The sequence below is a fragment of the Centruroides sculpturatus genome, unplaced genomic scaffold, assembly GCF_000671375.1.
Source record: "Centruroides sculpturatus isolate CEXI.00-Female unplaced genomic scaffold, Cexi_2.0 scaffold96, whole genome shotgun sequence".
Lineage (NCBI taxonomy): Eukaryota > Metazoa > Arthropoda > Arachnida > Scorpiones > Buthidae > Centruroides > Centruroides sculpturatus.
Genome location: NW_019384376.1, coordinates 865,190 through 937,278, shown reverse-complemented (window position 1 = coordinate 937,278; position 72,089 = coordinate 865,190). Strand labels below are relative to the sequence as shown.

The window sequence follows — 72,089 nt, the reverse complement described above, 5'->3', positions numbered from 1 at the left end:
CAACAGGATCTTAATGTATTTTTTAACTCGATATTTCTCCGGGCGCCACTTAGTGATGAGAAAATGAATTAGGCTTCCAACGAGAGGATCCGGTTTTATTTCCGTTCGCGTTTAATTACTAAGCAGAATTGTTTTGTGAAAAATTAACATTCGATTATCTTAGAAAATAAAAATGCCAAATGGCAATATAATTACCTGTTCGTTATACTGTGTAAACACAATTCACATTAAAGAAATACAATACATATTCCATTATTGTACTCAAAGCATTTTTAATTATTGAATTTTGTAAATTTATCTCATTAAAATTTTTCTGTACGATGAAATAATTTTATTGAGAGTTTTAATTTATTTAAACCCATAAAGTGCGTGGCCGATCCACAGATAAGCTGCAAGTTGCTTGCTTCACGCCCTCTGGCGGGGAAGTTGGGCGTTAGCTATTTCGCCCCATGTAGTTGTTTTTCCGGGTCTGTGAGTGGAGTTGGTTGGAGAAACAGATGGCGATCTCAAATTGAAGTACTTGAAAGATCTAGAAGAAACGTTTGACAAAAACAGTACAAATGTCGAGGGATTGTAGGAGAATGCACAAGGGGGTGTGGAGTCTCGTCGTGGTATAGGACTCTGTGAATGAGCAACGTCGAAAATTAGTGGATGAATTTACTGTTTGTCGACCGTTTGTAGACAATATGAGAGAGAATATTCTTTGGACAGTATATGCACTGGTCAGTGGTGCAGATATTGCGAGTATAAAGAAAGTGGTTCGTAAGCAAAGGAGTTGGTTCTTGCGTGGTTGATGAGGACGTTGATGCGGCGGTCAGTGATGTCAGGAATAGGAAATATCTGATGTGTTAGAAAACCAAAGGGTAGACATTGTTTTTGGGGTAGTTATTCCAGCTGTTCATATGTTTCTCGTTGTCAGACTTGATGAGAGTGTTGGTCTTCGGGGTTGTGTAGTGAGTGATGTTTGAGTTGAGGGGATTGGCTTTGGCGAGTTTGTCAGCTTCTTCGTTGATGGGTATGCCTTTGTGAGCCGGGGTCCAGATATGCTTGGTCTGAAGGTTGAGGATAGTGTTAATGATTTGGATTAAGGTAGGAGTCTTATCGTGTTGAGCATGGAGAGCCTTGAGAACTGATTTCGAGTCTGTGCAAATGATGGCATCTGACTTTTGTGGTGACATGACGGATTGCTTGAAAGATTGCATATCCTTCCGCAGTGAAAATCGTGGCCTCAGGGTGGAGAAAGAAGTGGGCGTGATGATGATTTTTGAGTCTACAAAAGTCACGGTGTTAGTGGTTTTCGACCCGTCAGTGGCAACAATAGTGTTGATATTTTGATGGGCTTCCCATTCCTTAAAGGTCTGTTGGATGTATGTGTCAGGACGATTGGAATTTTGGAAGGCAAGGTCGTCGAGATGGATGTTGTGGTTGGGGGCGTTGGTGATGCTGAATGACTTTGACGGAAGATTGGATGGTTGAACGTTGTGCAGGAGAAGAAGCTAGGAGCGGGTGAAGTGAATGAGGCGCCTGTATTGTTGTGTATGTTATGAATAATGGAATGGAACAGGTAGTGGTAGCTTTCTTGATGTAAGTGCAGTATTGTTTAATGATACATTTGTGGAAGCGGTATTCGAGGGAGGTTTTAATTGCGGCGCGGAGTGTAACGATGTTGGTAGAGATGGGGAGGACAAAGCTGAGTTTCATGTATTGGGTTTGAATAGCCTGTAAGATAGCTGTCTTGGTAAGGGTTGCTATACTAGGGATGGTGTATGTAACGATACTACCTCGGTTTATTAAATGTTGTTATTAGCAATGCAAAAGAGGTCAGTAGGGTGGTCACCTGTGTTTTTGTTGCAGAAAATTTTGAAAATGTTTTTCTGCACTTGTGGATGTATTCGTGTGGATGAACGTGGGTACTCCAATAGAGGTTAGCCGTGATAAAAATGCTGAGTGTTTTCAGTTTGTTAACTTTGGGGATGTTCTGCCCCTGGAGAGTAATGTCCTGATTATTATGGATATTGATTGGGATGCGGAGAATAGCACATTTTTGTGGTTGGCAGTTGACATCGTTGATGCTGGTCCAATTCTCAAGGGAGTGGATGAAATGGGCGATACTGTGGCGTAAATTGAAAGGGTTAAAAATATCACTCATGAAGAAGGCAAAAAGAAACTCTGAGACCACACTGCCTTGAGAAATACCTTTACATTGGGTGAGTTCTTTAGCGGTATCACCTCTCCATATAACTATAACCTGTCTGTTATATAAGAAATTTTTTAACCATATTAGATAATTGCTTTTGAGGCCTTTGGTGATGGCTTTGCGAAGGATATGATAGTGTTTGACAGAGTCGAATGCTTTGTGTATGTCGGAGGTGAGGATGTTGAGGAATTGACCTATGCTACGCAGAATGTATCTGGATCATCATGTGGGAAAGGAGGTCTCTTATCCCCTTGCTTGGAAGGCCCCCAAAGTTGAACCATTGTTGTTGATGGGCAAGGTTGCGCCAACGCTTTATGGTAATGCGTTCGAAGGTTTTACAAATTGTTGATGTCAAGGCAATTGGACGGTAATTGGCGACGTTCGTCGTTTCTTTACCTGGTTTGCGTATGGGAATAATGATTGTTTTGTTCATTTCATTGGGGATGGTGCCTGTTATCCAGATGTTATTGTATATGTTTAGTAAATGGCGTTTGACCTCGTTGAAAGCTTTGAGAATCTTCATGGTGATGTCATCTAAACCAGGGGAAGCGTTCCTCCCTTTTTTAATGCTCAGTTGAGTTCATGTTTAGTGAATGGGTTGTTGAAAGCATCTGTAGGGAGGTCTGGGTTGATGGGGAGCGAATGTGTATGGGTTGTATCTGTATTTGTGGATTAAAATATTGGTTGAAGATGTCGGTTGATGATTAGGGTCAATGATAGTCTACCCATCTTGTTTGATGATGAGATGATCGTTATGGGGATTAGTTTTTGTGCTTAGGAGGTGTATGATTTTCCATAAATTGTTATTGTAGCTAGGGGAAGTAGAAAGATTCTTCCAAAAAGTGCGTTTTGAGCAAGTACTGTGTGTTGAAGATCTGCTGTCGCTTCATTGATGAATCCAGTTTTCTCGGTTAGTATGTCTGTGGAAGTGGTGGTATGCTTGCCTTTTTTTTTTTTTTTTTAATTTTCGTTGGCATTCTTTATTCCACCATGGAGGGTTGGGACTTTGTTGACGTGGATTGCGATTATAAGGGCATATGTGAGTTCTTTATATTTGTTGATTAAATCGTTGTAGGTCCAGTCTGTGTGGGTTGTCCAGGAGATGAAAATTTGTGTTATGTTAGTGTAGGTACTAGTATATGTGATTATTCGCTTTCTGTTTGCCTATCCTAATGTTGATAATGTCTGTTTCAATCATGCGATGATGTCTGCCACAGAAAATGGACAGAGGGTATGCGTTGCAATGTCCTTCGTTACACGAATGAGGTCTGTGGCCGTGTTACTATCTTTTGGATTGTAGTATGTGAATTGGCCATCGTTGAGGAGAATAATGTCAATTGTCGTAAGTTGGTATGCGATAATGCAACCTCTGACATCTGTCGAGGAGTTTCTCCACGTGGTGCTGTGGGCGTTAAAGTCACCGCCAATAATGGTGGTGGAATGGTCATTCCTGCTAATACGTTCCATGAGGTGGTTGCTAGCTTGTGGAGGGAAGTATACATTTACGATTATGATGCGTTTTGTCACGTGGATGTCGTGATAATCCATTCAGGCTAGCCCACCTCGTTGGCCGTCTTGGTTTCAATGAGGGATGTTGGGATGTATGTAATAAAGCCTCCTCCAGGGCAGCCTGTTCTGTAGTTGTTGTAAGCTATAAACTGTGGCATGTTACACGTTTTAGGGTGGGTAAGCCAGCTTTCTTGTACCAGTATGATGTCATATTGTTGTCATATCTTTTCTGCCTTAATTTGTCAGATTTGACCGGTTAAAATAAAACATGTCTAATTTTCTAGTAAAAAACATTTAACCAAGCTCGTAATTCATTATAAATTTTTAAAACCAGTTTACAATTTGTCAGGTTCTAAATTAGATTTCATACATTACTGCTCCTCAGAAAACAAACATGGCGGCTTGCTCGTCGGTAGCGTGTTACGTAAGTCTGAAACTAATTGCACCTTACTTCGAGAGTGCAGACATGTTTTTAGAATAAGCGCGCAGTCTATTAAAATGTGGTAGTAAACAGCAAATAAATTTCTATTTTTAATATTAGAAATAATGAATTATCGATGCGAGAAGCATCAATCGCCGCTGCACGTAATAAAATTCGTGGTAATCGTACAGGAAAAGTAGAAGGCCGAACAATTGTGATAGAACTCGAAGACCAGAGACGCGTTGGTCATATTAGTGTTAACAGAATGGGCTTTCAGGCATATAATGTGGGTGGAAAGTATCTATGCATTGAGAAATTTCTTTAATTTCTGTATTGTATTTTATTTTGCTCCCGAACAGATGAGCGATCAGCCTTTTTTTTCTTTTAATTTTTTGCCATTGTGAGTGCAGCCATTCTCGGTCACTGCCCGTACATACCATTTATGCAGAAATTACAAAATTCGTTAATTTTCTTACGCGCATAAACACATTTTATTACTACAGTATTGCATTATTATTACAAAAATTACAGAGATTTCTCAATGCCTAGTTACTTTCCACCCTCCCGTAGACGAAAGATGTTCGGATGGTTGTGAAAGTGCATGGAAGAGTGTCAAGATGTAGAAGGATAAATTACCTAATAAAGATTGGAAGCGAGGTTTTAAAGAGCGACATCCTGGTACTTGGAACAAGGGTGTCAAAGCGTAAGGGTAAGCACATGTGAGAAACTGGAAAGTATCAACAGGTAATTTACCACGATTACCAGTTTGTGCACAATATCCCAATTAGCTCGAATTTAACACGTGACTTTAACCTCAAAAGAAATCTGTATATACAGCGTGGTTTCGATTTACGCATACGCGATATAACGAGCTTTTTATATTCTATTTTCGGTTCATTCGGATTCGTTTCCGGGTCCCATAGAGCGTAGGTCGACACCTTATCCGCTCGACCATACATCGGTCCGGGTTATTTCGGAACTTCTGTAATAAGTAATTTAAAAGCTCGATTTATTTACGTGAAGATTTTGGGCATGATGATCGCTCGTAGTCGGAATTACACCGTTTATACTGCAGGTATGACCAAGAAATGACAGCAGCATCGCTGTTGGTGGATGCCAGTCTGTTAAAACGTGAAAAACATTTGTAATTGTCACGAGAATATTAATTTTATATTTTCCATGAAGAAATCTTTTCAGCTGTTGTAGGGATGGTAGCGTTGTTCTCCGTGAAATACAGGTGTTGTTCCTTGTTGTTGATTGCGTCAAAGGGAAAATCTCGCGTGCAGGTACCGAAGAAAAAGCACAAAGAAGTCAAACTCGCGTCTAGAATCGATGTATTTTGTCTATAGAGAATTTCACTCTTGTTTTTTGGCCAATTTTTTTTAGAAAATTCACACAATCGTCGAAATACATTTGGCTTCAAAATGGCAGTTTTATATTTTCGTTCTTAATATAAAAACAAATAAAAATCTATAAATAAATACTCGATTTTATATTTATTTTAGTTACAATTTAATAAAAATAATTTTTAAAAATGTATATTTTTAGTGCATAAAATGATTTAAAACATCATTTTTTAAAAATTATTAACAATTAACATCGAATACAAATAACGACGAGAGAGAGCGCTATCCCAGATCACAGTTGTCAAATTTGGCTATTTTGTTTTAGTTTGGCGTAAAGGCAATTTTTAGACCTACTTCAGACCTATAAATGGCCGAAAACGTTTGTTCTGTTAATAAATTTATTGCTGGAAAAGTACGAAAGACGGTTTTGTTTCATTTTTTATCGTGAAATTTCAGTTATTTCTTTTAAAAAATTGTTTTTCGAATTGGCTACTTTTGGGCTACCTTTTAAAAAATTTTGTCTACAAAAGCGAAAAGCATCTGGCAACACTGTCCTAGCCTCCATTTTCTTTTAGGTTTTTCGACACGTGGAGGTCGGAACTGGAAAAGGTAGGCTAATTTTATTATTTAAAATACTTTTATTGAAAAGTTATACTCCCGACACCTTTTACGGTTAGTTTTAAGTAATTTCTTTTTAAATTTGATAATTTAAATGGCGTAAGTCGCGAATCGTTGGTGTAGGAAGAAATTCCTTTGTGCGTGTGTGTAATTTCCAGATAGGCTTATGCTGCCGGCGGTTAGATTTTACTTTGGACACACTTGTTATTGGAAATTAATTTAAATGTGGATAAAAAGCATCGTGTATATGCATTATAATACTGTATAGAGGTCACTTTTATGTACTTTGCTCTTATACGCGTAAACATGGCATAAAGGTAACTTCTACCTAATACTGTACTTTGTAAGGTAATATATGTTTAGCTTTATTAAGAAGTAGATTTGTGGATTCTTATTGATAATTTACTTTTAAATTTAAAAAATGGTAACACAGTTTTTATCCACTAACATTGATTACTCGTCGGTTCGCTTTTCTGTATACAGTATGTTTTACTTAAAATTCTGAATTTAGACTTTATTTCCTAGCTAGTGAATGAATTTGTGTAGGTACAAGTGACGTTGTTGGGACCCTATGAGAGCTATGAGACCCATGCCTGCAGGAGTAAAAAATCAGAATGGCCACAAAATTCTGCATGGGAACATGTTGGGAGTCTCTCAAATAGAATATAATCTCAAAGATGAATTTGCTTTGAATGTAACAATGTTTGTCAACTTCCTTTGGGCGTTGTAAAAGGGATGTGACTTTTTATGTTGCTTGACTCAAAATTGGTCATCAACTATTGCCGTGACGACTTTGTTGGTTGATATAGAAAGTAATGTTTGGAAGAAGTATATACAAATTAAAGTGCGTATATAGAACTGAGGGAAACTTGGATAATTCCTAACTTGTATGTACAGAGCCGGTTTCTCTTTGGCATACAAACTGTCGGTTTTTGCCATTTTAGCTACTGTTAAACTGGTTTATTTGCTTTGTAAGGAGCCAAAAGTATTTTGAATTTTACTAAACCTAGTTTTGTTTGACCAATTAACTTTTCCTTAAAATCAGTGATTGTAAATGAAACCTTTTTGACTGATCATGTTCAAATTTGATAGCAGTGCATAGAAAAACCATGGTATGTGTCTATTAATGTTTGTTGTGGTTTGTATGACTGTATGAAGCTGGTTTAAAGATTTTCTGACCATTTTACATAGAAATGTTGTGTTGTATGGTACTTATTGTATTACATTTTGGAAGCAAGTACATTAAATTTTCATTCAGAAAACTGAATTAATTTTTTTCAAATTGAATAATGGTAACATTTTTGATTGAGGTCATATAAAATATATTTACGACTGTTTCGTTTCTTATCCATCCTGATATGTGCACATCTTGTTTAATATATGTGGATTTTCTTTTTCTTAACTTCCAGATGTCCTATGTCAAATTTGACCCAGAGGGTCAAATTTGACATAGCTACAATACTTACCTGTATTATATATGTAACAGCCAGGAAAGAAAGGCAAGATGGTACTTTTTTATTGTGTTCTTGTGATAAAACATAGCATTCACCATTTTATTAGTGAAAAGATAAAATATTTATTCTAATTTATTAGTGTGAGTTAAATATACTTTTTTTATACAATGTTTGTTCATTTTCAAATTTTCCACGTGGAGAATGAGTGACTATTTTGTTTTAATTTGCACCAATGGGAAATTTCACACATTAAATAATGTGAACAGTTTTGAAATAATGCTTTAATTTCTTCCAAATCCTGTTTTGCAATCTGACATTCTGTGCCTTTGGCAGTTGTCACACACCAGTACATTTGTGTAAATTCATACTGTGTTTCTCTCACTTCTGAAATGGGTTAAATACAAAATTTCAAGTTGAAAGCCTTTCCTTGTCCAAATCCTGGCCAAACAAAATAGCAGAACTATTTTTGTCCTCATCCAAATTTGGCTGACATGATTGTCTAGATGGCAAGTTGTGGTCTACCATATCTGGGATAGACTGACTGCAAAACTTTCTAGTGGCCAAATGCCTTGTCCACTAGAAAGTTTTGCAGTTGGCCATTTCGGTTGTCAGGGTGAGGCAGTATGCTGAGAGATGCCTCCTGGCATGAAGTTCTGTGGGAACTGTCCCCATTTGGGTGTAAGATATGCGAGAAAATGCTGGTAGTTGGTCACAGGTGCAAACCTGTGACCAACTACCAGCATTTTGTTGTTTTGTCCACTTAGCTACTTGGCCATATTGTTTTAATATGCAGAATATCATCTTTTGAATGAAGATATGAGCAAAATTACCATATTAGGAAAATTTTTGTTTTTCTGTATACAAAGAACTTTCCTTTTGAGAGTGCCTATTTACTTTTAGGAGCAATTTGGAATTGTTTTTTCTGATTTTTTTCCTCCTGATTCTATTATGAAAAGTCTAAAAGGTAATGAACTATTTTTATAATTATCGTATTTTCTGATTTTGTCCCAGTGATTTACTCTTATTTTATTGAGTTGTGATCGATCTAGGCTGTTTCTGCTGTTTGCTTGTAATGCAAAATATGGTCTTTTGCAATAGCAGAGAATTACTGTCTTAGACATTTGGGCATCAGTCTGCTGAGTGATGTCGAGTTTTTCAAACTGGAATGTTTTTTGCACATCATTTTGTACTGTTGCTCGTAGGTTGATTTTCAAGTTCTTGAGTCAAAGCAGATATTAAATTTGGGAAGTTGTCTAGGAAGACTTTCAAAATGCTTTGGAGAGTTACTGTATGGGAGCCCAGTAGATGGCATTGTTCTGCAAACAAAGCAATATCTCATAAACCAAATAATGTACATCATTGAAATTTGGCATGTGAAGAGAAGGTGCACTGTATGGCTTTTCAGAATTGTTAAATTTGAAAAATGACAATTTACCTATAGAGTAATTAAGTGTGAAAAATTGACATCAAATCACCTTACGTGCTGATTCCATTAAAAAAAATCTGTGGGTTAGTGTTGGACCAGTTTGTGTGTATCTTTTTTTTCACTTCTTTGTCAATCTTTCATTTCACCCTATCCACAAACTTCTTAAACTTGTCACTTGTTTATATTTTTGTTTTCCAATTTTATGTTCCATAAAAGATATGAATAATGAGAAATATTTTCCTATAAATTAATTTAATTTAATGAAACAAACAATAATTCGGTTAGATATTGAAAATTTCAATCCGCAGTGATTATGGCAAGAGCCCCAATATTGAGGATTGCCTAATGGCCAAATTGTGATTGAAGTTTTTTTTTTCTGGTATGCACGGAATTCTACAAAAAGGTTTTGATACTGGCCACATTTTCGTGTATCCCGCTTGGCCATAATGGTTCATTTTGTGTCATTTGAAACTAGTTGGTACTGTTGTTTGCTAGCAAAAACATCTTGAAGCATTCTTAGAGAAAAGGTTCTAGTCTAAAGCAACAACGTAAAGTGTAGCGAAATTATCAGTATTTGGTTAGCTGAGGTATTCATGAAAGTGCACATGACGTATTTTTGGATAAAATATGGTAGATGCATTGACCGTGTAACATCAAGGTTACTTGCAGTTGTTTGTATTACAACACCTACTGCTGTTGATCAAAATTAATTGAATTGTATTATTTAAATCTTAGACACCTTACACAAGTGACAGAAACTAAAAAATCCACTTAATGCAGAAATTTATATAATGAAATATAAACATCTCTAAGCCTGATAGTTATCCAAAAATAAAATCCATATTTGATTTTATTTTTAAGTTGTACTGAATGGGGAATTTCTAACATAAAATCTTTAGCTGCTGCACTGCCTGGGTTCAAAATCCAAAAGCCTAGTCGGTTATTTTTAGTTCAGAAATTCATCATGTAAAAATTACACACATCAAATTGTCTCAAATTCTGTATCCTCAAACGATGTGGATTTTAAAAGGCTGTTTTGTAAACAAGGAGATGTGAAGATATCAGATTTAAAAACATTAATTTGTCACATTATTTTGCTTTGGTTGGAAAATGACTTTTGGTGAAATTTCAATATTACTGTAAGTCATTATTGGAAATATGTTTAATGGAAATCCGACAAATAAAATTGAACTCCTTTTGTTTCAGTTTGTAACATTGTTGTCAATTCTATAAGTATTGTGCATGGTTCAGAAATTTTACATTTGGTACTTACTCTGGAAGGTTCTCTCTTTCTTTCTGTTAGTTTCCCATAAAGAGTCTTCCTATATGGAAGACCCACATAAACTAATACATTAGAAACCACAAATCCAAGAGAGTACTTTGCAAGATAATTCCTCCCAGTTTTTCTTGGTCGAGAGATGCAAAGGGGATGAGAATTTATTTTGAATGTTTTCTTGGAGAGTTGGTGATGGTCATTTGCCTTAACCTATCCTACGTTGACAATTTTTCTCCATTGTGTGTTGCGCCATGTTGTAATTTTCGTTAGACTTAACATCAACAAAAATTCAAGTTTTTGAAAAAACATATTGTCCGAAATTATTTTTTTATTTTGCACAAACAAAATAGTTTTAATTTTTATATTAAATCTAACTTCCAAAATATATTAATAAATGTAAAAACAAAAAAATTATAACAACCAGCAACGTCTAGTTTCAAAAATATTTTGATGCTAAAATGAGATATCTCTGGTCCATGTGACCTGAGATATGTCGGGAATACCAGGGAGTAGATTAAGTATGCATTGTGAATAAATTTGTGGTGGTGATACATCACATGTGGCTGTTTTAGCTACACAAGGTGAATTGAAAATTTACTTTGTGTAACTAAAAATAAATCCTTATGTAAATTGGAAATATTTTGCTTGGAAAATACTGTTAGTGCTTTCCCCTTAAATTTTCAATTCTTTTGCAAATTGTTTACTATGGCAGGAGAGAAGTTTTTGAACCTTCTCATTAAAAAATGCAGTCTTGGGGCAAATCTTTAAGGAGTGCTATGAGTAGGTTTTTTGGACATACTTTGATAGAGGATGGTCTTGCCAAAATAAAAGATAAATTGCACACTTCTCTATTTTCATTTTCCAATGTCTCTTTTGTAATGGCGGTGGCTGATTTCCACCTGGCTGTTACCCTTCCCCGTAAAAGGGTATGGTTTACCATTAACTGCTAATTTTAGAATTAAAAATTTTGTTTAATCTGTATGAAAAAATTACACAAAATGAACGACCATTTAGTTAATATCTAAATTTTTCGAGGTAGGGCAGGACAGAGTGGTAGCATTATCACTTTGAACATCCTTTAATCTAGTCATACAAAAGTGGCAATTCTGGCTAAAACTTTCTTTCTGGTAGAAATTAAAAACAAAAAACAAGCTTTGTTAAGATTTATAGATTTCAAATAAGCATTGTTCTTTCTTTATTACATTGTCTATAAATAAACTTTATTAATAGAAGTAATACATTGTAGACCATAGATTTATTAAAAGACCAAATTTCCTCAAACTGAGAAAAATTACAGAATTACTATATTAAAAATTTGATATTTAATGCATCTAAAAGACACATTCTTTATAAAAACCAGAAAATAAAGCAGTGACAATTTTAGATTTTAAAACACATTAAACCAACTTTCGTGTGTGGAATTGTGCTTTAGCCAGCAGTTATTTCATTGAATTTTTGGAAGACTTTTGACCAGTTCTTTGGTGTTTGAGATTGCACGGTTTTCATCACCAAAAACAGTTGCCAAATTTTGGAAGTACTGTGTTTCCCCGAAAATAAGACAGTGTCTTATATTAATTTTTGCTCTAAAAGATGCACTAGGTCTTATTTTCAGGGGATGTCTTATTTTTCCATGAAGAAGAATTCACATTTATTGTTGAACAAAAAACATTCCCAACTCAAACTTAGGCGAGAGTGACGTATATCCGGTCATGTCGAAATGAACTTACGAAGTTCCCGTGCTGGAGTGGACTTTCCATTCTCGCTTCAACTTAATTTTTTCATAGCGTCGACATCGGGCTCAATGACCAATTAGTGCTTACTGAACCGTAGCACTATGCAAATGTGATGTGGCGTGATTCCCGGCCGACCAATTAGTGATCACCAGCCATAGTCTTATGCAAATCATGCCGTGTGGCGTGATTGTCTGTTGACCAATCAGTGGCTGTATTTTCAAAAAGCCAACGGCCACTTTCAACCATCTGTCGATACCGTTACAAGAAAAAAACTTTGCTAGATCTTACTTTCAGGGGGAGGCCTTACATTTAGAAATTCAGAAAACCTCTGCTAGGTCTTATTTTCAGGGAAACACAGTAGTCCAAAATTATCCAAATACATTATTATTGTTTGGAGGCTATTCTCTGCATTAAACGAAATGCATACTTTTATAATAAGATGTAAAATAAACCATATTATTATTGTTTCTAATCTCTTGCTAAATAGCATTACCTACCCCCATATTATATGTAACTAATAATGTGAAGTTGCATACCTGACATTTAATCAGTTTTACTAAAGATTGAATGCTTTAAAGTATGTGTATAACCTGCATTCTGAAAAGCATAGTTTAAAATTTTATTTTTTACAGAAGAATTGCTGTGGTCACTAACGTGTAAAAGATGCCACGGATTCCAACCGTTCACAGTAAAACATATGTGACGCCCAGGCGTCCCTTCGAAAAGGAGCGTCTTGACCAAGAACTGAAGCTGATTGGCGAGTATGGACTCCGCAACAAGAGAGAGGTGTGGAGGGTGAAGTACACCCTGGCCAAGATCCGTAAGGCCGCCAGAGAGCTGTTGACGTTGGACGAGAAAGACTCTAGACGGCTCTTTGAAGGTATGTCTCACACGTGCCAGAACAACTGAAATGGCCGTCCACATTCTAACTTTTCCTCCCCTTAGGTAACGCCCTGTTGAGAAGACTGGTGCGTATTGGAGTGCTGGATGAGAATAGGATGAAGCTCGATTACGTGCTGGGTCTGCGGATCGAAGATTTCTTGGAACGCCGCCTGCAGACTCAGGTGTTCAAGCATGGATTGGCTAAGAGTATTCACCATGCCAGAGTATTGATTCGTCAGAGACACATCAGGTATGTTAAATATTTAAATTACAACACATGCTGTTAATTTGACATTCCTATTATTTTCATGTTAATTAGCAACCTTCCAATAACTCCTTTATGACAAAATTGAGAGAACTTGTAAGTTAAATTACTGAAACATCTTTGGGCTAGATGCACAAGTGAATCTCCTGCCAGTGGGCAATCAGTTAGCTACTAGTTTGCATAATTATCAATTTTGAATAATTCCTTAAAAGGCAAGAAACAATTGTAGGGAGAGAAGAATAGAGGGATTAGCTTTAACAAGGGCTTTACATTGCAATAGCTCATAAACAAAATCTATTGCAATGTAATTTTTCGGGCTTACCACAGAATAGTTTTTTTGTTTGTTTATGTGAGGCACAGATCATTGATTAACACCACATCATAAGTTAGTTGAATCACTTGTCACTGCCCAAAAATACTTCAGAAAAAACTATAAATAATAATTCCTGAACTTTCAAACACTCCCAACAAAAGACAGTCATTGGACATTGTCTTATCTGAAAATTTTGCCACTTGATATTTCAGAGTTCGCAAGCAGGTGGTGAACATCCCCTCATTCATCGTACGCCTGGACTCGGAGAAGCACATAGACTTCTCTCTGAAGTCTCCATTCGGCGGTGGACGTCCTGGTCGTGTGAAGAGGAAGAACATGCGCAAGGCCCAGGGTGGCGGAGCCCAAGAGGAAGACGACGAGGATTAAGCTTAATTTGTATTTACTTCCATAAGGAAAATAAATAAGATTTCTCTGTAGTAATAACTGTTCAGTCCTACGTGAATTTGCCGTTAATTTTTTAGACAATAAAATATGGGCAACAAATAAAAAGTTACTTAACATACTCCCCTCACAGGCCCACACCAGTATGGCTCAAGTATGTGGGTTTCGAAAAAAAAAAAATTATGAAACAATAAATAGAATGGGCAGTCCACATGTATGGTTTTGGATTATTAAAAATCAAGAAGTCAAACATGGTTTTGAAGAATCAAAGTCACTTGTACAGTAAAACAACAGATTATTAATATTAATAGTGAAAGCATGCTGTTAGAAACCCCAAAAACATAGACAATGCTTATAAAATTAGAAGGCTATTGTGAGGCAAACATAGATAAAAATCTGTATAATAATTTTGAATGAGATAACATTATTATGGCCTGAATAGTCTGGCAATCGTTTGCATTATATTTTTATTGCTTGATTTGGTACTCATTTAGTGTTAAGTAATTTGGCCTAGAGGCAGGCACTATGTGCCAAATGATCCTTTGTCTTTACTTTTTCCTGTATTTATACAGGATCAGCCTTCCCATCTTTAATCTTCCACTTCTCTCTCCATATCAGCTTCAGTCTTTCCCATGTCCACACCATCTTAGTCTATTTTCCTGTCTCTTACTTACAGAACCCACCTTGACTGTTCCTCTAATGTAATCATTCTTAAATCTCCTTTGTCACATTACACATCATCTCAGCAGTTTCCATCTTTTCTTGGGATCTTGTAATTGCCTGCATCTCAGCACTAGGTTACACCTTGATATTTTTATGTTTGTTTATTATTAAGTTACAGCAACTTGGGCAATCTTCCTGGGGGTACTTCCGAGAGGTCTTATTAAGGGTAACTGGCTCCTATTCGGGTGTTACAGATGTGGAGAAAACTCCATATGGTCAGCCTATTCAGGTAAGGTGCAAATCCATGACTCAACTCCCAGGGCCGATTGCAGAGACAGAGTTTACATTAAACGACGTTTATCAACGAATGGCCTATAGCCGTTGGCTGGCTGAACCGCAGTTAAAAATGCGTTGCAAAGACGACGATCGTCTATTTCTGACCGTTCTCTAAACAAACTTCGGCAAAACATTGGCTCTTACTTACTTCGCTATTACTCCCCTGTTTTAGGAGTCGTTCGGCCAATCGGATTATTTCTTCGTGACGTCAGAAATGGTCGTCAGCTATATTCCGAAAGCTTAAGGCCGTCAAAATCATTGTTCGGCAATTAATGACAATCCTTTTCCATTTCGATATTTAATTTCGTCGCCAATACGATTTAAAATATGAACAAATCCATATTTAGAAAATTTATACCGAATTCGAAATTCGTCTTCGGAATAGATTTTTAAGGAATTATTTCGACATCTTATTACTGTCGAAATGAATAATTTTAAATATTTTATTATTAATATTACATTTTTTTATATCTATAAACAGATTTCTGTAATTATTAAAATTGTCTCGTTTGTTTAACAGTACAATGACTCGGAAATGCATTAACGTTTTATAACCGACACGATACTCGAATTGTAAATAAATGCATCTGATTTAAATTAAATTGAAGTTTTAAGTCTTCACCCATTTGAATGTCGAAATTGGAACATTTAAAACAAATTTAAAGTATTTAATTTTGTTGTTTTTGCGCCGAGCAATTAATTAATGAATAATTTTGTCGATTCGTACCGTTTACAACATTTATCAAAGGAATGATATCTGTTTTTATCTAAACTTTTCTACGAACAAAGCTACCACTCGAATTGAAAAGCCCTCTAAACCTGCTGTCCAGTGAGTCTAGAAAGTAGGTCAAATAACTTGTTTCTAATCGCTGTCTACATTGTTGCAGGCGAGAAACGCCATCTCTGCAATGAAATTTTTCTGAACAGCGGTCTACCCGATCTGTAAACCGCTGTCGGCCTCTAAACTTTGTCTCTGCAATCGGCTGCTAGTGTTCAGGGAATGGAATTGGTGGGCCCTAGATATTTTTAATAATTTAGAAGCTTATGGAAGGAAAGAATGAACTCAAATCCACAACTCCCACTGGCAATGCAACTTACACTGCTTGGACTTCTGTTTGATAAGTGTAAGTGTAAGCATAACTGCATAGTAAGTGAGAGTTATGGATTTGAATCTTGCTTCAGGCCAAATCTTTTCTTCCAGAACCTTAATTATTAAAAATATCGATTTAAATTATTAAATTTGAGACAGTGCCTAAAGCCTACCTGTAGGCCAAATTACTTAACATCTATTAATATAGCCTGATATAATTAGCAATTTTTGGCTTCATAGATGTTTTATATCATGTACAAATATATTCACCTCTAGAAATTATCAAAATGATTGAAATGTCCAGATGTTTCTCTTTTTTTTTTATTAACAATTGTGCTTTTTTTCTTTATGCACATTCATGTTTGTTTTCATTTTGTCTTCAACCGAGAATGATGTCATGCATGATTTTGGTCAATACCAGATGATCATTAGCTGGTTTATTTCAGTTGTATGCAATCCTTGCAATAAAAACTGAACAATATTGCATCAAACAACTGATAAAAGCTGCTGCTAAACATCATTCAGTTTTTGCTGTGTATAAAGTTGCACCATGTTCTGGTTAGCATTTGCTACATTATTCATCTGATTGATATCTGTACAAGCAGAGTATTCCAAATGCTATTTGATACTTTGGCAAGATCTGAATACACTATGCCCTATTACCATGGCAATCAGTGATAGTTTTATTGTTAATGTGTTAAGTACTGCAAAAATGTACTGCTGAATTTGATTACAGGAATCTCTAAATATCATAGTTTAGAAGAGAACCCATACTTTCAACAGTAAAGTTTGTTTACATAGGATAGAATCACTAATAAGCAAATGCCCATGATTACATTGTCAGAATGTTATCCCCACATTTCTTTATGCAGCAAGAGTGTAGCAAAATGACGTCACAGTGTTGGCCAATTAGAAACCAGTTTCAGTGTGTTTGCTGTAAAGCACTTCTTGAATGCTGCATAAAGAAACACAGGGTATCTTATATGACCTGTGAGACATCGGGTACACTGGTCATTAACAGGAAACAGCTAGTGATATATGGAGTACATACTATACAGATCCAAATATGTTGTGCCTACTTGGTTTTGGATTGATTGCTGGAATTATGTATGTACATAATTGGGATTATCACCCAATGGTGTAGCTGTGTCATACATGACTAAAGTTTCTTCATACTTTGCCAAAACGTCCAGAAATAACACTTTTATATATGAAGGTGCCATGAAATGATTTCCATAATCTGGATGCCAACAGACAATCTTTTTAAAGAAGGTTCCTTCTAGAACAAATGAAGACTATGGAACCTAAAAGCCTGCAAGATGCAATAAACTATCATCGGGACCTGTAATTTTGTGACATCAATACTGCTATGTAAACAAATGCAGAAAAGAAACTAATTTTATTGCTGTCAAAATTTCTAAAGGCATTTCAAACAACACTATATTAGCAAATTCCACATACAAGAAACTATTCTGTTCAAGAATGATATAAGCAGTTACTCGGATATAAATTACATAACGTTAGTAACATTTACTATCAATGTTGTTATCCATCTTTCATGTTATTCTAATTTGTATAATGCAAACTACATTCCATTCAAATTATTTACATGTTCTTTGCATTTGTAATGTGCTTTGCATATCTTGCATTGCCTAGAAAGTTCCATGATTTTGAAATAATGAATCCTGGTATGTAATGTTTTTAAGGATTTTCTAGAAACCTTGTATAACACTGACACTAAGATTTTTTCTCGTGCAAATATAAAGAGAAACTGAAAATTTAACTTAGTATAGAATGTAATCTCTGGTAACAATATTGAAGTGATATTAACAATATTTTACATTTCGTATTGACTAAGCATAGTATTTACAACAAAACAGTGGTAACCAGTGTGTCTTATGACATCATTAGTGACCATTTCTGCTTTAACATAGTCAATTCGAAGCATTTCTTAGTGACGTACTTCAGAATTTTCTCACTTTTCACATGTTTGTGTCTGAGAAAAGATAACTAGATTTTTTGTTAGAGTTAAGATGCTTCAATGACAGTACAGCAGACCCCTGTACAATGCAAGGAAACATTCCACATTATATCAGACAATTTTGTGAAAGTTTAAACTTGCATAAAATTGTCTGATGAGAGTTCCATTGATTGCATATTGCTAATGAGATGTGCCTTATTTCTTCTAATTCTATGTCATGACTTGGTGCATTTATCGACACTTGGCAAATAATTCCATCATCTACTTTTAATTCATACAGAAACGCGTTTCGGGCTTTCGTCCCTCTTCAGTCTGTTACATCGGTAGTTGTGACTTGTGTATGCGGTATCAGTCTGGCACTTTCCGTACTTCCCACTCCCTTCCCCTCCCATCTTCTCCCGACTTGACGGCCTCCCACAAATGCACCAAGTCGTGACATAGAATTAGAAAAAACAAGAAAAAGAAGACACGAATTTCGACAAATAATTAAAAATAAAAGATGTGCCTTAGTTTCAAATATCATTTTATTGTGTCTGGTGTGTTAATTAACTTGATTAAAAGATAATTTCTTTAAAAACGAGAAAACAAATCAATTTAGTTAGCTGAACTGTATTCTTTAAAAAATATATATTAAATTTTGTGTGAGTACTAATAAACTTTTTGGTCACATACGGAAGTTTGCTGTATAAGAAGTTCTAACAAGAATGGAACACACAATGTGTGTTCCATTCTTGTTAGAACATATGTGTTTGATTTTTATTTGCCTGATGACGACAAAAATAGATTTGTTGAAAGCACTAGCAATAAAAACTTAATAATGCGATCCTTCACACAATAATACAGTTTAGTGAAATTGTTTTCTTTTTATTTTCCCTACTGTTATATATAACAGAGGGAAAGTATGGCAATTGGTCAAAAAAATGACCCCAAGATTTTTACATTTTTGGACTTGGGACACTGAAATATTGAGAAATGCAAAAAATTCAGAGAGTTTTCTCCGTATGTATGGATGTTTTCTCCGTATGTATGGATGTGTGTGCGATACAATTTTGTTCACCTTTGAAGCTTAATAACTCCTGTACTTTTTGCATGGAGGTTTGTTTATTAGGGGATCAATGCTATTAAAGGTTGAGGAGGTGGAGCAATTAAGGGAATTGTATGTCTCTAGTAGGGTTAAATTTAATGATAATTTTACTTGTTATTAGCATTTACAATTTTTTATAAAACCCACCCATCCCTCAAAATTAAGATTTTTGTTGTTTTATAATAGTTAAAAATAAAGTTTTTAAGTAAAATATTATAACAGATGTTGCCGGGAAAGTTAAGCAACTTGTTACTGGAATTTTTAAACTCATTCAACATCTCGTGTATGAATGCCAATATATTGACCTCTTTGTGAAAAGAGGTCTATGACCCATAACACCACTCTTAAAAAAAAATGTACTACTTTCTGTAATTTGGATCATTGGTAACAGTCAAGAAATATTTATACTCACCTTACATTTTCTCTATTGGATCCAAAACATTTTAAATTCTTTTCATGCTGGATCATTGATATTTGTAAATTCTCATGCTTGATAATTATACCACGAAAATTTGTCTTGGAAGTTTGTCTTCAATGAGATTGTTGTCTCTTGCTTCTTTCCTTTTTTAAACTGGATTGACTATTTCCTGCTTCTTCCAATTGTTATTACCTTTGGTCTCAGTTTTCTAAATGGGCATCTTGAACAATTCACTCCTTTTAGATAATTCTGAGATTATAAAATTTTGCAAATTGATATCCAGTTTCTGGTCAACAGGTCTGATGTCTTTCAAATGCAGGAAGATAGCAGAAGAGAACCCATCATGAACAGTTCTGTTGGTCACTTCATTTTTTTCTCTTGCTTTCATTCAAATAATTATTATATCACTATTAATATTCATATGTAATTATTTGTAATTAATATGGTGTGATCAACAATGCAATATTTTCTTACTATCAAATGTGTAAAAAGTGTAAATAATCTGCCATGTGTTTAAGCTATTTAACACACAACTAACATTCTGGTCTTTAAACTGATGATCACTGGTGAGTAAAGTTAGTGGATTTAATATTAACCCAAAAACACAGTTTTAAAAAATTGTATAAACCAATAAACAAGTCCATGCAAAGAACAGGCCCAAAACATCAAGATAATTAAACTTTATTTTCTTACTAAAAAGATGAACAAAAATAAACAAAAAACTCCATCACAAATATTTATTCCCTAATTTAAAATTATCAATTTTATGTTACATCCAATATTGTTTCAAAAATCTAAATTTACATGCTATTTATAACAGAAATGCAAATAAATAGAAGACATGTTTGCTGTGACATCGGATATGCATTTCCGATAAAAAAAATTCAGTTCCGAGCAATTGTAGACGTGAATGTTTAGAGTATAGCGTCTCCGTCACAACCGCCACAAGATACTTTGTACAATATATATAACACCGAGTGCCGGCAGATACTCCTAGTCATGTTGTTGCAAATGACACGACAAAACTTTACATTTCAATCTAGATGTATCTGAATGAAATATAAGAGTTGCCTGCGAGGCCAAATTTTGATTTTGCAAATTAACGGTATAATTTTTTAATTCTATACCAACTGATGTAATATGAGTTGGGAGAAAATTAAAATTTACACTTAAGTATTTTTATTAAAAAAAAGTAGTATATTATGTAAGTAGCATTTAATATTTTCTATTTTAAATGTAATAAAAACATACAGCTTCAAAAGACATTGCTGAAGAAACTGGAGAAAAAGATAAATATTAAAATGTAACACTTTTTATTGAAAGTCCTGTAATGGAAACTCAATCCTCACCTGGCAAAATCTAGTTGTGAGAATATCAATGGAGATCGTCAAAATATAGATGAAGTCTTTCTTTTTAAGTTCCTCCATATGGCTTAAGATAAAACAGTAATCTAAGAAACAATGAATCAAATTTACCAAAAGCTATATCAACTATACAACATACTGCTTTCAAGTACAGTAGAATATACATTAAAAATTCACAAGTTTTGTGAATATAATTAAATTTTGTACAAAGACGACAATTATGACAAAGACAACAACAAATCAAAACAATATTAAAAACCAAATATTGCCTAGCAAATTTTCTTCACAGAATCTAATATTTAAAGAGCCAGATAACAGAATATTAAAATAATAAGGGAGGAAAAGAAGTTAAAGTTATGATCAATATAGACTTAGTGGCTTTTCAATTTAATCTGTCAAATTAAAATTTTAATTGTTTGTTTATATAACATTTGATGATAAGTCTTATATTCTTCTAATATAGATTTTCACACTGATTTTTAATGTGTAAAATACAAGATATCAAATGCTTGCCACAAATAAAGATAACTATTGTTGACATTCAGTTATCTATTTACGAAATACTGTACTAAACAAAACTTATGCTCTATAACCTGGCAAGTTGACCAAGATGATTTAAGGCATTGACATACATCACTTGGGACTGGGGGTCCAAATCAGGACAGCTAAAAAAAAAATGCCAGGAATTTTTCATGGATAGTCCATCTGAAATATAGTAGAATCTCGTTTTAATAGATTGCAGAACAATGGATTTTTTTCCCAGGTTCCACCAAATCAATGTAATTTTACCTTCTTTTAGCAGATCTATAACTCAGAATAATGGACTTTATAGCCCTGTCTATTGTAAACTTCATGTTTTTTCAACGTTTAGTTAATAGTTGGGTTTACAGGAATTTATAGAATTTGAAGATGAACTTGTTATATTTGGGATATGTACAGTGCAATTGAAGACTTGTACAAAGTCAGCAGGCTGATATGATTGAAGAGGAGCCACCTAGTGAATATTATGACACAGGTCCAAAATGTAGTGCCAAAATATAGCAAGGACATTTAGTCTTTCCAAGTCTTAAAGACCTTCCTGAGGAATTTCATCATAAATGAATAGGCTATATGTACATGACATTGCTAATATCAAGCAGAAGTGCTTGATATTAGCAATGTCATTGTACTGTATTTTATTCAATAGGCAGAAAAGCAGCATCAAAACAAAATGAATTAGATAAGTTTTTTTAAGAAATTGTGAAGTCAAGTAAAATACTAATGAGCATATGTAATTGTCTCTTTTTGCGCTTATAGTATATATAGTTTCTGTCAGCTTTATTGTACACACGTTACAAGATTATATATTATGCCTTGTGTGTTTCTATAGAGTAAAGAATAGAGATGTCAAGCGACTAAATAATTTCAAGTACTATTATTTCTTATACGTAGGAAGTTAAATGATGGATATTTTCTTGAATGTGCAGGAAATCCGTTGTTATCAATATAATGGATTATCAGAATAATGGATGGTTTTCAGTGGCCATGAGTGATCCTTTAAAATGAGATTCTACTGTATGTTGTGTTCTGTCCCACTTTTGTTGCAGGCTCAGGAAAAAAAGGTCCTCTTAGTGCCCAACAGGGCAGAAGAGTTAAAATAAATAAATAAATAAAAACTTGGCAAGTTTCATTTGATATTGTCATAGTAAGTAGTTTACAGTTTGTCTTTTCACACTTATATTTTGATTTTATGTAGATATAACAGATCTTTTTGTTGGATTATATCAAATATAATACTTTTATGAGATTAAAACTATAAAATTTGAAGAAAATCAGCTAGGCATACATCAACATTGGTACATCTAGACATTCTAATGCATAATAGTTTAAATATGCTATGTACAGAATAATTTTCAATATAGTCTCAACAAGAACCGGTCAGCAAAACCAAACACTTCTACAAAAATCTTTTGGTTTGATTTGTGCCATCAGCAACTTATTCGAAAAACAACCGGTTGTAAAGAGATTGCAATTTTAAAACAAAGCTGCCTTTCCAATCATCGTCCATTCCCCATGTATTTGATTTGTTCTAATGTCACAGTTTTTACAATATGCAAATTTTGATATAAAAATTTGCACAGTTGTACATTCACTTTCTATTTTGTACATTGCAACATCCTAATTTGAGCTCAGTTCTAATCTATCATCCTATCAATTAAGGTGTTAAGTAGAAAAGAGAGAAAGTGACTTGTCAAAAGTCAAACAATCCAAACACTACCTTAAATAAAAAGTAATGAAAAAAAAAAAAAATGAAGAAATGTTCATTTTTCTGAAGTTTTAAAATGCATTTTTTCCCCTCAAAAGTTGTTTGTTCATTAAAAGTTACCTATGAAGTATAGAAACTACAGCCATTGTGAATTGGAATATACTCTATAAAATGTTATATTTGCTTTCGTTTAAAAACTATATATTATATATNGAAATTAATAAGGGTCAATACTTCCCAGGTGTTTTTGCATTGTAGTATTAATAATTGTCAAATTGATGTTAAATATACTAGCTGCAAGATCCCGCTCCGCTGGGTTTTTATTTGTATGTAATAGTATAGTCTTATATATAATATATATATATATATAAAATATATATACTTATTTACACATACATTTATATAAAAGATGGGGTTTCATATAAATTGATTTTGGAAAATGTCAAAGTGTTTGTATAAACCTGCCTCATATTTATCAAAATGATATCTTTTTGATAAGAGTGGTACTAAAAAATTATTGCTCCCATTTATCTAAAAAAAATTTTGTTTCATTTAAGTATAAGCCATGTATTGTACCAAATAACCTTTCCCACCGATATCGGAAGTAGCCAAAACCCAAAAGAGATGTCTAATTAAATATTCCTACTGTATTAAAATTCTAACACATGTCTTCGGTAACTTGATTATAAATGTTATACAATGGGTGCTTTTGTATGATATATTATGATTATCGAGAATGCTTTTCAGACGTTCTTGTATGGTTCTCTGAAAGCACAAGAAAAAGATTAAATTAATGTTACTTAAATTGATAAAGTGAGATTCGAGAAAATGGATCTTACGTTCGTTCTTGATTAAAAGTCCCGACTGTTATCAGACTTTCTTGACAGGGCATTCTCCGCGTGGAAGGCACTACAGTGCACTGTTCTTGCTGCTGTCTTCCCAAGAGGACCGCCTCCTCGTAGCTGGGGGGAGGAACTTCGGAATCTGCACCGTCCACCACCTGGCTGGGGACACCGAGCAGCCTGGCATGCTGTGCCACTCCACAGTCACCAACGACGGTGTCATAAGCTGGCGGAAGAGTCATGTTGCTGGGATTTCTGGAAAACCAAGACTTTATTTAACAGTAGTGAAAATAACTGGTTGTGAAAATAATTTATGGTGCCAATAAATAAGATTGAGAAAAAGAGAGGTGCATAATAGCATAATATTGGGATGACAAGATGTTTGTCATGCATCTGAATCTCACTTGCAATTTTTCCACTAAATGATTCTAAATTAATTAGTTAAATTAATTTCAATCACTAAAATAGTTATATGATAGTGGACTACCTATTTCTAGATCAAATTGTATACTACGTTAAATTATAGCTTAAAAAATAATAATAATAAAAAGCTGGAATAGCTTATATTTCAGGATTTTTATGCAAAATGTTAATCTATCAAAAATAAGTGCCTCTTCCAACTATTCTCAGCAAGTTTTATAACTTACACATACTTACTTAAAGCTGGATTACCCCACAGAAACATAATCTAGAAAATTTTACACATCAATAGAATTTTCTTATCTTTCATTTTGCCATGAAAACCAACACAGTGGCAGTATCTTAATCACTTTAAGGCATCATTTTAATTTTAAACAAGACACTAAACACATTTGTTACATTAACTGGATTTTCCTGTATTACCTCCTCAAACCATTATTGATTTAATATATGTTTTTTTTATTCTACTACCAGTAATTTGATATTGATCAATATCAAAATGTTGATACTTCCTCATACAAATGGTTCTCTCTCACCATTTAAAAATATTAAGAAATATCACTAGAAAGCAATGGACCGAGTGGAAATCCATGCAACCCCTACATTCATCATATTTTATAAAAACAATACAACAAAGAATGCAACATATCTTTTCAAAACTATTTTAATAATATCATAAGCACTTTAGCTTCTGACTCTGTATGTTTTGGGAATTCATCCCAAAATTTTCTGAAAGAACTCAAAATAAATCAACTTCCTTTGTTGATGAAATGATTTTTGATACCTATAAATCTATTAATGCATAATTTTTCCAAATTACACTATTTAGGCAGATTATTTTTCACTTATGCCTCACAACTATACTTATCAATACAGTTTTTCTTTTTCAGAAGCAAAGGATGTCATAGATAAGTTGAAGCCCTCCAATTTCAGTCGACACTCCATTCCCTCAATTTTCTATATAAAACTAAAACCAATTATTGCCATAACTTTTTCTGAAGTACTTCAATATAGCCTGGTACCATAACAATGGTATTCCTCTACCATTATACCAATACAAAAAAAAAAAATCTTTTGACCCATTTCTTTATCTGTCACAATGCTTAAAATTTTCGAAACATGTCTCTTCAATAAAATGTGTGTTCCAATAACATCAAAACTCTTAACTATTCAACTTTGAGGAATGCATACTCAATTAACTACTACTAATTTACTTGGTCTATGTTTATAATCCTGAACAATTCAAAAAAAAAAAAAAAAAAAAAGCATTCAACCGAAGTCAAGCCTTTGACACCATACTTCCAAATATACTTTTAGACACGCTCCGAGACTATTTTGATATTAACCCAGCTCTTCACTCCTGGCTGAACAGCTATTTTCCAGCCCGATTATACAAGATCAAAGTAAAGGATCTTACTTTTCTTGATTTTCTGCCTTTAACTGGTATTCAACAAAGATTGGTTCTAAGTGGACTTTTCTTTTCTGAATAAATCAATGAATTATTTATTAATTTAAGTTCTTCTGTTATCATCTATGCAGACTATATAAAGCTGAATTAAAGAGCATGATCCCACTGCTCTCCAATTTGATCTACACCTCTCATCTTCTGCCTTTAGTAAAGTTAACCTTAGAATTAATGTACAAGAATCTGTAATAATGTGTTTTTCTTTATTCAAGAATCCATCCCTACCACCCCTTTTTATAAATACTTTTGTACTGCAATATGTCAACTCACAAAAATAATTCCAAGATTGTTGTGACACTAAATTAACTTTTAAAAGCTATATAGACAAGACAGTAAAATCATTGGCTATCCATTGCGGGATATTATAGAGTTTGTAAAACCATATCCTATAAATCTGTTTTATGATCCCTATGTTTTTGCCAAATTTCAAACCCTCGTGGACTACTGCATTCCCATTTGGCCCATGGGTGCCCCCTCTTTACTTGCTAAAATATTAAGAGAACACGATAAACTTTATCTACTTTTAAATAAGTGTAGTAACCTACTGCAAACCAATAACCCAAATGTTGCTAGAGTAAGACTAGAACTTCCAAATCTTTTCAAGATAATTAAACATTTTGATCAAATTCTCTTTTTAAATATTTTAATGGAATAATTCCACAACAAAAGCAAAATCTAAGAATCCCCAGAAAAAACACTCATAATACTATATGTATTCACACTCATTTTTGTTTATCATTGACACACACATTTTTTTTTTTTTTATTGAATAGCTGATATGGTCTGGATGGAATGTCTACTTCATGAAAAATTTGCTCATTGTAAGTGGGCACTTCAACACTTTTTACATAACTCTTAAATCTTTTTTTTTACTTTTTACTACTTTTTACTTCTTAATTATTATTATTTTTTATTCCCGCTTTTTTGCTTTTTTACAATTACACATTTCATTTAGCATATTGTCAAATATATGTTTTTTAATACATGACTTTTATGTTTCTTAATGAATTTATATTATATACAAAACAACAAAAAGATATTTTTCTGTCATTTATATTTTTTTATGTATCAAGTTATAGATTTGTATGTTTTTGTATTTTTTTAAACTTTGGGCTTGTTATGTATGGGGGTGGAAATAAACTGTCTGATAGTATTTCCAAAAGTTATTGTAAAATAAATAAAACATGTCTGTTTGAGTATATAATAAATGAAATACAGTAGAGAATCGATTATCCAACTCAATTGGGGGCTGGGGTTGGTCGGATAACCGAAAAATATGAAAAAATACATTATTAGTATAGTATATTAGTATATCTCATGTAATTAGTATATCGCTATTAACCTACTTTGCGTTGAATTTTCATCGATGTTAAGCCTAACAAAAATTTTTTAAAATAATAATTCTATTGTATCGTTAAAAATTTAGAAAATTAAACCTTGTTTAAATACTGGCTCCCTTTCATGGTCGAGCCATGTTACCAGCTAAAACATGTAAAAATACTATTAAAGCAGCCAAGACATAGCCAAATATTGTAGTGCCACATCACTAGCGGACATTTGATTTGCCGACTAGAACGACGCTCTACTGTAAATTCATAAGTTTTATATTACAGTACTTTATTTATGATAACAAATTTAGAAAGTTCCAAAGTTATTATCCAAAGCTTTTTGTACATAATTGGAGCATTTCATTAAAAATCATAGAATATCATATCTCAAATTACATACTCTACATTAAAAATTCAATGAAAAAGCTTAGATTATCTTGAAATATCATTGTAATTATTTCAGATCCGACTTTCTGTAACATTTATTTTGATATCAAAATAGTTGTTAATGGAAATGCAATTTAAATTAAGCATCCATACCTTGAACAAGGATCTGCAGTTTTTTTATGATCTGTTTGAGGGTTGAGTTATTTGATTGTATTTAAGTTACTAAATTATGAATTTTTAAGTTGTCAAATGGAAGCAAACCTACTCCAATATTTGTCATAAATTTTTTCATAAATGATTATTGTTTATTAATAATGTTTGGCAATGCATTGTAATTTTTGTAATGCACAATTAGAAAATGAAAGCAAGTTTAATATAAATCTGGATATATAACAAAGTATTCAATTTTTGGTCTGACAGAGGTCTTAACCCTTTACTTGCTAGCATGAGAATTGAACCCATTTCTATCTGATCTACTCATTTGTGTCCCCTCCAGGCTAATTTGCCAAGGAGTCTTTGTAATCTTCCATTATCTGATCTATGGTACTTCCTTTCCCTGAAAAGTATGGCTTATTTAAAGTATCGTTTACAGGAAACTTTATAAAATCATAAGACTTTTCACCCAAATCTCATCAAAATGGAAATTTAGCCTATTAACAGATGAGACAGAAGGATGAACATTCTGTAAATGTAAAGAGAGTTGGGATGCATGTTATAATCTTACAGAAATTAAGTGCGAGATTCTGAAAGCGGATATACTTTCAAAGATAATGCCATGCTTTTGAAAACTACAGTAAAAATCTTTTACTTCTGTTTCTTTATCTTCAATGATTAATATTAGAGTTATCTCTATAACTAATCTTTAGCACTTGTTAAGAATATAAACATGCAATTTGAAAGTAATTTTAAAAATGGTATATTGTTTAGAATTATGTAAGTTTCTAGAAATTTTGGCAAAGAAATTAACTGTAAGAACATGTGATCGTACTAATTTAATAGCTATTTGGCATTTTATGATACATTATATATCTGCTGAATTATCTCAGATAAAGTTTGTAAACTTTAACAGTTAAAAATGAATTTTATACACAAGTACTAAAGCATGTCAGAATAATAAACTCCAGATTTATTCTTTTTTAAAAACACAGAATGTTGATTGAAGACACTAGACTATTCAATACACTTTTATTCAATTCCTTACTCTGGTCAATGCATCAGTCAAAACACATTCCAGACTTGAAAGCAGTGATTTGAAGAGAGGCTTTCAAACCCAGAGCATGTTTTGACTGATGCATCGACCAGAGTAAGGAATTGAATAGTCTAGTGTCTTCAATCAGCACTTTATTGTGTCTTTAAGAAGTATAAAAAGAACATAGATACAGTTTCAAATATTTACAGTAAATTCTGATTTATTACTTTTGTCTGTTTCAGCTACAAATTTAAATATCTAACATATTACCTATCAACAGCCTCAGAAGACAATTACATTTCTTTTGTATGAGTGTAATATCACAAATTACAAAACCAAGAATAACACACTTCTGTTTAAAACTTTTTAAATAATCACATCTGCCAATGTTAGATTTTTTAAAATATTTAAACAGATTAAATATTTACAGAATTTTATTACTACTTTCACTTTAGCACTTTCACTTTACGCAAGAAAAATAAATAAAAAAATGCGTTAAACATCTATTCTTGGAATAATTTTCTGAACGCAATAAATATAATTCAGTTTTGTCAAACTTTAGCTCAATTCAACAAAATTCAGGTTTAAAATATTTACAAAAAAAATTAATGTTAATGTAGCAACTTATTTTTGTCAAAAAATTGTTTCAAAGAACAACATTTATGCATATAGATTGTGTTCTTTAAAAGTTTGTTCTATATTTACAGTCATCAACACACAAACAGTTACACTTATTAGATTTAATTCTAAAGTAAGGAACCATGTTTTATATCATTACTTAACTTTTAGTATTACGTAGCATGAATAAACAAAAACAAGGATTATCAAGCCTTAAGAAAAATGCATTAGAAAATAACAGAGCACACATTTTGTTGCAAAATTTTGTTAAATTTCATTAACAAAAAATATAATCTGCTGTAAAAATTAGAGAATAATTAAAATATACAACAAGAAATTATAGATAATCAAAATAGATATAGAGAATGAAAATTTGTCTACTAACTTCTTTTTTTGTCAAGTAATAAGCTTTTATAAATTTATCTGCACAAAACATGCCTAGGCACCAAGATTTCATCACTAAAATGTGTTTTAACTTGTATGGTTATTTTAAGTTTTTTTAATTTAAGTGACATTTCTTGACTGGTAGGATTTATATATATAAAAATAGCATAATATTTAATGATAGACATATTTTGAACACAGATTTTTGCAAAAGATTTGTTTCTCTTTTGGCATACTAATATGGCTTAAATGTGTTTAAAAAAAGACATAAAATGGAAGCTGTGAAAGTGTCTCTTCCTTTGTATTTTCTAAAATATTGATATAAATACATATTGTGTGATTATTTTCATAAACAAGTTGTTATATCTTTGTTTCATGTCAATGTAACTATTTTAGAATTGAAATAAATAAACTGTTTATTTTTGTCATTTCCAGTATTTGTTTATAATTTTAATGAAAACACAGCTTTCCTATCATCAAATGTCACTGCACACCATTGAAACTAGCATAATGCAGCATTTGTGAGAAATCCACCACTGAGATCTATAAATAAATACACATTGAAACAACTGTGTGATGTTTAGAATCAAGTCAAGCATAAACCAAATCTTACAGAAAGAAAATAATTTGAGTAATTACTTAAAAAATAATTCTGTGTAACCTTTGCTTAACAGTTTATTTTTTATTTCGTAATTGTAATTTATTATTGAATTTCTGGCAGTTAAATTAAAATTTACAAGAAACAAAAAATAATTTTGTCCAAGAAACAAATAATTTTTTTAATATTGTAACTTAGAGAGTTGGCACTTTGTTAATTAAAAATTAATGCAGCTTACTTTGAAATTATATTTTATAAAAAAATGATAAATTTTCATTTTATCAAAGTTAGTGAAAAAAAGTGGGGTAAAGTAATAGGATAGAGAGTAATAATTCTCTAACTTCATTAGAATCAAAGTTTCATTAATATTATCATTGACAGTTTTTCAATCTAAGATGAAATGTTTATCTTCATCCACTTGTAATCAAACAGATATCCCAATTATACAACAAATCAAAGTAGCAAGTGTAAAAATTGTAGTAACTGTATGCAAATTAATGTGTATACAGTAATACCCCGAACTTATGTGATAGGTGGCACTGAGCGATAACCGCGTAAGTCGGAGTATAATTTCGCAATTTGGGTACAATCCAAGTCAGATGTATGTAAGCTAATAAATATTCCCATTAATCTTATCTTGTCTTTTGATTCGTTCACAGTTATAAGAAATCACCACATAGAGTCTCTCTCAAGTCTCTGTAGATATAACAAACACAGAAATAAATAACACAAAATAAATTGTAGCTATGTGTTGATTCTGAGCTACACATCCGAACATGTAAGCTGAACAATAGTGTGGGGGGAGTGAGTAATCAAAAGTTGTATGGCGCTCAAACAAAAGATGAATCGACAAGATTTGAAAATCATGTAAGTCGAGGTATTACTGTATTAAAATTGTAATCCATTTTTTATTTACTTTCAATTTTTGTTTATATTACAACAACTAGTCAACAATGCAAGCTGAATGCAGTGCAGAATTTATTGCATATCATCTATGCAAGCATGTGGTAAAACAACTGACAATATTCTACAAATTTCATGTTTAATTGAGAAAAGTATTTGTGATTCTAAATTGACATTTATATGACAACGATGAAACCAATGTTACCATAGACTAAACAATAAAAACAAGATATGATCTATTAATATTGTTCTGATTGGATTGTGTTTGCAACCCCCAGCATTAACTTCCTATCTTACAAAATCAATTTTACTGTTTATAAAGAAAATTCAACAACTGTAATTGTAAACAATTATGTGCATGTATTTTTCCTCAATAACATTCAACAAAACAATATTAAACGAGAACTTTCTGCATTTTTAAAACAAAAATTTTGATATAAGTGTTATAAACATAAACATAGTATAACCTAAAAGTCAGTTAACTAAAATTTATTTTAATATATGAAAAATATTCTACCATATCTGTGATTCAGCCACACGTTATTAATCATATATTGAAATTAAGAACATTGGCTGTTCAAAACCTGTTTTAAATGTTCTGAAAATAATCTTTATATGTATATAAATTTAAACTGGTCTACTCTATTTAGATTTTTTTTATAAGTAAATTTCATAATTATGTGAATAATTCAAAATAATCACTTATAATTTACATACAGCAGGAAAATTTATAAACTATCTTATACTAAACAAATAGTCTTATTTAATAATAGAGAAATTTTAAAGAGCTTACCTTGGAAATGCTAAGTCCAATGGATAATTTAAATCCTATTAAAAAATAATATATATTCAGTTTAATAAATGACTTTTGAAGGACAAAATACATCATGGAATCTTTGATTTAAAAAGAATAATAATTAATCAGTCTCAATTACATTAATTTTACAATTAATTTGAAAAAACAAAAAGAAATAAATAAGCCATTAAAAAACATGTTCATTTTTTTTGCTTAAACTCAATACTACTTTATATAATAAACTTATCAAGTTTTTATTGCATCTGGCAGAATTATCTTTATTTTATAGAAGTTTTTTTAGAATATTTTTTCTATATATCTTATTTTGAATTTTGGCACATAAAATGCCAAAAAAAGAATATTAAAAAATAATAATAAAACATTTAAAATATAAATACAGTAGAGTGTCGTTTATCCGAATCAATTGGGGACTGGGGTTGTTCGGATAACCAATTATGTATGAAAAAATATATTAATTTATCCAGTGTTGAAATTTTTCTCCGTTGTGTGTCGCTTCACGTTGAATTTTCATCGATGTTAAGCCTAACGAAGACTATNTATAGTATTAATGCCAATTTATTAATATTTTGGTAATTTCTGTTTGAATACAACCCAAAATATTAACAGTGTGGCATGATGTGTAGATTTGAGTAACTTATAACCTATATAAGTTTCTATAATATTGAGTCTAGGAAAGTATATATGGAAAATAATTTGTAGACTCCTTAGAATACAGGTAATTACATATATAAACACCTCTAACTTGTAAGTCCGATATTTACATTAAAGCCAAATGATTGCCAGATTAAATCAGGATATATTACTACTAATTACTGCTGCTGTTAATAATTAAATACTGAATAATTTGACATAGAGGTATGTGTTAGGCACAATCTCTTATTAAATTTAATAATTATCATTAAAGTAATATGTATTAAATAATTTAGAAAATTCTGGAAGAAAAGAATCAGCCCAGAGTGGGACTCGAACCTGCAACTGCTGCTTACCATGAAGATGCATTGCCAGTTACACTATCTGGACCTCTGTGTAACTCCTTAACATGCCTGTAACTGTAAGCAGCAGTTGCAGGTTCCAGTCCCATTCTGGGCCAATTCTTTTCTTCCAGAATTTTCTAAATTATTTAATACATATTACTTTAATGATAATTATTAAATTTAATAAGAGATGGTGCCTAACACATACCTCTATGTCAAATTATTCAGTATTTAATTATTAACAGCAGCAGTAATTAGTAGTAATATATCCTGATTTAATCTGGCAATCATTTGGCTTTAATGTAAATATCGGACTTACAAGTTAGAGATGTTTATATATGTAATTACCTGTATTCTAAGGAGTCTACAAATTATTTTCCATATATACTTTCCTAGACTCAATATTATAGAAACTTATATAGGTTATAAGTTACTCAAATCTACACATCATGCCACACTGTTAATATTTTGGGTTGTATTCAAACAGAAATTACCAAAATATTAATAAATTGGCATTAATACTATAAATTTCAGCTTTCTTGAACTTTATTTTTCTGTAGATAAAGAATCTCATCTTTATTCAACAGTGTTTCTCATTGATGAATAGGAAATATAAATATAGACTTGGATGCATTAAAAGAAATTTAGCATCTCTACCAAGATGCTGTACATTTGATTTGAATCTTAATATCTTTCAAAACACAAATCAATGTCCACAGCAATTAGACCCATACAAAATTCATTATTTACAATGCAATTTTCCCAAGAATTAAGAATGTAGTTCACTTCTTTAAACTTGAAACAAATGTTTCAATATAGTTTTCCATTTTTCTCTCATAATGCACATTTATATAATATCTATCTTTTCCCCAATTTAAGTATTGAGTAATGCCATAAATGCAATAGACATTAGTATATATACCTTACATATATTGTACTTTATTTCTTAAGCATTTAATGTTAAATGTATGAAGTCAAGAGTATATTAACTACTGTATGTAAAACAGGAGTCCTCAAACTTTTTCAACTGTCAATTCCTCTGAGGATTACTTGACCTGTTCTTGAAACCTCCTTTTTTGCTATTACAGTTAATAATTTATTTGATGAGCTAGTAATAATCCACACCATTTTCATAGAAAAGATCTACTTACAGCATGCAAATTTACATCATCCTAAACTCTCATATACACAGCCTATTGGACTAATAATTTTTAATGAACTGTTTCCAATTGATCATGTACTAATTTTTGATCACCATGGGTTTGTACACATCACAGTGAGAATTCCTGATCTAAAGTGTGTTCTCTAACCTCATAAAATAGATTTTTTATAATTGTTATTTAATTTATTTGTAATGCAACAGGTACAAGGGGCAGCCAGAAAATAAAAAGTTTGGCTATAAAAAAGAAAAGAACAGTAATGATAGGAAAAATTTTTATTAAATAATTAGAACAAGACCCGTTACATTTCTACATAGTCACCATTTTGATTAAAGCACTTGTCATAGCATACACTAGAGTTTTTGGATTTCTTTGGCATAGACTTCCACTGATGGTTTTTTCAGCTAGTTAGTAACAGCTTCATTCATCTCGTCATTCATTCCAAATCCATCAAAAACTCTTTCAGCTTGGGAAAGAAGTGAAAGTCACTGGGAGTTAGGTTAGGTTTGTATGTTGGGCGGTCAAAAATATCCTAGCCAAATTTCTGAGGCACAGCTTGAATGGCTGTAGTAGAGTGTAGTCATGAATTATCTTTCTTGATTAAACATTATTTTCTCACACTTGCTTCATTTATAATGTGATCACCATATACTTCCATAATTTGTTTATGAATTTCTACAGGACAAACTTTCTGTGTATTTAGAAAACGAACAAAACTTTGCATTTGGCAGGATTTTTGTACAGATTTTAACCCTTGACAAAACAGGACAATAAGCCTACTGTTATCAAAACTGTATACATGCTATGCTAACACATTAGACAAACTGATCTTGAATCAATGGTGATAATTTATCTGTGCAGATTGCTATGCACAAATGTTCTTCATTATATGAACATCTGTCATATAATCGTAACCTAATGAATAATACAAGATCTATCACTCTCCACAAACCTCTTATGCAATCCATTTCACTTCAAACTTGATAAATAGTAACTGTATTATCATACAATGATTTAAATGGTTTTGTATTATTTAAAATTTTTTTGTTTCTTTCGTTACTTTAGCAAGTGGAAAAGAATAGTTTAAAACAGTGTTTCTTAACAGGGGGCTGCGGGCCCTTGGAGGTCTGTAAGAAGTTTGCCGGGTGCCTCCAAATTATGCAAAATTTCCTTCAGAATAATAATAAAAAGAAAATTGATGTATAACTGAGTATCGTACTGAGAAGTAAAATAAGAAAGATAACGTTTTCTTATTTAGTTTTTTTTTTATTTATTTCTTATTTTTTCCTACATACAACTTTGTTAGTATAGAAGAAATAAATGCAAATATGCTACTTACACTGCAGTATTTACTTTTTTTATTCCAAAGTAATTCTAAGAAACTATTAATGCTTAAAATTTTAAAAATAATTAAGAAAAATAGTAGGCTTAGTAGTAGGCTTTGAAAATTTAAATGTTTTTGCAAAAGATATGCAAAATCTTTACAAGTTGAGGATGTTTTAGTTTTAGTTTAGTTTTAGCATCGACTTTGGATCAAGTAATAGTGCATTTCTTTCTTATATTGTGTTTAGTTTTAATTATTTATAATTAACCCATAAAAATGAACAAAAACCAGGAAGGAACATTAGAAAACTTTTTAATGTAAATAATTGCGGACCAGGACCTTCAAGAAGAAATTATAGTGAAGAAAATACTAGTGAAAGTTCCGATGATGATACAGTGAAAAATGCAACAGAAAAAACCACAAGTCCTAAAACTGAAGGTATAAAATTAAGTAACATTAAAATTAGAAAATACGATGGTGATTATATCAAATATGGGTTCATAAGCATAGAAGTTTAAGGAATTACAAAACCACAATGCGTCATATGTGATGTAGTTCTCTCCAATGAAACAATGAAACCAAATAAATTGTTGAGGCATTTAAATTCTAAGCACTAACAATATAAAAATAAAATGTATGATTTTTTTAGAAGGAAAATTAAAAAATCAAAAGACACTCATAAATGTCACAACTACTAAAAATAAAGAATTATTAAAAGCTTCATTTATTGCAGCTCTTCACGTTGCTAAAGCAAAATAACCATTTACAATAGCCGAAGAATTATTAAAACCTGCTATGTTTAACATTTGTAAGGGTTCTCAACTATAATGGATATAAAAACATGCCTACATGCAGATAGCATTACAAATACAAACAACTGAACCAAGAATTAACAAATTAGTTGAGGATATTCAGCAACAGGAATCTCATTAAATTATTTTCGAATATTTTTTGTTTTTTCTATAAATTTTTCTTATTTTATTTTTTGTTAAAAATTAATGCGTTTTTATGTTTAATTGTGAAGTTTGAATGTTATTTAAATAGATAATGAAATAATAAAGTTACATTTTACATTTATTATATAAAAAAATAAGGCAATAATAAATAAAATCAATTTATTATAGATAATTTAACAAATATAAATTATTATTAAAAAAATGGGGGATCACAAAAAAAATTTGAAATATTTGGTGGGCTGCGAGTATAAAAAGGTTAAGAACCACTGGTTTAGAATATAACTGATGGTGAATTCATCAATATCAAATTTAACCTAACCGATCCTATTGACCTAGTGATGTCTGTTAAGTCTGATAACTTACAGTCGACCCCCTATAACACTGTTGATAATTCCTTTTTTTATGAATTCCATGTTGTACAAGTCACTTAGATTTTACAAATACGTGAGTCGTTCACAGTCCAGCACATGTATTTGTAAAATCTAAGTGACTTGTACAACATGGAATTCATATAAAATGGAATTATCAACAGTGTTATAGGAGAATTGACTATTTGGCATTGTTAAAATGATGTGTTACAATTTAATAGACCTAACAGGCTACCTTCAATTAAGTTACAAGGCATCGTCATCTTAAAAATGATGTTATCAGGTAACTAAATCTAGAGGCGAAGAGGAATAGAATTAATACGAAAGACTTACAAAATGACAATTGTATCTCATTAATGTATATGTTTAAATGGTTAAAATAAAAATACGCAAGCAATAAAAATATCTCATTAACAAATTTGTGTCATGAGCCTTACTTAAAATATACACAATCCTCTATACTAAACATTAACATATTTTCAACAACATTTGACCCAAACAAAAATGTTTGTTTATTAATTCTTGTACAGATTGAGCATTCAATTTCATAACATACATTACAAACAAAGAAACTATTTTTAACTTAATGTAAATCTTAATTAATTCAAGTTAAAAATAGTTATATTATGAAATAAAATTAATAATCTTAATGTAAATTATGAAATAAAATTAATAATCTTAATGTAAACCTTAATTAAGATTATTAATTTTATTCCAAGTTTTCAATTTACATTACAAGAATAAACTTTCTGTGTATTTAGAAAACAAACAAAACTTTGCATTTGGCAGGATTTTTGTACAGATTTTAACCCTTGACAAAACAGGACAATAAGCCTACTGTTATCAAAACTGTATACATGCTATGCTAACACATTAGACAAACTGATCTTGAATCAATGGTGATAATTTATCTGTGCAGATTGCTATGCACAAATGTTCTTCATTATATGAACATCTGTCATATAATCGTAACCTAATGAATAATACAAGATCTATCACTCTCCACAAACCTCTTATGCAATCCATTTCACTTCAAACTTGATAAATAGTAACTGTATTATCATACAATGATTTAAATGGTTTTGTATTATTTAAAATTTTTTTGTTTCTTTCGTTACTTTAGCAAGTGGAAAAGAATAGTTTAAAACAGTGTTTCTTAACAGGGGGCTGCGGGCCCTTGGAGGTCTGTAAGAAGTTTGCCGGTGCCTCCAAATTATGCAAAATTTCCTTCAGAATAATAATAAAAAGAAAATTGATGTATAACTGAATANTCATTATTTAATTATAAATAATCATTTGTATCATATCAAGAGAAATACTGCAAATTCACAAAGTTATAGCTACATCACTGATTTCTTCATGTGAAAAATTTCAGGAGTGAGCTACAGATATATACTGTAATCACATTTGTCCACGTAAAATTTTCTAAATGAGGAAAAAAACTCAACTTTCGAAACAGGATGCTATTACGACAGATACTGATCTAGAAAATTATTCCTCCACTGTAAAAGCCAATTTCAGATATTCCATAATAAAGTAATAAAAGTTTATCATCTTTACTTTCATCTAGTGATAAAATACATTTATGCTAACAGTCAGCATTGATCTAAATAGCGTGGAGTTAAAAATAACATAACATTATATATATATATTATAAAAAACAGGATTTTATGAATGTCATATCTTTAATTACAAATATGTCCTTTAAGGTAAACTTCTTGGTCCTACATGATCAAACAATCTAGTTATAGAGACTCCAGTTCATTCATTTTCATGATAAGAACCATTTATTAACAGATGCTTTTCACAATTTTAAATTTATTCAAGGTTTACATGAATGCAATTTTTAGAAATGTTTTCCCTGTTCATAATTTACAGTTTTTTGTAAGTTCGTGTCTTTCAATTTTGGCTGCCAATTTTGTCAACAAGGAAAGCAACATCCGAATTAATATCTTTTTGTTGGTATTGAATAAATACTTCCAATCTCTTCAGTGTTGTCTATTTTACATAATTACCCACTGAAGTTTACTTCAAGCATCGACAAATCTTGTAAGAAATGACAGATTCTATTCATAGTGTACCGTCAACTAAAACAAAACAGAATAGGGCTATATAATACAATCAAATATGCTAATCACTAATATCCAAAAATACATCAATCAATTTTTATTATTTATACAGATAAGGAAGTCCTGTTAACCTTGAAAATATTTAAACCTATTTCCAGACATCTAACCTACTTTTCAATGTTCTGACCAGTTTGGATATCAAAGGATCAAATGCACTATTTAAAAGGAATATTCTATATAACATTCTTTAAATTAAGATCATTACTTTATTTGCATTTACTTTAAAAAATAGCATATCTTTTTCCAAGTTCATCCTTCGAAACTTCTCTTAATGTAAGACAATTTCCATTTTATGAATGGAAAGCTGAGCTTAGAAGGCAAAAGACTGAGCTAGGAAATTGAAATGACTTGCAGTAAGCAGTAGTCCTCTAAACAAAAATTTTTTTTTATTATTATTATTGCTACTACTAATACAGTAATATAAAATATTAAAAAATCAAATTAATTAATATCAGTATAATAATCATTCAAATGATAATGCAGATTTATTAGTTGGCTACAACCTGGCTAATTAAATACAGATAATTTAATACAAGATAGCAAACATAACAACTTAATTGCCTACCTTTGGTTCAAATTACGTAGTATCTACACTTTAAATTAGATGGATTATAGCTTAATTATTAGTATAATTATTGAATATGTAAAATAATGCCTTATGAAAAAAAGAAATGTACTAAAATTTCCTTGACAAATAAACAATTCCCATAAACTAGTAAATACAAAATTAAACTTACAAACAAAATATTCTCCAAAAAACTTAAATCTACAACAGTTACTAATTTAAATTATCATAATAATATTAATGCCAATTAAAGTTAAGATATTGAAAATGTTTAAAATAACAAAATGTTTCATATAGAAATATATAAAATTTACACTTGCAGAATGTTTGAAAGACATTTTATGTATCTATAGAAAGTATTTGTATGATAAAAATTGAAAGCTTCTTTACTAAATTAAAAGTATAAAAATTACAAAAATGATAACACTAATATTTTCCTTATATTCATTAACTCCTTTTTTTTATTTGTCTCAAGGTAATTTCTATATAATGACTGTCTTATTGAAGACAATAAGACCAGATTAGAAACATAAATACATAAATTATGCTATTTCCCCAGGAAAAATTCTCCTTGATCTTCATTGAGACTAGAAAACAGAATTTAAATGTTGCTTTTGCTTCCTGTTTACATGTTTCCTGTTTTACTACAAGAATCATATTCAAATCAAATATTCTCTATGTCATAATCAAATCCAATCAAATAAATCGGCAAATCAAAATAATAAAATTTTTGATTTGCCAATTCAATCCAAACTTTTAGATACACCCAGAGCAAAATGGTGGTACGTAATGATCTCAAGTGGAATTTTTCCTAATAAACTCTTCTTACAAGCAAAACTACTTTAAATATTTTATAATAAAAATAATATGTGAGGTTGCAATGGAAAAAGTAGTAGTAAACTGTGAAGGTGTAACAGTATGAGCTTTTATTCCCATTATTTCATGCAGAATTGAGCAGCATTTGCAAATGGACATAATAATGGCTAAAATTTCCCCAATTAAGCTAAAACTAAAAAAACTATACATAAACTATGATCACAATTTACATATCATGTATAGGTATTCATTAATTTGTTCCATGATAAAACTCTAACTCAAATTACTCTTATATCAAATCAATTTTCCCCATTGAAATGCCATTAATCTGTTCCAGACTCCCAAAACACCGCAATTTTTTTGTTACTTCTTTTTAAATAAGAACAAGTAAAACAGCAAAACCATGTTTGGGACAAGACTATGTCTCGGAGATTCACTACTAAACAGAATCACTTTGACACTGAAGGCAGGTCTCATTCTTTCCCCAATCTTCTTTGATATTGCTGCTTTTTGGCATGATCATTCAAACTTCGCCGGCCAGACCACGAGGTCGTCCACCATGCATTTTCGATGAAATTGACCTATCGAATTTCGAAATTTCTCTCCGTTGCATGTCAGCCCGGGTTGAATTTTGTTGATGCCTAACAAAAATTTTCCTTTTTGAAAAAAATAATTGTGGCTATTATATCGTCCGAAATTTTTTTTTATTTTGCACAAACAATATACAGTTTAACCTGATTATAACGTCGACCCTAATATAACGTCAAATGTTTATCAGTACCATAATTTTACTATACTAGATAATGTTTAAAAAAACCAGTTGTAACAACATAAAACCGTTTTAATGTCATATTTGAAGCACTCCCAAATTTACAAAATTAGATTACAAATTTTATTTAACATAGAAGAAACTACTTGTTCAGTCCTAAGGTCAGAGTTCACTTCTTAATTAATTAAAATGACTGTGGGTGGTACTCTCCCCCACCTGACTTCAGTGAGGTGAGGTGCCTGTTTTGCCTGTTTGTAGAAGAGGGTCGCCATTTTGTATTTTATTTTGAGTCGGTTCTCAAGTCTGGATTTTTTTTATGCGCAAATAATTTGGGCACCTAATACTCTGTGCCAAATATCAACTCTCAACATATACTCCTTCATACCTCTATGCTGGTAACATAAAACAGCAGTAAGATTTTATAAACAAGAAATAGGCTTGTCAAAAATGTACTTATAAATAATGAATATTGTATAAAAACACAATAGAATGTACTGCAATAAATTGGTTTTGTGGATTTTATGGCATTTGCTGCATAGATAAAGAAAGAAAAGATGAAAAATTTGAGAAACGAGAGACAGTGGCACTGCACACAACATGGAAATGAACTAATGCCATCATTCGATCACATGTTTTTCTATAAGCTAGCCCATCAGACATTGAAAGAGTAACAAAAATAATGAAATTACAGCAGTTTTCAATCTTCTTTTTCGTAATCTACGGTTCACTGCACCAACTAGTGGTGGGGTATCTGAAGCTGGCTTGTAACCCAAATTTTAGCTCTCAACTCAAAGCTGAGAAAATTGGCTAAAATACAGCTTGTATATTGAAAAACTCTTAAGTTGGGACACTCATAAGTCAAAGTACCACTTTATATAGTGTCCAAAAAGTTAAAGTGCAGTGAGAAATTTGTAATGACATTAAGTTATAGGTATGTAGACGTTGTCTACAAGACCCATAAATTGTATGTCCTGTGTTTCCAATTTGAGGTAGATGATGTTACCACTCGCTCACAGTTGTTCTGGTTTTTAAATTACAGTTTTTGGAAGGTGATGTTGCCAATTGCATAATCTCTTGCTGAATCTGGCATGATGGGTTTCCTGACCTCAATCCCCTGGATTTTGAAACCTTTAGGAGACATTTCTAGCATTTTGCTGAAGGAGAAAGTGCAATATCATACATAAAACTTTACTTTTATTAAAATTTTACTTAAATCTTTTCCACTCACAGTAACTTTTTAGAAACTATATATATACTTGTTAGATCATAAATTTATGCAGGTTCTTATGTAAGCATTCAATATGCCAAATAGGCAATTTATGTTACTTTCTAGTTAAGTTATATTAATATTATAGAAATATCCCATCAAGATCATGATACCTTTATTCTTAATAGTTAATGGTTACATTAGGAATTTTTTATTCTCCAGAAAGATTTGGAAGGAGATAGATAAGAGCAAAATGTTTCATTTTATCTTACTTACTTATTGGCATATTTAGTGTTTTAAGCATTTACAGATGGTAGGATATAGCAAGAAGGAACAGTACATAGTCAATGTGTCATAATTGGATAACTGTTCTTTCATCACAATCATTTAATCAGATAACAATAACCTTACAAATGATCTGCATAAAATATACATCAGATTAAAACAAAATCAATGTTGTTAATGTTATCAAAAGCTATATGCTTAAAATAAAACTTGAAACTTGTAAAAACTTCTCAATATTACACAAATAAAATAGATACAGGTATCCCTTGCTTAATACAGTTTTGTTTAACATGCAAAATTAATTGTGGCATTCCCTTTTTAATACACAACAGACGTTTTCATTAATGTGGCTTTAACAGCCATTTTTACTTAACACAGATATGTTTTTCTTGGCAAACAAGGTGTTAGTGAATTTGCTATTTTCATTTATTAAAATAAAAATATTTGTTATTAACCAAAGATTTGTTCTAGCCGGTGGTAATTGTTCAGTCGAGTATCAAAGCATCTTTATACTTGATTATTGCAATTTTGATATATATAGTAGCATTGAGGGATTAATTAACCATGTTAATCAAGGGATACATGTATTATAGAATCAAATGATAAAGCTGAATTAACTAGGCTAAAACTTGGTTAACCTGAATTCAAGGTAAGCAGTTATGCTATCTTTTTGTATTATATTTAATAATTAAGATATGATTTTCTTCATAATGATTATTATATAGTCACATAAAATATATCTAGACTAAAAATTTTGAAAATCAGTGAACAAATTGAAACAGTAACCAAATAAAACCAAGTACCTAAACTGTTAAATACATAGCAAATATTGAACTAAAACAAGCTTCTTAAACTGTGGGTAAACTGAATGTGGGGGTCACAAAAGATTTGACGACAGTAAAATTTTGTATTAAGTATTTAAGTGGCACTTTCAGCACTAACAAGTATATAATTGAAATGTCAGTCAACACTGAAAAATGTTAAAAATGCCCTGCATCTCACAGTATCAAATATTCAGCCAAGATTTAATTCTTTATGCAAAAATAAATAAGCACATCCATCTCATTAGTATGCAAATTTGTTTTTATCTTCAATAAATAGTAATAAATGGTAATATATATAATGAAAAAGTTGTTTTGGAATAAACTGTTTTATGATATATTATCAGCAAGTGATTTTATTTGTATATATATTTTATATACCTGTATACTAAAGGCCACACACAATTTTCTCAGGTAAGAGTATTGCAAATAGAAAAGTTTAAACAGCTCTGAACTAAACATACATAAACCATACATATAAACATACATAAAAAATTCAAAACAAATTAGTATCAAATAATGCAAATCTTTATTGTTAAACCAAATATCTAATTATTAGATTTATCATATTACATTTAGGCTACTAATTTAATTAACTAACTATATAAATTAATTTAAAGATAAGCAGTTAAATCACTACATTGTATCAGTATTCATAATACAATAATTAATATTGATACAAGATGGTAATTAACCACCTGTCTTTAGACAAATTTATATAGTTAATTAAATAAATAGTATAATAAATCTAGTAATTAATTATTTGCTTTAATATTAGAGAGGTTGAGGCGCACGTTTTAAACGTGTAAACGTGTACGTGTGACGTTCGGCGCCGCTTTCCCGTAAGCCTAAAAGTTTGACAATGGTGTTTGGATAGTCAGTGGAATCACGCTCGACATTTCAAACACCATCGTCAAACTTTTAGGCTTACGGGAAAGCGGCGCCGAACGTCACACGTACATGTTTACACGTTTAAAACGTGCGCCTCAACCTCTCTATTAATAAATCAGACTATTTATATAAATTCTACTACTAAAATTGGGTATACATAAACAAATATCACACATGTGGAAGTGCCATGCAAAAGCAAACAAAAACAAGTCCACTCTAAACAATTGTTGGAAAAATGCAAAAATCTGTTGTTGAATTTATTTTACACCTCACACCTGTAAAAATTTATTAATTTTTTTCCATTTTGTATCCAACATCAATATTTGAAGGCAGTTTTTGATAGGAATATAGTTAGTATTTAATTATATGACATTAAAATATGAACATGTTTCTTTTTGCTTGGACAGGGTGGATATGTTTTTTTTGCATGAACTATGTTAGGATATGTTTTCTTTTGTCTGGCCACTATATTCTTTTTCACTTTGTTATACTGTAAAAAAAAACATGGCATTTTATAAAATATGAATGAACAATAAATGTCTTCTCCCAAACAATCACACAGGTTTCCATTATTTTCTTCTTTTTCCTGGTCATCTGCTTCACAACACTTGTTTATACCATGAAAAACTTTCATTGTTTAAAAGTGATTCAATGTCTTTTTTCTTGGCAGCTGACAGAAGTTGCCCTACAGATAGTTTCTCGACTGGTTCCTCAAATCTCATCCCAAAGGAGCACTGTATTTTTGTATTTTCTTCTTTGCCCAAACTCCAACAGTTTTAGGTTTCTTTCTAGATCCAACATTGCCTTCTTCTACAATTATCAAACCATCTTCATCCATTTTCACTCAATTATAACACTGAAATACACTATATAATAAAATGTGTACTAATAAACAACATTTTAACATCAAAATCTCTGTTCCAACAGAACCAATCAGAATCCAACAGAACAACAAAATGACACAACAAAAACAAAACCACCTGTTGCATTCTGGAAGTCAGGTGACTCAACATAGCTCTTCATTGGCTGAGGCAGACTGTAATGGATATGTTTTGGTCTGCTTGGAACACATGTAGAGATGTTCTTTTTTGCACATAACATCAATTTTCAAAGCTCAAAAAGTGTTGGTTTCATTCAAAAAAATATGCATCCAACTATAACAGTAGATAGGAATGCGGCTGAAGAAAAAAAATCAATTATAAACTCAACTTTGATTTTTTTGCAGATTTGTTTGCATTTGCATGGCACCTCCACACATATAACCAATGTGAGATGCAAACCACCCCTGTGATTAATTAAAAATTTAATTGAAAAAGTTCAAATTTTAGACGAAAATGTTCATTGATTTTGATGGGAAAATTAACAGCACAAAACCTTTCTCACTAATTTCTAGCCTTATTAACTGGAGTACAAACGTTTTTGGCCTTCTTAATAGGCCTTCCTCGGGTACACTGTGGAGCGTCGGTTAGAAGAAGCCCATTCCCTTCTAATCGTAACACCCCCTTACCATCCACGGTCGTTCGCACGCCTCTTCTTACGGTAGCGTTGAATATTTACGGCCTCAACTATGACGTCACTCCCCACTAACCCCCTGTGGTGATTGTGCATCTCCTGTACGTAGCGCGCTTACTCTAAAATCTTTTTCCCCNCTGTGGTGATTGTGCATCTCCTGTACGTAGCGCGCTTACTCTAAAATATTTTTCCCCAACTTTAGCAAGTATCCTATCTGCACACCTCCCTTCTTTACCAAAGGTATGTAGTTTTTCTCCCTCGGTGTCATATACCTATCATCGACGAAGACGTCACGGGTAAGACGACACCTGGGTAAACATTGGCAGCATTTAAACTTCTTCTAACCGACGCTCCACAGTGTACCCGAGGAAGGCCTATTAAGAAGGCCGAAAACGTTTGTACTCCAGTTAATAAGGCTAGAAATTAGTGAGAAAGGTTTTGTGCTGTTAGTCTTAGAAATAGTTCTAGCTACATATGCATAGTAGTGATGGGAAAATTATTTTCTAAAACAAAGGAAACTGGTAAAAGTCACTTCCTTCAACGGAAGTTGAAACATCCTTTTGTTTTTCCTTATCTCCTAAAATCTTAGTCACCCTGGAAACTGTCAACCCCACAGTAAAATCCCCTTTTTCCTCTTCACGTGGAAAACTACAAATTGATGATTGGTGAAAATTTGTGAGAAAGAGAAAGAATCTAACATCCTTCAAGGAGTACGCCAGAAGATCCAAAAGAGGACAGACGTATTCCACACTAGCTCCCGACGGCCAATGCCCATAATCGATTTCCCTAAGTCTTCTAAATGAGTTATAAGTCGGTAAAACTAGAGAAGAAATTGTTTAAATATGTGCCAACCAAGAACTAACGAATAAGATACTGTCGTATTAATCTGAAAGACAGATGAAGATAAAGATATTAGAGATAGTATGAATTTGGTAGAAATTATGAGCTCTCTCTCTCGAACTAGCTTTATTCGAAGATTGATTTAATTTTATATAATTTTATTTTATTTTGTTCATTAAATATTTGTTTTATTTGTTAAAAAGAATGTCTCTCCAGTATCAGAATCAGAACAGGAAGTCCATCTCCAGACAATATCAATACACGTGTTAATCCGTGTACAACAAAAAATTGATTAACTGGTGTCGGGAATCCTGACGGAAGGAAAAGGGTGATTACGCAATCATCTAATTCTGCTTTAAATTAACATTCAAACTGTAAGTCCCTCCGCATTCGATTTCCTTGAATTAGGAAAACCATCTTTGTCAGACAAACAGAGGGCTATTCTCAAGGAATAGCTGCTGAATAAGTGATACACGTGCCTTAACTATTCCGTATCCCTGGCTAGCCCCTCACACCAATATGCAGAAAAAAACTACAAGCAAGCATTTTCATCCATGTTGAATATGCATCATCAGGCTAACTGACCTTTGCAGATGAATGCAGCTGTTAAATAAGTTAAGCTATTACTCAGAATAAGTGATTGCCATACACATATTTAGAGAGAAGTGACATAAGAGAGGGAGAGGATTGTAAGACTAAACTACATTGATCGACTTTCATGCAGGAAGGAGTCTACATCTCTGAAGCTGAAAATTGCATTTTTTCTCATGGCTCTGTAAATTTCTAATTGTTCTAAATATCTAAGCTGTTCTGTGTGAGAGGTGCTATGTAGAAGGCATGCTTGGTTGCAACATACATCTATGTTGGGGTTAGGGGCAAAGGTTGCTAATGCAGTGTTGGCAAACTCTTAATGGAAGTCCAATGTTATTTGAGGTGGGTATTTAAAGGTCACCTCATAGCAACTCCTTATTCTAAGTTTCAGTTGTCTTTGTGAACCATACTGGAGATATTATATACACTGGTTTGAAGTACATATCTGGATGTTTGTTTTAACAGCTTCATTTGAACTGTTAATGTCAGTTAGCCTGAAAATGCCTATTCAACATGGATGAAAACATTTGCTTTCTTGTACTTTTTCTTGCTGAATATTGGTCGCATGTGTGATATTTATTGCTTATTATAATTCAAATCTTTATTAACCAGCACAAATATTAATGTAACACGCACTTTCAACGTTTAGGTCATCATCATCACTTTCTTATACATAAATCTGCATATGTTATTTGGTAAAACCTGATGACCTTTCAAAAAAACCAAAAATACTTGTGTTAAAATCTGTGTTTGTTAGTTAAGGTTTGAATTATTCAATATTATGTATATAATCATCATCCATAAAAAAAGCAAGATTAGTTGGATTTTTTTGAGCCATCTTGAATTCATCTTATCCCAAACAACAGGTTCAGAATCTAAACTTTAAGTAGTACTGTATCTCACTTTAATTTATATCTGCTGACAACTTCCAATGTATACAATTTTAAGAGCACCAATTTTAAAGACTCTCTTTAAGATTAAAAAAAAAATATAGATAAACAGTATATCAGACAATCTGTCAAGAATAAAGTATCAGTCAGTTGACATCACTAGAGATGCAAAAAGTTGCCGAGGAGGAGAAGAAATTGGCTGAATTTAAATCTCTAATAAGTACAGTCAGAGAAATAAAACAAATGTCATTAACTAATTTACAAATAACTTAATCTTAACTGTATTAGTAATTGAACATTATAACTTCTTCCATTCAAGTATCCACATTCAAAAAAATCCTTTGCATTTTCTCCACACTATTTTATAAATTTATAACAACAGATCATCAGAAAAGAGATAAAACAGAGAAACAGCTTTAGAACAATTGTTCAAATATAAAGACTTTAGATATTAATATACAATACTTACTTTCTCACTTTTTTGTTTAGAGTAATTGGTTATACTATATTCTACAGTTCATAAATACAATAGAATAAATTCAATTCCTATCTTTTAAATCAAAGACTGAATATTAGATTTAAAACAAAAAATATTAACTTAAATCATTCAAAAAAAATAGCATCATTCATGAAAATTGTAAAAATGTTGTGTAACGTAGTTCTGAAAACTAAACAAAATCTTTTACATAGTTTCCTATTTTCTTAATAACTGTGTAATTTGGTAAATGTAGCATGATACGAAAATATTTTGACTATATATAGAAACACTAAGTTTATAATTAAAAAACACTCATAAATTACATATTATATTTTCATAACTACACTATTTTAAAATTTTATATTAAAAACATAACATTTTTTTTTTATTCAAAATGATACCAGAAAATATTTATATAAAAATGCTTTTGGTCACTTATGTGGCCATCTTCAACAAACTAGAAATACGAAAGAATAATAGTGAATGCAGATTTGAATTTAAAATTGACTTGTTAAATTCAATTAAAAGAAAAGATCAAAAGCACTTTCTATATAAGTAAACTAGTTGTTACCCGCGATTTCGCCTGCAAAAATTTTGCAAGCAAACCCCATTTATATTCAGTATTTCAACAACCATAGTAATTATTATATAACACCTAACGCTGAGAATGATGAGAATTGCCAAGAATCACACAAACTATTTTCGATTTGATCAATTTTCTGAAACATTTACAATCGTTCTAAAATCGAACCAAAATACAATAACAAATTCAAATTTAAAACAGTTCAAACATTTGGATGAAAAATCTAAATATATAAAAATATTTATAACAATGTCTGAAATGTTATTAACTTAATACACCTAAGTACTCGATGAAGACTAAATCCTCTCCCTCTCCCGCCCATGGGGGAATTTCGAAAAATCCCTTCTTAGTGTGCATTGCCATGGCATACCCTACTAAAACGCAGATAAAAACAAAAAATTGCATCTAAAATAGTACAGTAGAAGCCGTTCTTCCGGTTAAGCCTTAATCCTCTCCTCCCCCCGCGGAGGAATTTCAAAAAATCCCTTTTTAGTGTGCGTTTCCATGACATACCCTAACTGTCTACCAAATTTCACCTCTTTAGGTTAAGCAGTTTGCTCTGGGCGATGACGAATCAGTGAGTGAATGAGTTAGTCAGTCAGTCAGGACAAGCAATTTTATATATTTAGATAATAATATTTTGATTATCTGAAAATAGCCATCTGAGATCCTGGCAATTTGTAACATGATGTCAAACTTCACATATTTTTTATTGTTGTATTTGTTGTGGGGCCTGTAACTTTTATACAGAAATCATAAAACTATCTAAGTACTATTAAAAAGCATATTCCAAAATTATACTTTAATGTTTATTATATAAGAAACACTACAAATTTACACTGGAAAAAATGAATAAGCCCAACATTTTAATCATAAACCAAATGATTGCCATATTAAATCGGGCTATTTTACCGCTACTATTAATAATTACATTTACCATCTCATATTAAATTTAATATGAGATAGCACTTAATGCCTACCTCTAATACCAAATTACTTATAATCTAGCTATTAATAGTAATATAAAAATAACTCAATTTAATACAGAAATCATTTGGTTTATTTGCAACTTTTTTAAAAATCTTCTCTACCCTCAAAATTAAGATATTTGCTTTCTTATAATAATAATATAAAAATTAGTTTTTAATAAAATCTCATTACTGAAGGATCCACATATAATTTTAACTTTGATCTAGTGTTTTAGTGTTTAAACTTAGATATTTCTTTTAAATAGAAAAATTAATCATAATTCAACAAAATTACTTCTTGTAAGCTTTTATTATTATTTAAATTTTATATCACAGTATAATTGAAAATTATCAGACTTGTTCTGGGTTCTCTTAACCTCCAGTTCAAGTGCAGGAAAAGTCAAGTAAGAGCCCTTGCCAGTTTTTTTATTCCTAATTCATATTGCTTCACCTAATTTCTCACTAATTCTAGAAAAAGTAGTATGTCCTCCAAAATGAGAAAAAAAATACAAGGAAAAAATTGGAACAGTCTGTCATATTACACGTTAAAGCTATAAAAAAATTAGTTACTGTATTTAGCTCAATCACTTCCTCTTCTCTACATGATATATATATTATCTTCTAATAATAACAACACAATGTAATAATTTTATTATATCTAATTAATATCAAGAAAAATGTCTAAGTATTTCAGTATTTTTTGATTAATCTCATTTCTGCTTCACAGTTTCCTACTAATCAATGTGACATGGAAAACTAAAAATAATTTCAACAGTCTTGATACTCTGGCAAAGAAACTAATTGTATGAATTGAATGAGATTATTCACAAGAATAAAATGTGGAATTGCAAATGGAATAATAATTACCTACAGGCATAAAAAAGAAAAAAGAAAGAAAATGAAAACACTCCAGCAAAAAATTTTTAAATTATTGATACTAACATTTTCAACCTTGTTTGCAGGTCATCTTCAGACTGTACAAAATCAAATTTAAGAAATAAAATCCAATGGCTTTCTATAGAATATGTTACAAAAATTCAAACCATGTCAAACATTTCTATGTTCTAATTTCAATTAAAAAGGCAGATGGTATATTTCACAATATAAAATATAGATGAAACTAAATTGTCTGCACACTTCTGTCATGTCCAATCACCAGGAACAAAACAGTCTTCACTTCACAGAGACAACCTTTAATTAGAGCCTACTATTAGAGGATGTTACTATGTTATACTGGTAATAAGAGAACATTTTAAAATTTTGTAAATTTAAAAATAAACCAGTTAAACATATAAAGATAAATAAATATAAATATATAAAAATAAATATTACAATTTACAAACATAACACATGAATAGTTATGCTAATAAATGGAATCTGCAAGTTAAAACAAAAACTAACATATATAAACTTTATCATCATCAGTCAAATACATTAATAAGATAATGATTCTTCAACAGACAAAAAATTTCTCTAAGGAAAAGACTCAAAAGTCAGTGCCAAAAAAGTGAAATCAAACTTTTAACCTGAAAATTTATTATTGTTGTTATATATATTGAGTAAGTTTTGTCATTGATTTTCAAATAGTCCACAAAGAAAAAAAATTTACATTTCTGACTGGAACTTAGTAACTATTTAGAATGTTTAGATGATGCCTGTAAAATTCACAGGTGCCATTATAAAACATTAACTTTCATTAACTATGTCAGAGCAAGAAAGAAAGATGTAAATCACCTTAGTAACCTCCATTTTTCAGATTTATTAGAAACAGGATTAATTTAAAGAACACAAATATGATGATATTGAAAAAGAAAAACAAATAACAGTGCTATCCATACATGCCTCAGAGCCGGGAATCGAATCTAAATTAAACCAAGTGGTACTGATTAAGAAGTGTTTTACTAGAGAGAAAACTAAATTTTTAGAGATGTGAAGAGAAAGTGCATTAACATACAAAATGCAGATTTGTTATCATATGCTTGGAAAGTTTTCTATGATAACCCCAGCAAAAGATTATCATAGTCACTCAATTAATCCATAAGATGTTAATATAAAATTAAATAGAATACAGTAATACCCCAAACTTACACGATAGGTAGGACCAAGCGATAAACGCGTAAGTCGGGGTATTATTTCGCAATTTGTGTAAAATCCAAGTCGAATGTATGTAAGCTAATAAATGCTCTCGTTAATCTTATCTTGTCTTTTGATTCATTCACGGTTACAAAAAATCACCATATAGAGTCTCTCGAGTCTCCGTAGATATAACAAACACAGAAATAAATAACACAAAATAAATTGGAGCTATGTGTCAATTCCGCGCAACACATCCGAACATGTAAGCCGAACAATAGTGTGGGGGGGGAGTGAGTAATCGAGAGTTGCGTGGCGTTCAAACAAAAGACAAATCGATGAGATTTGAAAATCACGTAACTCCGGGTTCACGTAAGTCGGGGTAGCCTAAGTCGAGGTATTACAGTACTGTACATTACTTGTAAAATGTAATAAGTTAAATTTAAATTTTATAAATTGCAAAAATATTTGAATTCAAATCGAATGTAAATTGCAAAAGAACGAACATTCTAAGTGGAACACATGTAACTGACGTGAAGCAGAACAGTCAAGTTGTTTGAAAACATTGTTTTTAAGATATTACTGGAATAAAATGAAGGTTACTGAAATGATTTATACATACATTTTTCCAGTTTGGATTTGTTTCTCATTAAGTAAAAAGAAAAATACATTTTGAGGGCTTCATTTAAAGCAGTGGTTCTCAACCGGGGGTACAAGCGTAAATCAAAAGGGTACATCTAACTTTCATTATAAAATGACGTATGTTAATCAATTTGCTGTAAATTATTAACACAAGAAACAAGAAATGACAAAAACTTGCTTTAAAATATCCCAGTGTGAACACCGATTTCCCTTTTAACAGTCTAAACAACTTGTTTATCCACTTGATTTGCCTGTCTATTTGTGCCGTTAGTGCCGAGTGAACCTGTAGTCTAGTAAAATTACGGTTTAACCGAGCATTAATTTTAGAATAGAAAAGCAATAATATAGCAATCTAGCAATTATTATAGAATAGAAAAATTTTTTTTATTCTATAATTATTGCTCGATAAGATTGGGGCTTTTCGTGTTTTTACTGGACTACTGGTATTAGGAATAACGAGGCCTGGATCATATCCCCACCATGCAATGCGTGTCACTGCATGCGCGCATTACTTGATATTTAGCAAATTTATACGTTACGTTTGTTACAAAAATTGAAAGATTCATGTATTGTTCTGCACGTTATAAATTCGCAGCCATTACTTTCAAGGTCAGTACACAATTATAATCTCTATTTAACAACCTGGGAACCAAATTTTGAAAAAATTGCTGAAGATTTATCGCAACAAATATCCCATTAAATTTTGTTAGAAATTATTGTGGAATAATTTAAATTTTCTTTATTGTTAATTATAATTATTTATTTTTATGAAATGTAATTTATGCATGTATTCTGTGATTTTATATAATGTACTTATCAAATAATAATAAATAAATAAATCTATGTACCTGATTAAATTTATTATTATTTACGTAAAATAAGTAATTCACTTTTAGTTATAGATAGATAGAGTTTTTTTATGGCACTCAGTTATAGGGGTTAAGGGCTGTATATATCTAACACAGTAATTATAAAATTTACATACAAAAATATAAGGGATACTTGAGAAACAACTAAAGGGCTAATGGGGTACATCAACAAAAAAAGTTGAGAACCACTGATTTAAAGAATAGACATTGACAAAAGCTAACAGAAAGAATAGTAAAATCTAAAATATAAATAATAAAGTTTGTTAGTTTGTTCTTTATGTGTTTCCATACAGTTTGTGCAAATGCAATGAAACTTTCCAGGTTGGCCTGAGAAAAAGTTATTGACCTGTATGAAATCCTCTTCCAGGAGGAGGTTAAGATTCTCTTTTCTATCTGATCAGATGATGATGGCATTCAAATAGAAAAATTACTGAATACAAAGTTATGAGCAAGCACAAGATGTGTTTTTAGAGGTTTTCAACAGTGCTGAGTGTAATTAAATATTTGGTACACATTTTGCAAAATTTGATTGGTTGATGATTGCCATTTCATATTCAGTTATAAATATGTTAAAGTTAACATTAAAAAAATATTATATGTCAAGTTATCTTCTCATGCAGGTGAAAGTCAAGGACTATTTTCTATTGAAAATACCAATTCCCATCTACCTGACCAATGAAATTGCAATGTTCTGCACAACCTGATCATCACATTGTTAGCAAGTACAAAATATGTACTCGGGGTTGTCTGGAGTGCCAAACTTAAATCTTTGGCCCATTTGCTTGAAAATCTGATTGTTTTTATTTTTTTAATCACGAATACATCATCAAAAATTTCCCAGGAAACACCTGGTAACTTTGCTAGTTATATATAAAATTCTAACTTCAGATAAGCCAGATTTAGAGAAGAAAGGGAAAAAGTTCAAATCTGTACTATGTTTCAGTTGTTGTTAGATCAGGATTATTTATGCAAAGCCATTGATGATTATATTAGAATTGTTTATTACAGAACAAGTTTTTTTTAATTTGAATAGCAGGAAAAAAAATCTGAAAATTTTCAGTTATCCATTTTAGAAAATCAAACTACCGATACCATAACTTCATACAGCTAATCCACAGATAATTACTAGAACAAAAATTAAGCACGTGCATAACTCATACCATCAGATACCTTGTGCTTGAAGAGTGGCTGATTGTTGAAAACATGACACATACTAGTCAGGTTGCCAGATGTCCTTTATTTCAAAGGGCAATCTTTTATTTTAGCTAAATTGTCCTTGTCCTTTATTGAAATGAGAAAGGATGCAATTTGTCCTTTATTTTCATTTCAATGTTTTTGCGTGTTTCGTAATGGTAAATTTCCATACAAGCTTAGGTCTATCCTTGATGCTTACATATCAATCCATATCCTTCTCCATAGAAAGCTATGATTTATTAATACATATTTTGAATTAATTCAGACTGCAATGGCACCATTATACATAGCATTTATACCAAAGCTGGTTAATTGAAAAAACCAAATACTTTCTATTAGTAGAAATGCTTTTGATCTGTTCAAACATTTTCAGCTTATACAACTACATTTGAACAAAGAACTGCAATGGCAAACACACCACTTTACACAATTCCTTTTTTGTTCAAACATAATTATGTAAGCCAACAATGACCTGTAAAAAGAGATTTAAAAATGTTTCTACTAATGAAGTATTTGGTACCCTAAATTAAGCAGTTTTGTTATATATTCTATATTTTAACTTCTAAATTAAACTAAAATTTGCAAATATTTATATAGTTGATACCTTAAAATGAACAACAATAAAGCAAATTTTGTTATTGTCCAACGTTAATTTTCACACGATAAAGCAAACAAAAATTTTACCAGAATTTGTTAAATTAAACTTTGTATTAACTTTACAAACCCAAGAAATAACAATATTTCCAATAATTGATGCTTTTTACACTTTTTGACAAATAATAAAAAGTGGAAGTGTAATAAATGTTCCATTTTGAATAAAATAGATTTTTTTCTCTGGGTTTGACCTCCAATTGTAGAACAATTCAAACATCTGGTTTTAGAAGACCATTCTACTAAAGTTAGAAAATAGAGGTTAAAGTTCATGGACATCCACCCGTTTAAATGTATGTGGAGTGCATACAGTGATGCCAGGTTTAGCTACTTTGTACCAAGTTTGGCTGCTTTCTTTTTAGATCTTTTTGGGCCAAAAAATATTTTCTACTTTTTCAAACAATCTTCAAGAGAAAAAAAATAACAGATTTCTTTTAGCTTTGTTTTGTTTAATCACTCTGATATACTGCTCCACACTTAAATGGTAAATACTAACACCTCCTCATTTTACTTGATTTGAAAATCATTTAAAACAATTTATTTTTGTAAATAAATTTTATTTTATTTAACTTTTAGTAAATTAATTCAAAATATTATAGTTTAGAGATTTCAATCACCTGTTAAGCCTTAACACAATAAATTATATAATCTTGAAAATTGAAAATTATTAATATGAATTTTCAATAAAGCAAACAACCTACTGTTCCTTTAACAATTCATATTAATGCAAGTTGACTGCAGTCAATGTGAAAATTATAATTTTTAAATCAAAATTTTAAAATATAGACAGAATTATTAACTATAAATTATTTAATTTTGCTTTTTTGGAGGTAGAATGGAATGAAAGTTGGAGTATGACAGCATTAATCCTTTCTGTATCCTTTAATCCCAGTCATAGATATCCAGTAACCCTATTTACTGGTACTTCCATTACTAAACCCAACATATTAATAATAAGTCAAATGATAGCAGTAATTAATCAGGCTATTTTTCACTACTACTATTAGTAGTGAACAATCAATTATGGCGATTGTTTGACTTCTTTTTTATATTCTGACTAGACTTTATGTAATGAAACATACCTTTTGATTTCAAGCAGTATTTTATTATAATAAAAACATTTCTCAGTTAGGACTAATTAATAGATTTCATAAAATAGGTGTAGTTTCATTATATAATCATTTTACGTTCTAGTATACCTTGAGAATATTTTGATTAGACTTTAATCAGTGAAACTGATATTCTAATTTAATCTAAAGGTAAAAAGGTAGGATATCATCTTGTATTAATAATAATTATATTAATTTTAGAATTAAATTTAATAATTTTGAATATTCTAGGTAGTGTTACCACCTGTCCAGTTTTCATCCGGACAGTCCGGACATTGACTCACTGTCCAGGTGAACTATTAATTTTGTCTGGGAATTTCATAGAAATTGTGAAATTACTATGAAACGAAATTCTTGCAAAATTTTTTACAAATTTACACTATTTTAACAGCAAAAGAACTCACATTCACTGAAACTCATCTGCAATTCTGCCATGTTAGTCTGTTTACTCTGATGTGTGGCACGCAACCCGTCAACTTTGTTTTTTTTTTTTTTTTTTTCACGTACGATCGTACACGTCTCCAATAGAGCTAAGTTATCTGTACCTGTTCTTTCAGTTCTTTCTTAATTTAGGTTACTTACGTTACTCCTATGCAAGTCCGTAGTCCCTAACTGTAACTGATTTAGAACCGGCATGCACATTATTCTTTGCATTTTAAAATGACATTGCACAAGAGTCAGGTACTTTGGGCTATGTTTTAGCAAGACTTTAATCATTGAGACTAAATAACTTTGAACTATAACTACAAGTCTGTTCAAACAAACCTGAAGTGCTGTCCTGGTCAGCAATTTTGAAAAGGTGGCAACACTAATTCTAGGGAAAAACCTGACACAGAGTGAGACTTTAAATCGATAATGTTAATATAAGATGACCTAAGNATATACAGGCAATTTGTTTACCCTCATTTCCTTGTATAGGCTTAACAGTATGGTATCTTTGTACTTTCTGGAGGTTATGAGAGTAGAGAATAAGGGCAGTTGTTAATTGTGATGTTTTATAGCACTTTAGTAGGTTCCTTAGTATAATACTGAATACAGTTAACTGCAACTTTGTGAGATGGCAAAAAAAAAAAAATAATAATAATGTTTTACCTCATAATATAAAATTAATCTGCTTTGCAGAACAGAATGGAAAGCAACAGGCCAATGAAAATTTGGTATAAGTGAGGCACTTGTTTGCTACTGGTGTAAACAAGAACGAACTCTAAGCAACACAAAGCCCAATGTGAGAATATTTCATGGTCCCAAAACTGGAAAATATCCCCAACTTGAGGAAAAACTGTTCCATTATATTGAAGAAACATGTAATGACATCTGTGCTGTAACACATGATATGTATATGCTGTAATCATGGGCTTACAATATTGCTCAGACACAAAATATTTCTTAAGGCTAGTTGAGGATGGGTCAGCAGATTTATGAAGAGGAAAAATCATCACACACCTATCAAAAACAGCTGAATACTATTTGATGTGAGAGTTCAAAATACTTAGAGTATGTATGCAAAGTTTTTAAAATATTAAAACTATCTTATAAAATCATGACTTCTGTTAANGTTTTACCTCATAATATAAAATTAATCTGCTTTGCAGAACAAAATGGAAAGCAACAGGCCAATGAAAATTTGGTATAAGTGAGGCACTTGTTTGCTACTGGTGTAAACAAGAACGAACTCTAAGCAACACAAAGTCCAATGTGAGGGTATTTCATGGTCCCAAAACTGGAAAATATCCCCAACTTGAGGAAAAACTGTTCCAGTATGTTGAAGAAACATGCAATGACATCTGTGCTGTAACACATGATATGTATATGCTGTAATCATGGGCTTACAATATTGCTCAGACACAAAATATTTCTTCTCTCAAACTTAAAGCTAGTTGAGGATGGGTCAGCAGATTTATGAAGAGGAAAAATCATCACACACCTATCAAAAACAGCTGCATACTATTTGATGTGAGAGTTCAAAATACTTAGAGTATGTATGCAAAGTTTTTAAAATATTAAAACTATCTTATAAAATCATGACTTCTGTTAATTAATCAAGATTTCTTGTAAGAATAAATACCGATATAGTCTACCTTCAAAAATAATTCATGTATTTTTCACATCTCAATTTTTGATTAGTAAAACATGGAAAAAAAATACAAAAACATGTGTGCAGAAATGCAGTATGAGTTAAGAGGTCAAAATACACACGTCAACTGTATTGAAACAACATTTATAATTATTTCAACTCAACATTGAAATTTTGTAAAATTTTTAAATTGGTATAAAATTGTTACAACTAAAAATCTGTCTTTATTTTTCTATTTAAAAGCAGTTTATTTATAGTTATTCACTTAAATGAGATCACAAATATCATTTAAATAGTAAAGACACTTGATACTAAAGATAGTTGCTCTAATTGAATAATTGCATTTCTAGAATGCTGCTTAAATAAATTTTTCACTATTAAGTTTCATTCATCTGCCACTGTTTTATTTTTTAACAAATTAGTTAAGCTAACAATTCATTCACTTCAATGAATAATATAACAACTTACTTTTATGTAGCATTTTCACACAATTTGTTAACGCATCCTGCTAAATTTTCCCTCCTTAATGTGATTAGTGTGAATGATTATCCAAACAATGCTTTAGAAATGTTGAATAGCATCATTATTTTTACATTTTCCTTATTTACAAAATAATTTATAGTATGAAGTGCTAACTTTATCTGTAAGTGTTCATCAATTTATCATAAATAAGAGACATACACATATTTAAATTTCATTCCTTCAACAGTGCATTGCTAAACTAAACACATGCTTAAGTACACAAAACAGCACTGTTAAAATTTAGCATTGGCTTTTAGAATCTGTCAACAGGTGACATTTGAATGAACAAAAGATTCATTTACACTTGACAAATTAAGTTTTTGTCTGACATTCAATAAAAGGAAAAACAATTATAATTATATGATAATTTTATTCTCAAAATAGAGGGTTAAGTCAGTTAATGCTGGATGTTTCCTGAACTCTAGACATTTTCTTTACTTTTCTGCTACAACTGATTACGTGCAATGTGTTTCCCTTGATCCAATTACACATTCTAACTTAAAAGTTATAGTGATATTCTACAGGTAAACGAATAATAGTTGCTATTACTTAATTAGCATGTCAAACAATACAATATATAAATGACAAACTTATTCTCATTGCATTGTTTTGGACTGTTTAATCCAGGGATATACAACATGTGACCTGCTTATTGTTTCAATGTGACCTAATGCCTGAGTTTGGTAAAAACTTTAACAAGTCTATCCAAATATTCATAAATTCATTATGGATATTTGGATAGACTTGTTAAAGTTTTCATTAGTGGTATTTTAATTTAAATCCTTTTATAACATTCAAGTTTATTAGTTTCATATTGGATAAAAAAATATTTGTGTGATGATACAAATATTTTTTAACGTCTATGCAGGTATATTTTAGCTATATTACTGCAGTCTGTTTAAAAATAATTTTAATTTAATATAACTCAAGACAACACCAAAGTGTAGTGGCATGCAAATTTATTATAAGCCTACTTACTAATCATGTGAATAAACCAATAGTTAGGAAATATTTAAACTTTTTATAGTCATTTCTTCAATGTCAGAGGGTCCCTGAACTCCTGTATACAAAATTAAAGGAAAGGGAATTAAAAACTGTATACACAATTAAATGGATGGCCCCTTTCAAAATATATTGACAATAAACACATTTGCTTTTAAAACTCTCTGTCCTGAGGGCACTAAGAGTGTCTTTTTCACAAGCTCCATTATGGGTTCAGACACGCCCACAATGAGACAGCTGGGTAGTGATGGGTGGGGTCCGACAATAAATANGATGGCCCCTTTCAAAATATATTGACAATAAACACATTTGCTTTTAAAACTCTCTGTCCTGAGGGCACTAAGAGTGTCTTTTTCACAAGCTCCATTATGGGTTCAGACACGCCCACAATGAGACAGCTGGGTAGTGATGGGTGGGGTCCGACAATAAATACATCAGCTAGAAAAATTGGTAAATTTTATTTTATCTCTAAACAAATGTATATAATACTCAATCTCCAATTCAAAGCAAAACTTCAAATTAAAATGGATGCCAAAAATTATCTTTATGAGACTCCTAGTTCATTCCACAAGATCTGAGAAAGTTACTTGTGAATAATTTGTCAAGTTATTATTAAGATGCTTTGCCGTTTTATGTAAATTAGTTAATTTGGAATTTTTAACAAACATTCATCAATAAATAACAACATATTAATTATTAAAAATCAACCAATATAATTTACCATATTTTATTTTTTAAATACTTCCATGGCACCATTTATTATAATAAATTAACTTGACAGTTCTTGCTTGTTTTACTTGCAATACAGTGTGCATTGCCCTTCCAAATTTCCACCTAGCTATTTCAAAAAAGTAATTTTTGTTACCGACTGATAATTACTGTTGGACAAACGAAAGAATTCTGTTTTATGATTTTTCTTGGTTTATCTAGTTTACCGTCCAAACTGATTATCCGTGTCAATTGCATTTAAATCAAGTTAAAGTAAAATCTACAGTGACTATGTATCTTTTTCTTTATCTTGTTTTTAACAGAATGTTTCTTCATAACTGCAGAAGCAGTCATCTTGAATCACATAACACTATCTTTGTACGCATAATACAGTAAATAAATAAATTTAGATCTATGAGTAAAACATACAAATCTAAAATTATGAAAGGTATGGTATAAATAGCCCACCTGAATATTTTGTGTCAACCAAAACCTCTGCTTTCTTCCTCTAAATTAGAAAGAAAAACAAAGATACTTTTGCAAACAAAAATTAGATTTCATAATTTCCTATAAATCAAAAGTTTCCCTATTTGTTTATATGCAAATCATGGGGAAAAATGTTTTAACTTTTTTATATTGTCAATTCATTCTTACATGAATAGCAGAAATTTCAATAATTATAATCAACATGTAAATCCTACAATACTTTTTAAAAATTTAAATATATAACTGACAAGTTATTTCTTACAATGTAAATTTATTGCATTAGGAAAACTTGCCTCACTACAAAAATGTCACAAAAGCTGTTTCCTATATTTTAAATTTAAATACTTTAAAACATTACAGGATTACCGAGTTGTATTACCAGTATAAAGGATTGTTAGAAAGCATTTAAACTTCAAATTATATAGATCATAAAAAGTCTATTTCCTGATATATATATATATTCTTACTTTATATATTGCATGTAAATATTGTTCAACAAAGCATACTTAGGATTTCTTCCAGAAAGAACACACCAAGTGTTAAAAAAGAAAAAAATTTTACATATATTTTAAAAACAGAGCAACCAAAGTCTGAATTATAATAAGGCAAATGAACCAGGTTACTATATGTTATATTGATAAGAATGGATATTCTAGGAATATAAGGTTATTTTTTTTATGTTTATGCACATCAAATTATAATCTCCACAATCTTAGTACTTTGGGAATCCTGAAATTGCAATATAAAAGTATAGTTGAAATATCGAGACATTATACAAATTAATATGCCCGGAAATGCAAAAACTAAAACTACACTACCAAAATTACTGTTATTTTATAACTAATCTCATCTTCAGTAACATTACTAAATGAAAAGTTTAAATTTTATTCTAAATAATTCTTCAAATTTTACATTTTTAATACAAAACAAATCAAATAATACTTCTTTCAGATTATTCTAATTTAGTCAGGAGCAAAAGCACAAACACCACAAAACAAATGTTTTCTCTTTATACAACATATAAACATCCAGTCTAAAGGAAAACTCAAACTTATGATCCAGAGCTAGTTGAGGATGGGTCAGCAGATTTATGAAGAGGAAAAATCTTTCTGTACTTAGAAGAACTATGTTGTACCAAAGGTTGAATAAATAGTGAATAAATACTTATATAGTCTATCTTTGAAAATAATTCACATATTTTTCACATCTCAATTTTTGTTTAGTAAAATATGGCAAAAAAGTTTGAAAAATACATGTGGAAATGTGGTATTTATTTATTTTATGGTAACTAATGTTCCAGGTTATCATTTTTTGGTAAATACACCAAGCAAATAAAACACTCACCTAAGAAACTTCAGCACAGTTTAATAATCAAGAATGTTCTCAATCTCTCCGGTGGATCTATTTCAGTTGCTTACAACAGTTGTTATTTATTGGAACTAAGATTATTGGCCAAGCATTGCTCTAGTATGTTTCTTAACTTTGATCAGAGACAGTCTAATATTCTGTACAGAGAACATTAAGGTATGAAATTCCAGGAAATTTCTTCTTAATTATTAGAAGAGTTTGAATTTCCTTCATTTAAAATTTACANTAATTTGTAATGTAAATATTTAATTTATTAAATTTGATCAAAGAAGATAACTATAAAATTTGAAGATTTATCATTGTCATGACTCAGTATAACAGATGAATGTTTTATATAATACATGTAAATATTGTTGTACACATTTTAAAATCAGACTGATGACTATTAAACCCATCTGAGTAGCAAAAAAATACTAAAACTATCAATAATAAGAAAAACATTGCACAAAACACGTAATAAAACAGGAAAAACTGATTCATTTTCAATTGTAAAGGAATAATCTTCCAAAAATACACCAACTTTTCCTCTTCAAGCACAAATTTCATGTTATAATAAAAGTATTGTGCTTTTTATATAATCTCATCTTTTTAACACTGCAGACATATTAAATATATTTACAATAACAACTCAAAGTATAATCAGCTTGTATTAGTTTATCTTGAATTTATCATGAATCTTCAATTAATTTGCATAAAAAAAATAAAAGTTTAATGCTAATATGACATTAATTGTACATGTAGCTGTATAGTTATTTATAAAGTTGTGGTAGTTACTATTATAAATTACTCATTATATAACAGCTTCTTATTAAGAAATGATACAATGCTTGTTTCCACAAATTTAGCAATAAATATAGATATATTAAAATATAACAAGTAAATTTAACAAGTAAATACATAAATTATACTTTAAAAATATTTTACATAAACAGATAACAAAAAGGAAACTACCTTTCTTCATTTTAGCAAACTTAAGAAAAGTGGTTTCCTTTTTATTAAAGAAGTATTTTGGCAGTACTCCACAATATTTGTTTTTAAAAAATTTGTAAAGACCTTGAAGTATAAATCATAAATCAATACATAGAAGAGTTTTAGAAAGCAATCATTTAAATATGTAGGAAATTTTAATAATTAATATATTATTGCAACTTAATGAAAATTTACAAGTATTGTATCAAAAATTTAATCATAGAAACTACATACAGATCTTCAGATTAAATATTTGCATTATTAACTCGAATATTTTAGAATTTTTTTATTAGACAGTGCAAAAACTAAACTATCCTCTTGTAAAAGTAATAAAATCTACATTTTATTCATATTTTAATTCTCAAATTATGAATTAAAACAAATCATCATCATCATATGTATCTATAATATATTTTAAAAAGTTAATTTATCAAATAATGTGTTAATTTTTTCAAATTTATCTTTTTGATGTATGAGGTGTATGTCAAAAATAAAGCCCAGTCACTAATTACAGATTATTGATGGTTGGTCATGTACTGTACTGTACTGTACAACCCCCACTATATGGGATTGTACAGTACATGTACAATAATTCTAATATAATAATATTAATAATAATTCTAAGTATAATAATAAGTGATCTTTAAGTAGTTTTCAGTCTATATTTTCTATTCCATGACAGATTTATAATGGCTGAAAGAATAAACAATTCCACCAGCTGCAAGTCAGATCAGTAATCTGACTTTGCAGATCTGATNCACGATAATGTGCTCATAGAAAAGTTCAAAAAGTCGTTTCAATTCTATTTATTTATTGGAGTGTTTGTGGATTCACGATATTTTTTGTTTTTCCGTCTGGTATCTATAATATATTTTAAAAAGTTAATTTATCAAATAATGTGTTAATTTTTTCAAATTTATCTTTTTGATGTATGAGGTGTATGTCAAAAATAAAGCCCAGTCACTAATTACAGATTATTGATGGTTGGTCATGTACTGTACTGTACTGTACAACCCCCACTATATGGGATTGTACAGTACATGTACAATAATTCTAATATAATAATATTAATAATAATTCTAAGTATAATAATAAGTGATCTTTAAGTAGTTTTCAGTCTATATTTTCTATTCCATGACAGATTTATAATGGCTTATAGAATTGTTTGTTCTCGAAATCTGTCAATTGACTTTGATAAAATGTTGCCATTTTCCATTAATTACCAAAAAATGAAATAAACAATGGGGTCCATGACTTCATTTTCAAGATACAAAGTCCTAACAAAAGCATGTGTGACAACATAATGTCTCACAAATCACACAATGTCCCAAACTCGCTAGCATGCCTTCTGTGTATTTATAGAATTGAATTCATTCTCAAAATTTGATAAGCTAATTCTCATAAAACTTTGCCATTTTATGCTGATTGTGATGAAAATTCCAGAAATGTAAAATTTAAATGTAGAAAATAGTAATCCATGTCGTCATTTTCATATAAAGTGGAGTCAAAGTAATAATATCTGTGCTCCCTCAGCACACCTAACAAAATTTAGGAGTCAAATTAAAAAACAGTATTGCATACACCTAACAGAAAATAGAGCAAAAAACAAACAGAACTCAAGAATAAAACATTTGGCATTGATTGCTTTGTTCTTGGATTGCCTCTCCGTGTTGTTGTAAAGTGCAAGGATCATCTCTGTGCCCCCAGCCAGTGCAAAGATAGCCTCTTTCATGATGGAAAGTGCAAAATTCATCTATCCATGACTGTCAGGTACAAGGATCACTTTTTCTGTGTCTAACAAATGCAAGCATTGCTTTTTTCTTCCCAGCTCTGCCTTCTTTCTATCACAATACAATAAAGGTCACACAATGTCCTAGTTAAAAAATAACTTTTATATTATTAATTATAATAAAAGGCAAAAGACTTAATTTTGACAGCAGAGTTTTTAAAAATATTANAATATTAATAATAATTCTAAGTATAATAATAAGTGATCTTTAAGTAGTTTTCAGTCTATATTTTCTATTCCATGACAGATTTATAATGGCTGAAAGAATAAACAATTCCACCAGCTGCAAGTCAGATCAGTAATCTGACTTTGCAGATCTGATATTATTTTATTAATGCAAAACGTCACAATACCACAGAAACTTATTGCAAATTATATAAAATTTATGGCCCTAGCATAATGAGTGAAGTAAAGCTTAGGCAATGCTGTCAGTTTGCCTAAGCTTTACTTCAGAATGGAATCTATATATTTATTTTTTTGACCAGGGCTTCTTAAACTATAGGTCGTGACCCCATTTGGGGTCACTTAACGAAATCTTGGGGTCGCGAGATTTTAATGCAAAATATTGAAAATAATTTGTGAGAGTTTGAAAATGGCACGCTTTGTATCATAGGTTTCGTGAGATGCACTTTGTGTCACTTCTGGTGCAGCGAGACAACAATTTAACAACACTGATTATAGTGTGAACTAGTGTAGTGTTGTCGCTTTTCAGTGTATTCAGTTCTCTGTTCCATTGTAACACAAGAGTGAACTGTGATAGTACACCATTATTGTTTTTGCCAATTTGTATATATCTTTATATTTTTTTGGGTCGCGAAAAAAATCACAATCATAAATGGGGTTGTGAACAAAAAAGTTTAAGAAGCCCTGTTTTAGACTGTTACAAGTAAGAGGAAGAAGAATTGTCTCTCATTGCTGGTAACAAAACAAATTTCTCAAGTGAACATTGAGTCAAAACAACAATCCATGCAATAGCATCATCAATCTTCACCAAAGCAAAAAAAAAAAAAAAAACCGGGTTAACATGGAAGGTTATCGCCACTTATTTGGAATCAAAAACATGCTATCCTCATGGATTTCTGATGCCATCATGTCATCATACATAGCATTCAGAATTGGTAATGTTGATGTTGATGTCAGAAATCACTTTTTATGACAAAGTGCACCCAAACACTCCATACAAAAAATTCAGCAGTTTAGATGGAAATGTTTTGAATCTCCTTTGTATAGCCCAAACCTTGCACAAATGACTTTTATATGTTCCTTCATCTCAGTGTCTTCATTCTCAATGATCCAAAGAGAGCAATGAGCTGAAAGCAGCAGTAGCAAAGTGGTTAAGTAACCCCTATGGTATGAAGGTCAGGTTTTAACATGTATCAGTCTAACACCTATTCTACATGCTTTGCATGTAGACGTGCGTCCCTAAAACTATGTATAACATCAAGTACTCCACAAACAGTCAAGTCGGATAATCGAAGCCGGCAGAGTCATGTGGGCTAAATAATTAAACACCACAGGCTTTGAAGTACTGCCATTGGGGCTACCTAGATGCACTTCTAACAAACAATCTTTAAAATAATCAAGAATTTGTTGTTTGTTTATAAGGCAAAAATAAACTCTATATTGATCAATATTTACACAGAGTGAAATAAGGATGTAAGAGAGGATTTAAAAGTGACTTACCCTAAGTAAAGACCTCTGCCTTGATATAAAAGTGACCATAGTTTCCCTTCTTAAGTAAACTATAGTTTTGACAGCAACCATGAGGCCAGAACTTATAAAAATCGGTCCAACCACCCACATGTGACCCAAACTAGAGAAGAAATTTTCGCTGTCGTCCAAAGCAAGGATAGTTATGACAGTTCCAACCGAGAAAAGTATAATGGCCAAGGTAAAGTAGCAATAAGAAGTACAATTACAGACGAGTACTCCGGTGGTCTCCATTGATTCCGGACGTCTACTCCGACGTTCGATTATCTCCATTTTTACATTAGTTTAATCTCTTTTCGCCTGCGATAAAAGATTAATTCAATATAACATTGTTAAATTTTCTCAAATACGTTCATAAACTTCTCATAATCGTCTCTCGTGATTTTCGCCTTGACGTCACTGCCTCCTAGCGGATTGTATTTATTTACGTTTAGTTCGTCTGGTTTTCTTTACGTTGCCAGCTTCTGTCATAAAAATAAAATAAAATATTATGATTATTTTTCGTAAATAACGCGACGATTAGAATAAATATTACGCATATTATTTGAATTATTTTAATTAAAATTTATTTTAAAATTCTGTTTATCTATTAAATAAAATAATTTTATTTGTTTATATATTTAAAAACAGTATTTTCAAAACATTTTTGTCGTGTGGGCATTAAAAGGGCCTTTTTAGCCAGCCCGTTATCAATTCGGCTAGGCTCCCTCGTCATAAAAATACGAAGATATCACACTATAAAATGATTAGCTGAAAGGAGAAGAAGAAAGGGAAGTGTTTTCCTTTCTCTTTCTCCTTCGGTAGATCGCCCATGTGTCGTGTTGCCGCAACACATGGGCGATCTACCGAGGGGATGCCTCTTGGGAGGTCTTTTAAGGAAACTGGTCCCTATTTAGGTGTTACTAACGCGAATAAAACCCGGAAGACTCCGTATGCCCAGCCCGTTGGAGAGGCGCGAACCCACGACCAACTACGAGCGAATCATTTACCAGTGTTTAGTGGTTCGCTACGTTTGAACAGTGGCGCGTTATAGCTTCGTAGCGCCCAGACGAATTTGAATTAGAAGCCCATGTACAGTGTTGACTTCAGAAATTTTTCTTTTGGAGAATTTTTTTGGAAAAATATTTTCTTATAAAATATTATTTTGAGTAATTGTAATATTTTAATATTTAAATATTAAAATATTACAATAGGGCACGTAATACCTTAAATATTTAGGGCACGTAATTGCCCTTTTAGCCCATAGAATAATACGCCATTGCATTTGAATACAAAATGGAGTAATGTAAGTCCTTTATTTTCCGCTGGTCTGTGACACTCGTCGAGTTAGGATAGTCCCTTATTATTTGGGTTCCTCGTTATAGATCGAATCACTAATGCACACGATAATGTGCTCATAGAAAAGTTCAAAAAGTCGTTTCAATTCTATTTATTTATTGGAGTGTTTGTGGATTCACGATATTTTTTGTTTTTCCGTCTGGTGCGTACACGAATAAATCGGAAGGTTTTTCGACGCGTGAGCCGGCCACATACAGTTGTCCATGCGAGAAGCACGGATTCTCCAAATTTAGCCTAATATGAGAGTTCGAAAAGTTTAATATTATTTTATACATTATATGTTTAATTGACGTGCCAAAGTACTGAAATAAATAATAAATTAATAATTCGAGCAACGTCAATTTTTTCATTTATATGAGTAAGCGTTACAAATCAATATACATCATCCGAAGATCATCGCTCCGTTCGGAGCGATATCTTCGGATGATGTCTAAAAGCCGGATGTTAAATTGTGTGATTGTAAGTAATTTTATTGCTGCTATTAAAATTTTAGAGAGTTATTTAAATACTTTCCGAAACTTTCAAGCAGAATTATGCAAAAATCCCCGTTTGAACATATATTAGAAAAAGGCTATACGTTTTTGATTTTGTCTTCAAAAAATTTTAATTTAAACTGCAATTTATTAATAACATTTCATAGTTCTAGCCAATTTCACAAACATTTTAATTCTAGTTAGAATAATAAAAATCACTTACAGGTTTTATTTTATTTGCTTGGATTATTAGAAATTATGCTACAATTAATTGTAACAAAATAGTACTTATTTTATATGACATACGTCACATAAAATAAATACTATTTTGCATATGTACTATATAATTTTGTGATTTTATTCAAAAATTTCTAATTTATATACTGCTGTAGATCTTCAAATGACGGCGTTCTTGAAATATCGATTGCCACCTCTCAATTTCCAAATAACACCGGCAAAATGGACCTTTTCGGCGTCAGTGCTGAATAATCTTCCTACATACAATTTACACTTTGATTTATAGGAAAATTTAGTGGAAACACTCCGGTCAGATAGACAAGCGTTATGCATTCACATACCACACTGGAGTATCCAGGTTCGAATTTGATTCGGATCTTTAGGCTAATTCATGATCAATAGCGGATTATGTTCGTATAAAGCCATAGGCACAATTTTGTTACAAGGTCCTTTATGTAAAAGTGGCTTTTTGATGTTAAAAAGACAATAAAATCCTTAAATAACAAGGTTTTTTGTAATATACACTTTTTAAACGTTCACTAAATTTTTAGTCATATCTTTTTGCTATGTAATTTTTGAGGCCCCTCGAGACGACAAGATCCTAGGCGCGCACCTATTGAGTAATCTGCCACTTTTCATGATCAATTAGGATCAGGACATCATATCCATTTTCTGTCCTTATTATCGACTACATCGTAGACAAGCTTCCAATATTGCGCAAACTGGAGTTTGGTTTGCAACATATAATATCGAGGGCGTATAACTTAGACATCGTAGATTATTTCACGCGTTACAAAAGCAAACAAAATATTTCATTTGCCTGGATGATTTTATACATTACCTATTTTCACTAATACTAATAAATTTATATATATATAAACTTATCGAAGCATACTTGTATATGCATCCTGTAATAAACCATGTAAAGAAACTTAGGCTCGCCATTTTAAAATATTCTAATTACTCCATAACAACAGTTCAAATGACTAAGGTGGCATCCTATCGCTCTGGGAAACCCGGGATTAGACGGGTCAAAAAATCCCAAGAATTTTTGGAAGTGGTTTATCAGATATGTCGGGCCCGTTCCGGCCCGACATATCTGATAGACCACCAATGGGGCCCCGTTCCGGCCGCCCCATTGGTGGCCTAGCCAAACCCATAATAGGCTTGCTACAAAGAAGACCCTCTTAGGGCTCAAAGAGCGAAGAGTTTTAAAAAAGATTTCTCCATAACTTATTTAAATGCATGTATCAATTTTCAAATCAAACTACTTTGTGATTAATTATTAATTTTATAATATTTCTAATTATCTTATCTCATAAGTGATATTTAGTGCGCACTAATTAACTTGACCTCGTTGCGCATTTAAAACATAAATAAATAAATAAATTATCATCCGGAACATAGAATAAAACATACATTCTCAAGTTACAGATTTTCATGTGATATACCTTACATTATAAAACCAAAAATTAATTTCATTTTGTGTCTTGAAATATTTCTAATTTGTGGAAGGAATTACAAAGAATTGCATTACAAAATATTAAAAATTCTGCAGAAAGGAAGAGACATCTATTTAATATTTATAAAAAAAAAAAAAAAAAAACTTTTCGTTTACGATAATTTAACACTTAACGATGCGAATAATGTAATTGTTTCATACATTTAAAATTTTTTCTGAAAACCGTACTTTAATGAAATATACATATCTTACTGATACATTTTAAGTTTCTATTAACCTTCTAATATAGAAAATATTGTAAATATAGTCTAAAATCTTATGTACATATTAGAAACTTCATAGATTTTTCAAAAAACGCGCAATAATTCTAGAATTTCTAGCATTTCAAATTGCAATATTCTATATAATTCGTACTTACCTTGCTGCTGGCTTCAATAAAGTAGAGAAATTTTATTTTTATATTATCTGCTGATTTCTAAATGTAAATGTATCCGTTATCATCTGAATCAGATAGAACTAGAGAAACTTATTGAACATCTAGCACTTCATTAAACCGAGGTCAGTAGATTGAGTTTCGATATACGACAATGATCTTCTGTTATGGGGCGTTAAAGGTCAACAAAATACAATCTCATATCAAGATAAAGTTCAAATTAATCTTGATTAAAGTTTAAATCACTTATTTATAAACTTTTTTATTTAATAAATTAGAGAAGAAACATTTAAATACTATTTGTGTACCCGGTTTGAATTTATACAAGATCCATTTTTCTTTATTTAATTGTAAAATATGTTTCTACTTTTTTTTAGAATTTCGAATTAAATTATAATTTAATTACTTGAAATTGATTTACTTAACTGTTTTCAATTATTACGCTTAATCCTAAATTAATTATGGTTAATGAATTAAAAAGAAGTTAAACCTGTATAAATGAATTTATAGTAATTCGTTTAGCCTACATACAGGTTGACTGAAATTACTGAAATAGAAAAATTACCAGTACTGTAATTCCATTTAAGCACAGCCGCGGATCCAGACGTCCGTCATAGGGGAAGCAATAATTACCGCCTAAATAGGGGCCAGTTTCCCTTAAAAAGACCTCCCGGAAAGCATCCCCTAGGCAGATCACCCAAGTGTTGCGTTGCCATAACTTAATTAACAAACAACCATATACATCCAAATAGCCCAATAGGCTAAAAGTGTAACATATAAACGCAAGCACCTAATCCTACATCACTCAGAGTGCTCGGGAGATTAACCGATGCTTCTGATTTATTTATTTGTATTGAATAATGAAAAAATCAAGAAGCA

The 72,089-nt window shown here is 31.1% G+C and overlaps 1 protein-coding gene and 1 pseudogene across 1 annotated transcript; one reads left to right on the top strand and one right to left on the bottom strand.

Annotated features, from left to right (window-relative positions):
* The first annotated feature begins 5,940 nt into the window (after positions 1–5,940).
* On the top strand, positions 5,941–13,884 carry LOC111617191 (annotated as a pseudogene).
* A 9,487-nt stretch (positions 13,885–23,371) lies between these two features.
* Positions 23,372–71,309, bottom strand: LOC111617181. Its single transcript, XM_023358513.1, has 5 exons — positions 71,196–71,309; positions 67,241–67,731; positions 31,951–31,985; positions 23,863–24,120; positions 23,372–23,788 (listed from the first exon to the last, which is right to left on the bottom strand). The coding sequence occupies exons 2-5, from the start codon at positions 67,538–67,540 to the stop codon at positions 23,767–23,769; spliced, it is 615 nt and encodes a 204-aa protein (XP_023214281.1). The 5' UTR covers positions 67,541–67,731; positions 71,196–71,309; the 3' UTR covers positions 23,372–23,766.
* Positions 71,310–72,089: the final 780 nt, after the last annotated feature.

Bases quoted from the DNA above. Each gene is read 5' to 3' on its own strand.
- LOC111617181 (XM_023358513.1), bottom strand. From the start codon at position 67,540: ATGGAGATAATCGAACGTCGGAGTAGACGTCCGGAATCAATGGAGACC. The intron at 31,986-67,240 runs GTAAGTCACTTT...ATTTTTTAATAG, and splicing joins GGCAGAGGTCTTTACTTAGG to GATTTAAATTATCCATTGGA. The intron at 24,121-31,950 runs GTAAGCTCTTTA...TTGGTTTTCCAG, and splicing joins TTGGACTTAGCATTTCCAAG to AAATCCCAGCAACATGACTC.